At 36.6% G+C, this 72,089-nt stretch overlaps 1 protein-coding gene across 1 annotated transcript; it reads left to right on the top strand.

Annotated features, from left to right (window-relative positions):
- The first annotated feature begins 39,089 nt into the window (after positions 1 to 39,089).
- On the top strand, positions 39,090 to 43,633 carry LOC104613125 (protein LIGHT-DEPENDENT SHORT HYPOCOTYLS 10-like). The gene is made up of 2 exons (XM_010280827.3): positions 39,090 to 39,730; positions 43,495 to 43,633. The coding sequence occupies exon 1, from the start codon at positions 39,176 to 39,178 to the stop codon at positions 39,704 to 39,706; it is 531 nt and encodes a 176-aa protein (XP_010279129.1). The 5' UTR covers positions 39,090 to 39,175; the 3' UTR covers positions 39,707 to 39,730; positions 43,495 to 43,633.
- The last annotated feature ends 28,456 nt before the right edge of the window (positions 43,634 to 72,089 follow it).

Raw genomic sequence — 72,089 nt, 5'->3', positions numbered from 1 at the left:
CTGCCCAGTTGGGCTTCCTTGTATGGCGTGGGACCCAAGCATTGATCTACACATCAGCCACATGGGTTCGGCCCAGCCTTTGTTACAAGGCCTGGCCGAATACACTGTTAAAGACAGTGCACCCCCTGAAACCCATCAAATGGGCTCTACGGGTCCAATACTTACCCTAAGAGATCCCTGGGCCAAGCCACCTTGTAACACCCAGGGACTGTGGGCAGATGCAAGATTAGCCCATCAGGTATTAACCTCAATGGTCTTACACTTAACCTCTCAGCCCATAATGATCATACACTGCCCGACAAGAGAGGACCTCTCCCTTGGCTGCAAGGAACAGTGTTGCACTCTCCACTCACATGGATCCCGGGAATTAAAACCTTCTTGCAAACATTTTAGAAACCATATATATACTTTTATATCTTATATAAAATATATTTTGCAAAACAAATCTCAACGGTTGAAATCGGCTGCCGGCAGTCTTGGTTTCCATCAGTGAGAGTGCATCCCCGATCATTACCTTTGTCCGACAAAGGGGCTGATCCTGTCACTATGATCACCCACTCAGATGAATTCTTGGACTGTCCCAACATACCCAGGTTTTGACCCCCGCCAAGGATCTCACTGATTGGTACATCAAAGATAGCCCAATCCGACACCTAGTGCAGTATCATAATCGAGTCTAGGGGTCGGGTGTAACTTTCCAGTTTTGCCCATCAATCTCCAAGGTCCAGGGCAATACTGGAAATCTGGTCCAGTTCAAAGATTCAATTAATCCTACACTGTATGTGCCTAGGGTCTCACCCTGGCAGCTGAGACAGGCCACCCCAACCGACTTGGTGGCACCACAGTATCAACCTTGTCAGGATAGGTCTCCCCAGACCGACCCACTGGCTGCGAACATTCTAAACTAACACGAGTCTCATTAAGTGTCCAGTTTAAGGGTATTACATAGAGACATACCAAGGGAACATGAATCAAATATGTATCTTTATTCATTTACAATAAACTCATAAAGTACATCATTCTGATTGAAGCTAAGGGCATACAAAACTGTCTAACAGCTCCCACTTGCACTTAGGTCCAATCAGGTACTAGCCGGAGTCCCATGCTTTCCACGTGTTTCTCAAACACTTTCTGTGATAGTGGCTTAGTCAGTTGGTCTACCACATTCTCCGCTGATGCTACTTCTTTACACTATCCTCCCGTAGGTCCAGCGTTGTCATACAACTGTGGAATGGGTGATGTGCTGAATTCCAAATTCAGGAATGAACACCTTCATTCATAAGGCAACCTCACTTACAGCAATGCTTTCGGCTTGGGTTGTGGACTATTAATTTGCTACTTAGGACCCCTGTTTGCTGACATTCAGGAAACAACACACGATCCTATTGTGAAAACATATTCAGATGTAGACTTTCTATCATCTGGGTCTGACTGGAAATCGGCATCTATAAACCCCTAAATCTGTAGTGAGCTACCGTCGAACACCAGACAAAACTCTTTTGTCCTTCGAAGGTACTTAAGTATGTTTTTCACAGCAGTCCAATGCTCCTGCCCTGGGTTGGCCTGAAATCTGCTTACTACACTCATTGCCTGAGCAATGTCAGGACGAGTGCACAGCATGGCATACATGATGCTCCCTACGGCAGAGGCATAGGGAACGCCTTTCATGCCATCAATCTCCTCAGAAGTCTTGGGAGACATCTTCTTGGAGAGAGTGACTCCGTGCTTGAAAGGAACATTTCCTTTCTTGGAGTTTTCCATGCTGTATCTTTTGACTATTTTGTCAATATAAGCAGATTGGGATAATCCAATTATCCACTTCGATCTATCTCTATAGAGTCGAAGACCCAGTATATAGGAGGCTTCTCCAAGATCTTTCATGGAGAATTGCTGCGAAAGCCATACTTTCACTGCAGTTAACATTCCTACATCATTCCCAATGAGTAGAATGTCATCTACATATAGAACCAAGAAGGTAACCTTATCTCCACTGAACTTCCTGTAGACACAGAGTCAAACGATTCTGCTCGAAGTCAAATGATTTGACAGCAGAGTCAAAACGGATGTTCCAACTTCTAGAAGCTTGCTTAAGTCCATAAATGGATCTATTAAGTTTACATACCATGTTTTCCTGACCTGCAGCAATGAAGCCTTGCGGCTGCTGCATATAGATATCTTCAGTAAGATCTCCATTCAGGAATGCAGTTTTGACATCCATCTACCAAATCTCATAATCATGGTATGCTGCTACAGCTAGCAGGATCCTAATGGATTTAAGCATGGCCACAGACGAAAAGGTTTCCTCATAATCGATGCCTTCTTTCTGAGTGTACCCTTTCGCCACTAGACGAGCCTTGAAGGTCTCAATCCTGCCATCGGGGCCCTTCTTCCTCTTGTAAATCCATTTGCAACCGATTGCTTTTACCCCGGAGGGTGGATCTACTAGAGTCCAGACTCCATTGGCCTCCATTGAGTCCATCTCTGCTCTCATGGCCTCCACCCACTTCTGGGAATCTATGTCCAACATAGCTTCCGCGTAAGTCACGGGATCCTCCTCACTAGTCAAGGTTTCCACCAGGTAACTATCCTGGTCATAACCATAACGGACTGGTCGCCTGGATGCCCGAGTGGATCTTCTAAGTTGGTCACTACCTGGAACTTGTGGGACATCTCCCACTGCTCCTGAGCTCTCCTCATCAAGAACAACTTCCTGACGATGGGTGTCCAGGATATAGTCGGTTTCCAAGAATTGTGCACTTCGACTGCAGAACACTTTCTGCTCACTTGGGTCATAGAAAAGGTAACCTACAGAGCCTTTTGGGTGGCCTACAAATAGGCAACGGCTGGTCTTAGATTCCAACTTGTCTGCACTCGTTCTTTTAACGTGTGCTGGACAACCCCAAATCTTCAAGTGTTTGACACTTGGTTTCTTTCCGGTCCAAAGTTCATATGGAGTATTCGGAACCGATTTGGTTGGAACCCGATTCAGCACGTAAATCGCAGTCTGTAATGCGTAACCCCAAAAGGATGTGGGTAACTCTGAGTGTATGAGAAGCGACCGGACCATATCTAATAAGGTCCTATTCCTCCTCTCTGAAACACCGTTGAGTTGTGGTGTAGCAGGAGGAGCTAATTGTGATACTATCCCATTGTCCTTTAAGTAGTCCCTGAATTCGTCAGAGAGATATTCGCCACCTCGATCTGATCGAAGGGCTTTAATTTCTCTCCCTAACTGTTTCTCGACCTCTTGTCTAAACTCTTTGAACTTTTCAAAGGATTCAGACTTGTGTCTCATTAGGTACACGTAACCATATCGTGAAAAATCATCTGTGAAGGTGATGAAATACACGTGTTGATTTCGTGTCCTAACACTCAGGGGACCACATACATCAGTATGTATTAGGTCAAGTGTGCCTGTACATCTTTCAGGCTTACCGTTAAATGGCTGTTTCGTCATCTTGCCTTGTAGGCAAGGCTCACAGGTGGGAAGATCTTCTACAGCTAGAAAATCCAAAGGACCATCCTTTACCAACCTTGTGATTCGGTCAACACCGATGTGGCCAAGTCGGTAATGCCACAGACACGTGGGATTAACTGTATCATGGGCTCTCTTCTTGGGGATTTCAGCCGACGTAGTTTCAGTTATGTTAGTTTCTAGAGAAGGATGTAGAACATAGAGACTGTTCTCCAGTTCCCCGTATGCGATGAATCTGTTATTTCTTTTAATAGTAATCGTATTACTAAAGAAGACAGAATAACCATCTGCACACAGTTTTGAGACAGAAATCAAATTTCTTCTTAAATTTTGTACATAAAGATAATCTTTCAGTACAATTATTCCTTCTCTAAAATATAATTCCACGGTTCCTATGGCCGCGGCTGCAACAGTTGCAGTAGTCCCCAAGTAGAGTGTGACTTCTCATTCACTCAGCCTTCTGCTTACCTTGAACCCCTGCAGTGAGTTACACGCATGAGTTGAAGCCCCGGAGTCAATACACCAGGACGCAGAAGCTACCAACAAATTGGTTTCTATAACACAAGTTTCGAAGTTACCTTTCTTGGATTCCAGGTAGGCAGGACAATTCCTTTTCTAGTGGCCGGTCTTCTTGCAAAAATGATAGGCATCTGATGCCTTGTCCTTCCTCTGTTTCTTGGGTTTGGCAGCCTTTTCCTGGGGCTTTCTCTTCGCCTTCCTTTTCTTGCCCGATTTGCCAGTTTCAACAAGCATGGCAATGGGCTCATCCTTTTTAATCAATTCTTCGGCCCTCTGCAACATATTGCTGAGTTCCTGCAAGCTGACGTTCAGCTTGTTCATGTTGTAGTTCATGATGAATGGATTAAAGGATGGAGGCAGAGAGTTGAGAATAGCATCGATCTGAGTTACCAGATCCAGCCCGGATCCAAGAGCCTCTAGTTCGTTGATATAGCCCATCATCCGGAGACAATGGTCGTGAACTTGTTGGCCCTTGGTCATCTGCACGGTCATGAACTGTTTCAAGACCTTCTGCCGAGTAGAACGACTCTGCTCTTCGTACATTGTCCTAAGACTGTCCAATACGTCCTTAGCAAGTTCGATCTGATCGAACTGCCTCTGAATTGGATTGTCTAAGGAGGCAATGATATAGCAGCGGGCAAGGGTGTTTTTCTCCTCCCATTCTTGGTATTCTCTTCTTCGGGCCTCAAAAGCCCTATCCCCCGAACGATCTGGGGCAGGATTCTTGGCTACCTTGTCCAATTTCTCAGAGGTTAAGACCAACATAAGGTTCCTGTACCAGTCAGCATAGTTTGGGCCTTTCAACTTGTTGTCATCAAGTAGCTTTGCAAATGATCCGTTTGCCATTTTCTGATAAAAGAGCAAACATCAGTCCACGACCTAATTCGATTCATGTTCATTTCATAGATATGGATTTTAATCTACGATCCATTTCCATTTATTCGTCTCTGAGATTTCCCTCCTTTCTCAGTGACGGAGACCACGGGTTGTCTCTGGAAATGTGGGAAATCACATAGGGTGCATGAAGCCAACTGTTTCAGCTGCATAACCCCACCACCTTTCTGTGAAGGATCATATCCACTCATCATATGAGTTTTCCCTTTGGCCTCTGTCAGACAAGGTTCAGAGCCGTTTTCAGGTAAACCTTTCTGTCCAGTGAGTGCTTACCCATCATATTCGTGAACGCCAAGGTACCGTGAGAGAGTTCCCATTTTCTGGTGAAGCCCCTCCCACATCGGTCTATGACGCCCCTATCATCTTATGAAACACTTAGACAAGCCCAACAGCAAATGGATAGCCCATTTTCTGGTGCGTTTCCTTATTACTGAAGGACCCATCCTCGTGCTAATGATGGAAGGCCTTTAGAGAGTTCATCATATGAATCTCCCTATCACATGCACTCATATTGTCTGGAGGGAACAGATAATTACGCCCTAGTTCTAACTTTAGGTCAAACCAAAGTGGCTCCCACTGACTTTCATAAAGCCAGATTTTGGTGGGCCTAAATCGGCTAGGATTTCGCACGAGACCTCATGATGAGGTGTGGGGCCCACCACTGAGGGAGGTCATCCAATGACCAAAAGGGACACCATGGCAATGATGTGCATTCAGCCATGGTGTGCGAAAGAGCCACTGTCGATTGAGCATGGGCCAAGTACTTATGGCCCATGTACGAAGCACATCACACATCCATACATCACATGCAGGGATAAATTGATCCAATCAATTAATTATCTGTAAAGCCCATTTGAAGCCCATTTTAAATCCATAATATTAACCATTAATATTATTTAGGTATATGGGCCGAATGGTTCAACCCATATAGCTTTTAAGGGTTAGGTGGGCTTTTAGCAGTTTTAACTGTTTAAAACTGGGCCTTTACAGGTTGGGCCGAATTAACCATTTAATTAAATATCAATCCGTAGGCCCATTGGTGGGAAATCAGGGCTGACTTTCAGCCTTGATTAAACCCTAGATTCAGTCCAAACAGTTTGAACCAATCTTGGTTCGAATGGGTCTAGGGTTTGATCTTTAATTAAATCTTTAATTCAAGAAAATAATCTGAAATTAATTACTGATAAAAGAAAAACAACAATCAGTAAATCAGGGCTGTTCGCACAATCCATCCTGCAAAACAGAGGTTAGATCACAGAATGCAGTTTCACAAACAGCAAATCGCAGATAGCGATTCTCCCATCTGCGAAATGTTCTTCTCTGCGAAATCTCCCTTTCTGCGCCGCCATCTTCGATCCAAAATTAAAATAAATAGAAATCCTATTTCTATTAATAATTACATCAGATCGAATACCTATACATTGAGTCTAGAAAAATAAAAAAAAATTATTTACAGACCAAATGTAATAAATAAATCAAGAAACTGCAAATCTTGCAGGTTCCCTGCGCAAACCAAGATTTCGATCTCCTCTTGTACGAACAACCCATAAATCAAGAAAATCATAAAGAACAATTCTAAATAATAATCAGATTTATATAAAATTAATTTCAGATTATTCGCCCATCAATTTTGGGAACAAATTTCCCAAAACCCATATCTGTGCAAATTGGGTAAAACACCTTCTACCCAATTGCGTAGGTTCAGATCTGAAACAAACTGGTTCAAGATTTGAACCTGGCTCTGATACCACTAAAGGGATGAGAGATCCATCCTATGGACGCCCAAAAGATTGTGGAATAAGGGGCGAATTTCAAAAATTTTTCTCTCCCTTCAATTGGGAATCGTATTCCCCATTTAGAAAATCATATTTTCAAGGATCAATTCTGAACCATAAACTGAACCAGATCTGAACCAAGAAGGAGTGGGAAGGATTATACCTGATACGGAGAAATAATATCTCCCAACGAAGGTGTTCACGCCCAAGGAAGGATCCAAAGACTGCTCCCACTGAACATGGGGCAGTGCAGGTGGAGCAGAATCAGCAGTGTTTTTCTCCAAGAACTCTGTCCTTCGCAAGAATCAGCAAGATGGTACGTGAGCACAGTTTCCTTTCAATCCTTTCTCAAAGGACTGATGTCAAGATCCAATCTTGACTTCTCCCACAAGTGGAGATCGAACTGGCAAACAGGGCGGCAAGAACAGGGAGGCGGCAAGAGAGTATTTGTAGGGAGCAGAATTCTCTCTTCTTGATTTCAGCACTAAAGAAAACCTGATGATCTGTGTGTAGTGTGTCTCTAAAGGCTGCCGCCCCCTTCTTCTTTTATAATCTTAAAGGGATCAGCTCCTAATCAGATTAGGAGTTGCTAATCCAAATCATATTTGGGTTAGAAGTCCCTTTAAGTGATAAGGGATAATCCTTATCTTATCTGGAGATCAGATCTGTCATCTCCTAATCTGATTAGGAGGTTTCCAGATCTAAATCTTATTTAGATCTTGGACTCTCTAAGTGGATAGGGTGTAAGCCCAATCCTATTAGCTGATCCACTTCAGATTTCGCCCCTTTATTAACTAAATAAACAGCCCAGTTCGAAATGGGCTTTAGGCCCATTAAGCTTATGTGCTCACTTAACCCTCTTAACTGCTGCCCAGTTGGGCTTCCTTGTATGGCGTGGGACCCAAGCATTGATCTACACATCAGCCACATGGGTTCGGCCCAGCCTTTGTTACAAGGCCTGGCCGAATACACTATTAAAGACAGTGCACCCCCTGAAACCCATTAAATGGGCTCTACGGGCCCAACACTTACCCTAAGAGGTCCCTGGGCCAAGCCACCTTGTAACACCCAGGGACTGTGGGCAGATGCAAGATTAGCCCATCAGGTATTAACCTCAATGGTCTTACACTTAACCTCTCAGCCCATAATGATCATACACTGCCCGACAAGAGAGGACCTCTCCCTTGGCTGCAAGGAACAGTGTTGCACTCTCCACTCACATGGATCCCGGGAATTAAAACCTTCTTGCAAACATTTTAGAAACCATATATATACTTTTATATCTTATATAAAATATATTTTGCAAAACAAATCTCAACGGTTGAAATCGGCTGCCGGCAGTCTTGGTTTCCATCAGTGAGAGTGCATCCCCGATCATTACCTTTGTCCGACAAAGGAGCTGATCCTGTCACTATGATCACCCACTCAGATGAATTCTCGGACTGTCCCAACATACCCAGGTTTTGACCCCCGCTAAGGATCTCACTGATTGGTACATCAAAGATAGCCCAATCCGACACCTAGTGCAGTATCATAATCGAGTCTAGGGGTTGGGTGTAACTTTCCAGTTTTGCCCATCAATCTCCAAGGTCCAGGGCAATACTGGAAATCTGGTCCAGTTCAAAGATTCAATTAATCCTACACTGTATGTGCCTAGGGTCTCACCCTGGCAGCTGAGACAGGCCACCCCAACCGACTTGGTGGCACCACAGTGTCAGCCTTGTCAGGATAGGTCTCCCCAGACCGACCCACTGGCTGCGAACATTCTAAACTAACACGAGTCTCATTAAGTGTCCAGTTTAAGGGTATTACACAGAGACATACCAAGGGAACATGAATCAAATATGTATCTTTATTCATTTACAATAAACTCATAAAGTACATCATTCTGTTTGAAGCTAAGGGCATACAAAACTGTCTAACAAACTCCCCATGAATTTTGATGAATTCCACTTGATTGGTTAGCGTTTTTATGATACCAGTTGATTGGTTATAAGTTTTTCAGGTATCATGTCTTTTTAGGGTTATAGTTGAACCCTAAAATTTTCTTTTTGTGACGAAAACCTTCTTAGGTCTTTTTTTTTAATAAAATCATTAATACTTTATCTAATAAGATCATTCTTAAAATTATCTCTCTAGATCTCTAACTCTTCCCTCCCTACCCCCAGTAGTTAATATTTGTAACATCTCTCCTCCCCCATTGAATCCTTATTTTATTTCTTAAATCTCTCTTGACCCTTTAACTCCCTTAATTCATCGATCAATGGCATAAATTCTGATGGGTTGGGTTGGGTTAAAGGCCACAAGATTAACTCTAGACATGGGCCTTGGCCCTTGACCCACTAAACTAATATCAAAACCCAAATTTGTCAGCCCAAACCTAACCACATTTCTTAGTCGACTGGTTGTTTCTTGTTATGTAATTGAAGTTCTTTAATTTGATGTTGGGGAGCACTCTAACTTTAGAAGTTGGTAACATTTTAGAATTTTGGCCACTTAGTAATTTGTTGCTTTGGTTTTCCTATTTCAAGGGTGTTTCTACTAGAGTTCTACATCTCTTGAGAGGAGTGGAGAAACCAGTTTTGAGTGGATGAGTATATAGATAGTTATCCTTGGAAGTCTGTGCATATTTAATACAAGAGAGCTTGGTGCAAGAGGAACGTACTATCTTACCTTACCTGAATATCTCATCCTGATATTATAAAGACTGGTAGGCAATCTTACATTATTTATTAAATACCAACATGAATTGTTTAAGAGAACATATTCTATTTCATCCACAGATAACCTGCCACATTTTGCCATGGTCGAAGAAAGGAGTTCGGATCAGGTAAGCACGTTCAATAAGCACTTTAAAATTTTTTTGACACTTGGTTGAGGGTTGAGAGAAAAGATCACACATAGGCTTACTAATGGTTGGTGTGTTTATATAGATTTCAATTGAATACATCTTATGTACAGGTGGCATAAATATACAAGTAGGTGAGTCCTAGTAGAATTCTAATAGTAAAAGAGATAAAAAAATAGAGGATAACATAGATAAGCCCAAGACAAATCTAGAAAAGCAATTTTTTGGGCTTCTATTGAGAGTTTTATCCTTATCAGCCCCCCTCAAACTGAAGAGGGGTCTGGCAACTCAATGTTTGGATCTCAGAAAAGCAAACCGTAGGGAAGACAATGGCTTAGTAAGTATATCGGCTAGCTGATCTTCTGACGAGATAAAGCAAAATTCAAGTTGTTTGGATGCTACCTTTTCCTATACGAAGTGATAATCAATTTATACATATTTTGTACGAGCATGAACGATAAGATTTACTACTAAATAAGTGGCACCAACACCACAAAATTGGAGGTGAGGAGGAAGCAATCCCAATTTCATATACTAGCGAACACAACCAAAGTACTTCAGATGCCACAATGGAAACACTACAATATTCAGCTTTAGTGCTAGACTTTGAGGTAGTGCTATGTTTCTTAGAAGCCCAAGAAATAAGGTTGTCAACAAAAAAGATGCAGTAGCCACCATGAGATTGTTGATCATCGGGGCAACCTGCCCAATCAGCACTAGAGAAGGCATGAAGCCTACAGGAACAGCTCAGTGTGAAACATAACCCATGATTGATTGTTGGCTTCAAATAATGTAGAATTCATTTCACTAGAGACCAATGAGTATTTGTCGGATTGTGCATAAATTGACAATCCTTGTCGATAAAGTATGCAATCTCTAGCCTAGAGGTGAGCCATCATAGATGGATGGCTTACATGATATGATGCCATGGGTGTGGATACTGGTTTAATGTCATCTAGATGGGCCCGACAAAGATGATCATGTATATATTTGTGTTGGGAAAGAAAGAGACCAGATTTGGTCCTAATTGCTTCAATGCCTAAAAAATAGTTGAGAGGGACCAAGTCTTTTAGAGCAAACTCCGTAGCCAAAAATGAAATGAGGGAGTTTATAGAGGTTTGCTCGGACGCAGTGACAATGATGTCATCAACGTATACAAGCACTAGTAATATAGCATCTTTGGTTCTTTGTATGAATAGTGAGGAGTTAGCCTTTGAGATGAAGAAGCCCAAATTCAATAAATACTGAGAGACAACGATACCGGGCCCATGGGGCATATTTGAGCCCATAGGGGGACTTTTTGAGATGACACACATAATCCGGATACGTAAGATCCTTAAAGCCCATTGGTTGATCCATAAAAGTATCTTCATCAAGAGACCCATGCAAAACTGCATTTTGCTCATCTAATTGATGTAAATCCCAATGATTTGAAATGGCAATGCCGAGAATAGTTCTTATTGTGGTAGGCTTAACTACTGGGCTAAATGTTTCAAAGTAATTAAGGCCCTCTTATTGATGAAACCCTTTGGCCACAAGATGGGTTTTGTAACGGTCAATAGACCCATCAACCCATCTCTTGATCCTATAAACCCATTTAGAGCCCAATACATTCATGTGAGGCTTTCTAGGAGTTAAGGCTCAAGTCCCATTTCGTAAAAGAGCATTAAATTTTTCTTCCATTGCTTGGCACCAATGGGCATGTTTGACAGCCTTAGAATAACAGGTGGGCTCCACTGGAGTCTTAATAGGATGTTTAGATGCTAAATATACTTTGGGGTTTTCGTATACCACTCTTGAGGCATGTTTGCATATGATGTGTATTGAGTGGATTGATGGGTGGACCAGAGGTGGTATTTGCTTGAGTATCAAGTGAACTAGGTGGGTCTAACCCTCTTGAAATATGAGGTATGACTACAATTGAGTGATCAGGATGAGCTAGTGTATTTTGGGCCATAATAGTATCTTGAATGTGGGATTTCTCACTTGTGGATGGAAAAGCAATGATTTTGTGAGTGTTGGGCTGAGAAGTAACAATTGAGGGCCCATCTAATAACACAAATGAAGATTTAACTGGTTGGCTGCACAGAAGCAAATGAAAATAATTGTTCAGAAAACACTACATAGCGCGCATGCATGGGAAGCATATGCACCAAAAAAATTTTAAGAAAAAATAAATTGGCTTCTTGTGAAATAGACATTGAAGAGGAGATTTACCATTCACTGCAACACTAGGTAGCCGATTCATCAAATAAATAGCAGTTTGAGAGGCATCAAGCCAAAAATGTTTGGGCATGGATGCCATGGCAAATAAATAGCTTCAATTTGTTGATGCTTATGCTTGGCTCTACCATTTTGCTCTTGTGTATGAGGATAGGCAAATCGATGAGCAATGCCTTTGGATTGAAGAAATTCATGAAACTTAACATACTCACCACCCATATCAGACTGAATAGCCTTAATTTTTGTGTCAAGCTGATTCTCAACAAGGTGCTTAAAGTTAATGAAGATAGAAAGGGCATCAGATTTGTGAGACATGGGATATGTCCAACAATAACGGCTGAAACTATCAACAAACAAAATAAAATATCTATAGCCATGAAGAGAGGCTACAGGGGTAGGCCCCCAAACATTTGTGGAAACAACCTCTAATAGTGAACGTATTGTAGTAGAAAAATAAAATGGTAGTTTTTGACTTCTATCCATTTGGCAAGCACCACAAAATTCTAACTTATTATGAGAATCCATTAGCAAACAAAATCTATTAATAATAGAACGAACCACCTTAGGTGCAGGATGACCCAATCTCCTATGTCAAACATCAACATTGGTGTGCTCTCCAACAGCTGCAAATGGTGAATGTATAGCCATGTTATGTGAATTGGAGAGCTTGTAAAGGCCACTTTCATTCACCCCTTGGAGAAGAACTTTCTTGGTGAGAAGATCCTTCACATAAAAGACATGAGGATAAATTGATAATAAGTTCTTGGTAATATGAGGAACACGCAAAATATTTCTCAGATGCAAATTTCGATTTGAAGAAGGAATAATAAAAGAATCAATATGTTTTATAGGCAAACCTGATCCATTGCCTATACGATGTTGATAAGGGCCAGTGTATTTCGAGTGCACACTTAAGTTGGCAATATTAGCCATAAGGTACCAAGCTTCACCATGTGATGAGCCAGTGGAGACATGAAATGCTTGCTTCTATTATTTAAAACTCTCTTTCAAAGTTCTTGTCAAATCTGCACTTGCACTTAAAAGTAGAACGATTCTTACCCCAACAGATTTGACACTTATATTGGGGTTTAGAAGATTGGGGGTAAGATTTGTTGCTCTTAGAAAAGTTACGAGAATCATTTATATTGTTGAAATTAGCATTACCCTTAACACCATATTAACAACTAGATAATTTGAATCAAGAGAACCATGAGAGCCTTTGAGTTGACCCAATCGAATTTCTTGATTAAGTAACATACCTTTGACGTCTTCCACTGTGTAGGCATCAACTCGTGTAGTGACAACAGTAATAAATGATTCATATTCTGAACCAAGCCCACTAAGAATAGTGAGAATATAATTTGTGTCAGAGAGAGACTCACCTATTGTAGCAAGGTTATCTGTGTGATTCTTTATTTTTGAAGATACTGAGGAACAGAGAGAGCTCCCTTCTTCAAACTACGCAATTCAAAATGAAGTTTCATGACCCGAATTCTTGATTTCGAAGCATAAAACTGCTCCAAGGTTATCCAAACAAATCGGGAGGAGGTGCACCCAATAACCTGTGCAAGTATCGATTCAGTAAGTGTCAAAAGCAACCAACCCATTAATAGTTGGTCTTGCTACACCCAGTCTCAATAGGTCGAGCTTACGGTAACTTTAGTAGATGCTTCAGTAGTTTTAGTGTGGTTGCCTTGCTTGGGCAGGCATTTTTCTGTGCCATCAATGAAATCTAAGAGATGATTGATTTCCTTTCAAAACTGGAAGAATGGATGATTTCTAAAGCAAGTAGTTGGTTCCATCTTGACGAACAACAAAGGTTTTTGGAAGATTTAGTATCTTCCCACTTTGGGTAATAGTTTGACTCTTAGATGACATAGATTGGGTAATGGATGGAGTCGACATGGTGTTTTGACAGAGGTCTAAGATAGCTCTGATACCATAAAATGGTTGAGGGCTGAGAGGAAAGATCACACATAGGCTTACGCCTGGTTGGTGTGTTTATATAGATTTCAATTGAATACATCTTATGTACAGGTGGCAAAAATATACAAGTAGGTGAGTCCTAGTAGAAGTCGAATAGTAAAAGAGATAAAAAATAAATGATAACATAGATAAGCCCAAGACAAATATGAAAATGCAATTTTTTGGGCTTCCGTTGAAAGTCTAATCCTTATCACCAGTCCCTTGAAATATCCCCAACCTACCCTTGGAAAAGATTAAAGACAACTTTTAGCAATTGTCGGAATATGTATAAAGTGTTCATTGAACATGCTTCCTATATTGTGCCTAATGGATCCAGTCCCAGAATTTAATGTATAGTATAATACATACAAATATGTACAATACAAATGCAAACAAAATATACAAAATACAAGATTTTGCACTCTCAAATTTGTATTTGTACTCCTTCCAAACTGAGCTTGAACAAATTTTGCATATTTGCCTTTTTCCCATTTGGCAGTAATTAATAATATATACTTATTTTGCTATCGAAAGAAGCTGAGCTCTTCAATACAATGAAGATATACAAACTCCTTGTTTTTCCAACGGATAAAACATCATTGTTGGCACTCCTTTAAGCATGTTATACAAATACTTTGCAAGCAGTCAAGCACTGGGTCTATAATGTCCTTAATGTTATTTTCCAAGTTCAAATTAATGGGTTTCTGTTTTTCTTGCAGCCTAGGCGCCTGTTGTATTATTTCATTACTTTTGTTTTTTCCTTAGCTAGAGGAGTAGTGAAGTAGTGCAAACAAATGCTAGGATCTCCCATATCTGATGGAGCTTAGAGGATAAGACTCCTATGGTGAAAAAGGCAAACATCACTTAAATTAGTATAGAGATAAATTTGGCTCTCATATAGATAATAAAGTGGCATCTACTGAACTGTGACTGATTTTTTAGGTTCATATATCTGATAGATTCGGGCCGATCCAATTCTTCAATATGTCTAGTGTGACATATGAGATTTCTGCCTGGATTGAATAAGGGTATAAGGTTCATATTCCAATTCCTTTTAAACCTGGCTATTTGGACCCTTTTTAGGTAATTTAACCCCAATTCAATGATATCGGTTTAGCAGTAATTGCTCATATATATATATATATATATATAAGCAAGATGATCCACATCTCCTTGCTCGATTACCCCAACCATGAATTCTCATTGACTCTCTCAATTTTCCCTATCAGCACCCTCTCTCTTCATTCCTCTCCCTTCCCATTGGGTTCTCTCTGTCTCCCTCACACAAGTCATGTCTCTGACTTTCTATAGCAACTTAACTTATCTCCTTAATTATCTCAATATATGTTTTATCCTCTCCTTCACTTCTATCTCTAATTCCCCTCTATCCTCTCCACTTTCCCATAAAATAGGGTCATAATTTATTAAGATTTGGTTTTCCAAATCAAACAATATTTATATCTATAGACGTGATTTCAAGCAAAGAGAGGCGAATAAGGGGAATTCGATGTTTCCTATATATTCATGTCATCTTCCATTATTCTTAAATAATTCATTAGTTATGAAAATTATTAAAAGATCCATTATTTAACAAATATTAAATAATTTAATAATCTACCAAAAATTAATAACCAATGCATTATTTGATAATTTTTGGTTATTAATAAATGTTCAAAATTTCAATGTTTAATTTTCATTAAATTTTTATAGTAATAATTTATTGATAAAAGATATTACTAATTAGTCTTTAACTAATAATCCATATTTATTTTTTTTTCAAATAATTAATTAAAAAAATTAAGAAATTAATCTATGAAAAAAATAATCTCCAAAACTATTTAAGTAACACTCCATTATTATTATTCAACTAAATAATTATTAAAAAAATTAGGAAATTAATCTATAAAAAATGTTTCATAATTATTTAAATAAAAAATCCATTATTATTATTTTAATAAATAATTATTAATTAATTTAGGAAATTTATTAAGTCTATCCACATTGATCTTGACCACTTGGTTGACTTTAATCATACCTGGTTTTACATTAATTAACAACAAATGGTTTAATTTTAATTAAAAATAATGTAATTTACCATAATTACATTAACTTACTATAATTACATTTACTTTGATTAATCGTAAATTATTTAGGCTTAAAAATTAAATAATTTACATTAATTTATTGTTATTGTAAATAATTAATTTACTATACATTACTACTAATCAATACAAATTTCAATAGTTTTTTTGGAAATTTCAATATTTTTTTTGGAAATTATCATAAAATATTGTAATTTGTTGTTATTTAATTATTTATAGAAAATTATTAGAATTGTAGGGATGGAAATTTTCCCTATAAAACTGGGGCCGTACCCTGCCCTACCCTGAATGGGGCAAGTTTTGTCAAATCTTAAACAGAGATGGGGCAGAGAAAGGGTGGGGATAAGGAAAATATTTTTACCCCAAATTAGGGATGGGGCTTGCATATAATTCGCCAAACCCGATGGTAAATTAATAAAACATCCGTAGATTTAATATTGATTTTTAAAATATCTCTAATTTTTCCTCATATTCTTATAATCCTAGATCTCACAATTTCATTTATAAAATACCCCCAAGTTGTTATAATCCAATTCCTAAAATATCTCCAAATTCTCATAATCCTATTTGTAAAATATCCATAAATTCTTTTTTTTTAAGTGGTTGTCTCAGGGCGGGAAAAATTTGGGGATTCCCCATCCCAGATGGAGAATGGGTGCCTCGCCCCAAACCTGCCTTGCCACTGAGGTTAGGGCAGGGATGGAGTTGGGTGTCTTGACTTACGAGGGCGATGGCAAGGAGGGGTGCCCCATCATGTGCATCACACGGTTCCCCACTAGTCTCTTATAAAGAAAACTAATCACATGAAATTTTTGAATTCAATTAGCCTAAGGCCATGTTTGGGAGTGCTTAAGTTAAAAATAAGTGCTTAAAAACAAGTGCTTATTTGAATAAACACTTATTTGCATTTGGCACCCAGCTTTTTCAAGTAAAAATAAGCACTTAATTTATATTGGGTGTTTAGTAGTCTTTTTCTCTAATAAACACTTAAATAAGTATTTGTGACTATTTTGTCCTTCATTTTCTTTCAAAATTTCAAAATATACTCTTTGGAAGCATTTTTAATAAGTTATTTTTATAAAAAACACTTTTATGAAAGTACTTTTATAAAAACACTTTTGTGAAAGAACTTTTACAAAAGCACTTTTATAAAAGTACTTTTATGAAAAGCATTTTTGTAAAAACACTTTTATAAAAAGACTTTCATAAAAGTACTTTTATAAAAACACTTTATAAAAGTACTTTTACTAAAGTAAATTTACGAAAGCATTTTTATGAAAGTACTTTTATGAAAGCACTTTTATATAAAAGTACTTTCGTAAAAGTACTTTCATAAAAGTGCTTTTGTAAGGGTACTTTCTTAAAAGTGTTTTTGTAAAAGTAATTTTATAAAAGTGTTTTCGTAAAAATGCTTTCATAAGTACGTTCTTAAAAGTGCTTTCTTAAAAGTACTTTTATAAAAGTGCTTTTGTAAAAGTGCTTTTGTAAAAATGCTTTTATAAAAGTAATTTTATAAAAATGATTTCATAAAAGTAATTTTATAAAAGTGTTTTTATAAAAGTTCTTTCATAAAAGTACTTTTATAAAATTCAACTAGGGATAATATTAGAAGTGGTATTTTAAAATTCAACTAGAGATAATTTTGGAAGAAAAAAATTGAATAAGTGCTTATACAATAAACACTTAAAAACAGCTGGAAATTTGGGTTTAAAAAATAAGCCCTTATTTTTAAAATAAGCACATGTTTTAAGTTTATTTCTCAAATAGCAATACGTGCTTAATGGCCCAAATAAGCACTTATTTTTAAGGACTTCCAGTAAAAGAGTGATGGAAAATGTTATAAATAATAACAGTTAATGTTCTTTTTTTTTTTTTTTTTTTTGAGAAAGGTAAGATATGAAATAATAACATATTTCTTTTCGTGGGCAGAGACATAATGCAGAACCGCAGATGTATTAAGATAATTAATTTCTATGATAATAAATAAGTTGATATTTAAGGCATAGACTGATTGTACACCCTATGTGGGCAAATAATTAGTGAAAGGACAAAGGAGGCACCGTTAGATAATGATAAAAGTCAAATTATATGGGGTGATTTTGTTTTTGAAAGCATATGGTTCTGATGAAGAATCAAAATTTTGCAATGTATTGGTCAGCATCGATTGTATCATATCAGCATATCGTCAATATATATTGCTTTTAATGCTTTTTTTTTTAAATGTCTTAATTTTAAATGTTAAATAATAATATTTCCACCCCATCTGAAATTTTGAAAAGAAACTAAAATAATAAAAAAATTGCAAGTATCCATATACTTTGAACATTGCTTCTCATCAATGATAGGGTGTGGCTTCTTTTATCAAAAATGGGATACGGGATGTGCCCAAATCACTCCATCGAAAAAAAAAATGTTGAAGAAAATCAATGATTATATACATAAACTAGATGAATAGATTTTTCATTAAAAAATGTAGGTGCTGCTTTAGTAATATGATATCAGTCAAAAAATGCATAGTTTAAAGGATTATCTAAGTATAATTTGTATCATTATAAAGAAGGAAATGGTTGTCACTACAGTTAGGGATCTGTCCCATTTCATCAGTAGGTATCAGGTTTGAGACAAGGGAAATGACATTGTTAGTGAAGTAGTTCCCAAGCTGATTGTGATCCCTCCCCCCTCCCCGACTCACACCGTCTTGGTGCTTGAGCTGGCCTGTTCATATATAGTCCGGCCGGCTCACATAATCTGACATTTTTTGCCCATCAAATGAAAATTACTAATTAATCTTAGACATTCATGCACAAGTTTGAGTCTTCTCATAATTAAATTACAGGCAATATCATAATAAGAACTTGAAAAATAGGAAAAACTACTTACTCCAATCAGATTTTAAGGATTTCTTTTCAAAGGGTTTATGGATTAATGCTAAGAAGAAGTAGAGTACTAAATGTATCTCTTACTGCTAATAATTAAGCTTTCAAAATTCTCACCAATATTAACAAGCTTTTTTTTGGAGAAATGGAATCCTGACATGGAAAACATTTGATCATTCATGGATCTTTAAAGATATTATGCATTTTACTATGATTTTGTCCTTATCATCAGCACTTGCCCATGATAGAGTACCCTTTTCCCTTATCTCTATTGCTATAAACAAAGCAACCTTCTTACTTTCTAGGTAAGCCTCAACATGTTTTTTTTTTTTTTCATATTTAATTTACAGTCTCAAAATACATTGACTTGACAACAATAAGGGCGGATTTATAATTATAAAAACAATATTTTTAAAGTAGTTAATGGAGGACAACCCACCCCATCTCGCTGCAAAATGTCTCTCTCCCCACGCCCCCTTTCTCTGTCCCCACCCTGTCTTCTCTCTATTGGATCGTTCAGACTCCACATGAAATCATATGATTTAATTGTAATTTTTCTTTGCATTCTAATTATAATGCACAAGATTTTATAGGCATAACATAACTAATATGAAATGGTTCCATTGTTAAAATAAGAAAGCTGAAATGTGATGTTTTCTTTTTTTCTCTTTTTTCACTTGGAAAAATCTAAAGAGCAATAGAAATTAAGGAATTACTAATAGTTTTAGGACATTATATATGTAAGCAGTTACATATAAAATTTGGGTGTAGAGGAAAGGTGATTTTCACTTTACCCTCTAATTAGTTGATAGGAGAATAGAAGTTACACCACCTTTAATGGTGCATAGTGCATTCTTCCTTGGACCAGTGTTAATTAATCTTATTCTCTATATTGAGCATACATATTATGCCTCTGGTATCAGTAGTTGATAGAAAAGATAAGAAAAATCCATTTTATTTTATGTAGTTTTGGTGTATCAATCGAAGGAGGTATCCACCTTGTATATATACTCATATATAGATAACTGAGAGTTCTTATAAAGTTCCTCATTAGGGTTAGGGCCCGGGTTTGGGAGAGAGATCTACTCTCCCTTTATAGTTTTATGGTCCACAGTCCACTAATTTGATTAGCAAAATTAAAATAAAAATTTACAAAATATGAGTTTCACTCTCTCCTTAGTCCTTACCCTTCACCAACTCTTGAATATTTCTTTTTCACTTGGCATTAATTCTTCTAGGTTTTCAATCCAACCAAGTACTAGACTCCAAATGTAATACTGTTAACCTCGTCATTAGTATAGTACTGGAATAACCAGTCACTGCCACTGTGCCACAGCATTTAAGTCCCTAATGACAGTCAATAAGGCAACCGACACACAACCACCAACGCCCATGTATTGACGTGGTGTATCATTTAGTTGGTTTCCAGTACTACGACTACTACAAACTGTAGAAGATTCGATTTACATTCATCCATCCAACTCTGACACTTTCTGATTGATTATATAGGGGCAATTAATGTTTTGCCACCTGGCTACTTCACCGTATCAACTAACTTTGTGAAATAGAAGATGTGCATTTTTTCCGAGGAAGAATCATCGCTTTTACTCAGCAAACAATCTACGTACGTGCACATGAGTACTTTGACCAATGCCACTGGAATTACTGCATTGTACATGTACAGGAAATACATTGAGAACTGAAGGCTAGCCAATTTACTTGCAGTATCGCAGCTATCTATTTTCCGTATATATTATCTGTAAATCAAACGCGCGTGTGGTCTATATTTGCCAGTTTGTTGACTACTTTCCACTGGGTTGCTGTACTTTAAGTTTTTACTGTTTTCAGGTACCACCAAGATCTTGGTTCCTTTCGTAAGATATGGGTGGTTAGCTATACTGCGCTGTGCGCCAGTTTTGTGCCTGTAGTTTCTTGATATATCATCAGTCATGACAGAACAAGATGCTGTTTTCCATAAATAGAGAAATAAATTAGAATTCTCTGTGATACTTGCTGTGTTTTTCCCCTTTAGATTTTTTTTTTTTTTTTTATAAAAAAATTTGGTACCTTATTGAAGAAGTTCATAGCTGTTGTGGTTGCACCTTCTGCACTTCACTGTTGCAATCAATGTGCAATAATTGATGAAGGGCTAAATTATTTGATGATGTTTTTATTCTGAGAGTTGCCCTTAAGGTGCAATCTTGGGTAGCACAAGATACAACCAGAACCCCTCTTGTTGACACTGCAAAGCTCCCTCTGATTAAATCAAACCACTGGTTTATCTGGCTCAATAAAGCATCATGTTTCTAATTATTCTACATACCTCCCCTCCCCACACCCAATCTCACAATGTAGTAATGCTTGGGCTGAATTAATAAAGCATATATCCACTTGGTGTGATTTATCTCCACAAGACATCCTTCTAATTATATATTTGGGTGATCAAGCTAGGTAGACCTTCTGGGTCCTATGTGTAGCTACTGGAATATTGATTCAGTGAGGTTCCCTTATTGCATGGGGAGAACCTTTTGTTGTCAGATAAGAATGTTAATCCACACAATGCAGCATATGCTTCATCTTGAATTGGCTTAAGCTTCACCTGGCACTTATCCACCGGTTAATAGTGTCTCTTCATGGGATGGACTCCTCCTTTCTTAATTATGACTATTAATGTGTCATCAAAATTAAATAATGCCAGCCCAATATTGGATGCCTAGATTTGTTGAAGCTTTCCAATGTTCAAATCTTGGGGTATAGCCTATATATATATATATATATTTTTTTTTTTTTAATATCTAGATTAGATATGGAGAAGTGAAGGAAAAAAGAAAAAAAAAAGAATTTAATCTATTAAAGCTTCAAAAATTATCACGATATCTCCTAAGTGGTGAAAATTATAGTGGTAGTCCTTTCCCTCCTCACATGGGACATGTGATTAGATATGTCCACATTGAATGGATCCAAAGTCTTGCTGCAATGCAAATCATTTTTCCATTTATATTTCTCATATTGACTTTGAAATGTTAGCCGCACTCCGATTAGATTAATTTTTTGTAAATTTGCAAAAGCAATAAGATATGTAATAAATCGCATTATCAACAAAACCAGATGTCTTTTGATGCCACAAATTTTCCCTTTCTCTTAGATATATATTTGCATAATCTTTTACTTATTTTTTCTTCTTTTTCATAGTGAGGGTTTGTTCGATTGGTCTTTAAAAGTAAAGTGGGTGAAAAAGAGATAATGTGCTTTGCCCTGCCCATTTTTGTCATTTTGAAATGTTGTCTTCTTGCACACATGAGTATTCAAAGGGGATTTTAGTAAGTTTATTTATTAATGCGTAGGTTCTACTCGAAACTAAATGGAACTAGCCTTGAACTAGCCTTGAATCAACCTACCCTACTTGTTACTATGTAGAGTCTGGTTACAAATTCTTGGAACCAACCCCCACACAAGCCGGTTCCAAGGTCTAGGGCTTTACCCTATCCAAGGCAATTCCGACAACCAACCTTGGTTAGCCTTAGTTGACCTTGGTGGAAACAATCTTGGAACTGAACTTGCCTTGAAATAAACCCCAAAGTACTTTCAAGATGTGATGATTTGGACCCAAGCACTTACGGTTGTAAAGACCATGATCTCACTTAACCATTGAGTCACTTAAGTGATTTGATAATTTTTCTTTAATTTAATATTTGAATTTGTATAATAAATAATGCAAAAGATAATATTTACAATATTTAATGTATAATGATAAGTTTTGAACTATATTATTATTATTATTATTATTATTGAAAAACAAGTTTTTAAAGAAAAGATCCCTCTTTTGGGGTATAAAAAAGCATGGATTCGATAGCTAAACCCTAGAATCACCAAGACCAAAATCGACTCTAGATTCTAATTTCTGCCTTGGAACCAAATCATAAGAACCCATGCTTATACCTATTTGTCACAATGAAGGTTTAGGGAGCTAAGTGTGACTACCCCTTGTACATGCACATTGCTATTGTTTATGAGGAATTTTAATGATTTTTAGAATTTTTAAAGAAAATATTAAAAGTAAAAATTCAAAAGAGAAAATATAATAATGGAAAGTTATATAATAGTCTGGAAATAGACTATTATGCAACATTACAAGACAATCATTTGTCATTTGGATATACTAGTGTAGCAGTGCTATGCATATGTGCAAAGTATATATGACACATGGAATTTGGATTTATGACCTGCACCAAAATGAAGGTAAGTATCCCTTTATATAGCATAGATAATATAGATATATTTAACCTAATTTTCTTTCAAATTAAATTTCTTATTCTTTGAGCACATGTATCTGTAGTCAACAAGTTTCATCATTGGGTCTTCAAGCATATCGGCATCACTTCCATCTTCAATGAACCAGAATATATTTTGTGCCAATGTTCCTTTTACCATTATTAAGACCTTTCCATGCTTTCCAACAATTTCTCTTTATTCCTGTTGATAAGAAACCATAGAATAATAAAGAAAAATACCTATTTAATTGACCCCAAAGTTTTACGTGGAGGGGTTGTCACGTAAAGTAATTAGACCATCGAAGGGGCTATTAGCTAGGTCTTCCCACTAAGAAGACTGAAGAGAGAGAGAGAGGTCCATTTCTACCAATAGTAACAAACGTACGTTTGAACATATATGGCAGTGTCTTTGTGCCTTTGTGCTGACTTGAGCATACGGTTCACTTGTCACTCCGCACCTAACAACTTGGCAAAGGAATCCGCCAATAGTTGCCTTCTCTGTACTAGTGCGTTATCTTGACTATCTTCCTTCCTATAAGGATATGTCAACAATCAACAAGTCTGACGCTAATGACTTCTCCAATTTCAATCGAAAATTGCTCGAGCATCAGCAGAAATGTTGTTCGAGTTAATTCCATATATATATGCCATATCCATGGAGGAAAGCAAAAATAAACCAACTAGTAGTCCAGTTTCCAATGTACCCAGAGCTTGAAACACGCCTGACTCCCTATGGTGGCTTCACCCATTTGACCATGATAGCTCTCATGTTGGTCTCGATCCTGATGATGAACTGGTTGTTGAATATATTGACTGCGAATTGTTGCCATCAATGCCAAGCTTGTATATATTATTGTTCTTTCCATTACACCTACAGTCTACAGAAGGGATGGAATTAAGAGTGAACAAACTCATTGCACTCAAAAGATAGTCGGTGTTCTCTATACTGTTGTGGTGGTCTGCCCAAAACCGGCATTTTCAAGATTGCTTTAGATTGCAGTACTCTATCATGTTGAGCTTCCTCTTCAAGCTAAGGCCTTTCCAATTGTATGTTTGTGGATTATTCCCGTTGATCTGACCAGCAAGTGCAATGCTGATTAATTTAATACTCAGCCAACTAATATTAATAATCCATCTGAAGATGCATGGTGTTACTGCTATTAATGCCCAAGCAAATAGTTCTCGTTCTAATCTTTCATTGGGTTTAATTAGCAGGTAGCTAGCTCTCTTCCACCTGGTGGTTTTTCATCCAATCTATTCTCCTCGGAATTCATGCAGGCACGTAATCAGCTTCCCTGCCTGAGTGATTCAGCCTTCCAGCAGCCCTCTAACTAATGTGCTATTCTTCTACCAAATCAGACTGTCAAAGTGTCAAATCTTTGTTTCTTCAGGGTAGCACAGTACTCAAATATGCCATTAGAATAATTTTTTTGAAGTGAAATCCTGTGGCTGATGCAATGATTCCTGTCCATGCAGCCGGCGCTTTGTCCGGATATCAGAAAGCAGCTCCCGTCCTTATTTACCTTCTGGCCGATACTCCTAATAAGAGGTCAAGTTCGAAGTCTAGAGATAAAGTGTTGGAGAGAGATTCAAATTTACAAGAATCTCTCTCCTCCCTCTCGTCTTTTGTCCTTGCCGGGCCGGGTTGGGTCAGGGCGTGGGCGTGGGTGCGGGTGCGGGTGCGTATGCATGTGCGTGTGCATGTACATATACGTGTATGTGTACGTGTACGTGCAATGCATCAAATCTTTTTGGTCTAATCGAATTACACATTTTTTTTATAAAATTGAGTCTTTTCAATTTCGAATTTAATTTCAAATTAAAACGTTTTCTTTTTTGTGTCTCTTCTTCCTCGTGTTTCTTCGAACAGTGCATCGAACAGGTGCACTGTTCTGAAGAGTCTCTTGTTTGAAAAGACACATCTGTGTCCATTTGGGTCTGAGAGCACTCTATAAGAAGAGTGCTAGCTGACCTAGTACACATCATTTTTCGACATTCTTGTTTTCTCTGAGAAATCTGAGCATCAATCTTCTATAGTTTGTGGAGGTCTGGTAAGCGAGTGCATGCCTACTAGTGGCCTGTGGGCTGTTTTATCTTGGCGACCAGTTTGCAATCACTTGACTGCATCACTGGGGGCAAATACGGTTTTAAGGAGAGTAACCAAGTGGCATGACTCAGCCCTCCATCTTCTTTTAATTCCCAGTTTCGAGTTCCTACAACAACTTTACATCACTACAACTTCGGTTTGGAAAGCGATTATCGATAAGTTCCATCTGCTCTCTCTTTACTATTATTACAACATTCTTAAAACTGTATTTATGGAACCTATCTTTGCTAACCCCTTCATGAGGAACCAGATTCTGTCAACAATTCCTGATTTATCTAAAATTGAACACTTCAATGGAACCAATTACAAGCATTGGAGACAATGCCTGTTATTTGCCTTAGAATAGTTAGGGGTAGCTTTCGTTTTGATTGAACCGAACCCATTAAACATGGAGGAACCAACCCGTTCTGTTGTTGTAAAACATTGGGCTACAACCGACTGCTTCTACACCAATCATATCCTAAACTGCTTGTCCAACGAACTATACATTGTTTATTCTTTCTACAATTATGCCTATGAAATCTGGAATGCATTGGACATTAAGTATGCTATAGAAAATGCCAGAAATAAGAAATATGTCATTGCCAACTTCCTATACTTCACCATGAAAGAAGACATTGACATGTCTGCCCAAATAGATGAGTTCCAGGTTCTTGTGGGGGAATTGGCAAAAGAAGGCATGGTACTGCCAGATGAATTCATTACCAGTTCTCTCATAGAGAAACTGCCACATACATGGAATGATTTCAAGACCAGTATGAAGCACAAGAGGATTGACACTACTTTGGACCAAGTAGTGGCCCGAGTTAAGATTGAAGAAAAGAACATAAAGAAAGATGATGACCAGTTTTCCAAAACCAATCTGGTGGAGGAAAAGACTACAAAATTCAAAAAGAACTTGAATGTGAAAAATGATCAGAAATTCAAGAAACAACAAAAGAAAGGAAACTACTATGTATGTGGCAAACCCGAACATTACAAGAAGGACTGCCGGTACCGAAAGAATAAGGATTCTAAGAATCCGAAAGTCAATTTGACTAAGGATGTTATCGCAGCCATGGTAACTGAGGTAAAATTAGTTGATAAGCCGAAAGAGTGGATACTAGACATTGGTGCTACCAAGCACATCTGTGGGGACTGCATTTCCTTCTATGAGTATACAACTCAGACTGAAAGAAATCAAGCTTTCATGGGAAACTCAAAAACTTTGAAGGTCACTTGCAAAAGAAAGGTGCTCCTGAAACTGACTTCAGGAAAAATTCTAATGTTGGATGATGTACTGCATGTGTTGGAGATCCGACGAAAGTTGGTATCGGGAGCACTCCTCAACAAGGTAGGACTGAAATTCACATTTGAAGCGGACAAGGCCGTGTTGACTAAAAATAATGTATTTATTGGAAAATGTTACAATGAAGGAGGGTTGTTTGTACTGAATGTTTCTAATATTATTATGAATAAAATTATTTCTTCTTCTGCTTATATTGTTGAATCTTTTGATATTTGGCATGCTATACTAGGACATTGTAGTGCTCCTTATTTAAAATGTTTATGTAAATTAGGAGTTTTGGATGTTCCTATTAATTTTACAAATGAAAAATGCCAAGTAGGTGTAGAAGCAAAATTTACTAAGAAATCTCATAAAAGTGTACAAAGAGAAACTGAGTTACTATAATTTATTCACTGTGATGTAGGAGACCTTAAATGTCATGAGGCTAGAGGAGGAAAAAGATACTATATAACCTTTATAGATGACTTCTCTAGATATGAAAAAGTAGTTCTACTTAGACCAAAAGATGAGGTTGATCAAGCTTTCATAAATTACAAAATTGAAGTAGAAAAGTAGTTAGAAAAGAATAAAAAGACTTAGAACAGATAGAGGAACTGAGTATGATGGACAAACCATTAGGAAATTCTTTGAAGAAAATGGATACATGAAACCACAGCTCCCTATCAACCTGAATCTAATAGAGTTGCAGAAAGATTTAATAGAACACTAAAAGAAATGATGAATGCAATGCTAATTTGTGGGGGGAAGCAATCCTAATGGCTTGTCACCTATATAATAGAATACCACGCAAGAAGAAAGGACAAATACCCTTTGAACTTTGGCATAACAAAAAACCTAGTTTTAATTATCTAAAAGTTTGGGGCTACCTTGCAAAGGTTGGAATACCTGAACCTAAAAGAAAGAAATTATGACCGAAAACCTGTGACTATTTGTTCATTGGCTATGCACAAAATAGTACAGTTTGTCGGTTCCTTGTAATTAAAACAATTGAAAATGTTACCGAAAATAACACAATAATAGAGTCCTGATATGTAGAGTTCTTTTAACACATCTTCCCTTGGAGAAAATAAACATTAAATAAGGAACCTTCCCAAAACCAAGTTAGAAACCAAGAACAAGTGAGTGCTCAAGGAATCAGTACTTCACTTAGGTAAGACCTAGACTTAATGAGAAGTAAAGGACAAAGGAGAGAAACAAACTTGGGTGATGGAATGTTCACATTTCTGGTGGATAAGGACCCAGTAACCTATCAGGAAGCCGTAACTTCACCTGATGCAGTTTTTTGGAAAGAAGCCATAAAAAGTGAAAGACTTTTTAGTCACTAATCACACTTGGGAACTTGTAGATCTCCCATCTGGAACTAAGACAATAGATTGTAAGTGGATCTTTAAGAAAAAACTAAAATCAGATGGCATAATAGACAAATTCAAAGCCAGATTAGTTGTTAAGTGATTCAGACAAAAAAAAAATGTAGACTTCTTTGACACCTACTCCCTGGTTGCAAGATTAACAACATTTAGGGTTTTGTTTGCTATAGAATCCATTTATAAGCTAGAAGTTTATCAAATGGATGTGAAAACAACTTTCTTAAATAGGGAATTAGAGGAAGAAATTTACATTAGGCAACCTGAAGGCTTCATAATGCTAGGACAAGAAAATAAAGTATGTAAATTAATTAAGTTTCTGTATGGCTTAAAACAAGCTCCCAAACAATGGCATGAAAAATTCGATAATGTGTTAGTAACTAATGGATATAGCAGAAATGATTATGATAGATGTGTCTATAGCAAATTTGAAAATAATACAGGAGTCATGATTTGTCTATTTGTTGATGATATGCTAATAATGGGAACTAGTCTAGAGGTAGTAAAAGAAACAAAACAATTTCTAATGTCCAAATTTGATACCAAGGACTTGGGTGAAGTTGATGTAATCTTGGGGATTAAAATCCATAAAGGACAATGAAGCTTTATTCTCTCCCAATCACATTATGTAGAGAGTATTCTTAGGAAATTTGGACACTATGATTATAAACCGGTTAAAACACCTCTTGATTGTAGTATTCACTTAAGTAAACATGTAGGAAAACCTGTTTCACAAAAGGAGTATGCAAGTATAATTGGATCTGTATCTTACTTAATGAACTGTACAAGACCAGACATAGCTATAGCTGTGGGAAAATTAAGTCAACATACTCATAATCTTGGAAATAAACATTGGGAAGCTTTAGTAAAATTATTAAAATATTTAAAAGGAACCATAAACTTTGGTTTACATTACTTAGGTTTTCCTTTGGTTTTAAAAGGCTTTATTGATCCAAATTGGATTTCAGATTCAAAGGATAGTACTTCCACCAGTGGATATGTGTTTACTCTAGGTGGAGGAACAATATCGTGGAAATCGGTACAGTAGTCATGCAATACAAGTTCAACAATGGAGGACGAGTTTATTGCACTAGAATTGGTGGGATCCGAGGCAGAGTGGCTAAGGAACTTGTTGGCAGATATACCACTTTGGCCGCGGCCGGTTCTGTCGATATCCCTCCATTGTGATAGCTAAGCAGCAATAGACAGAGCCAAGAATCAGACGTACAACGGTAAAAGAAGACACATCCACTTAAGGCATAACTTTGTAAGACAATACTTCAGCGAAGGTATAATCACTTTGGATTTTGTAAGGTCTGAAAAGAACCTTATAGATTCGTTAACAAAACCACAAACTTCTAAGGTGGTTTATGAGACATCGATAGGAGTGGGGCTAAAGCCTGTTACAAAGTCATTAGTGATGGACACCCAACCTCTGTGAAAGGAAATCCCTGGAATTAGGTTGAATGGATAAAAACGAGTCACTGGATGACTTGGGAAAGCACTATCATTTGTATCCCATCTCAGATGCCAACCTAAGATAGTGCTCACTGCAAATTGAAGAGGTTGATCATGAGACTCTTAATTAGTTAGGAATAGTGTGAACAGTGCACACTAATAACTAACCTAAGTGAGTGTGAAGTGTGGCCACTTCTCTGAGAGATTTAGGGTTGAATTTCTAAACACACATGATTCCAAGAGGGGAATATGGCTGAAATGTTCCAAAACAAAATAACCACTAAAGAATTGGTGAGTTGAGTTGATTGGCCGGTTGGCTAGTTACGATAAAGAGGAAAGGTTGATGGAGTCTGACTCCACCCGTACTTTGTAACATAGTCTGTCATACCTAAGTGTTGATTGAAGTCCAAAAGACATCATCATGAATATTTTTCTCACTGCGATGCTCAGACTATTCGATTTTCTTGTAATTTTGAATCTTGTGGGGGATTGTTGGAAGGAGATTCAAATTTACAAGAATCTCTCTCCTCCCTCTCTTGTCTTTTGTCCTTTGCTCTTTCCATCTTTGAATGACTCATTGTCCTACATTGCTTGAGAAAGGAGTGGGAGTGGAGTATATTTGTAGTTTTGCTCCTTCTATGGGTAGCGACCCATAGGAGGAGATGACTATAGATATTCCATGCAGGGGGGGGGGGGGGTTGGGGATGCTTTTCACACACGCGTGCCGAGCCGAGTTAGGGTGCGGGCGTGTGTGCGGGTGCACGCGATGCACCGAATCTTTTTGGTCTAACCGAATTACACATTTTCTTTTTTAAAATTGAGTCTTTTCAATTTCGAATTTAATTTCAAATTAAAACATTTTCTTTTTTGTGTCTCTTCTTCCTCCTTGTGTCTCTTCGAACAGGTGCACTATTCTGAAGAGTCTCTTGTCTGAAAGGACACATCTGTATCCATTTGGGTTTGAGAGCGCTCTATAAGAAGAGTGTTGTCCGACCCAATACACACACCATTTTTCGACATTCTTGTTTTCTTTGATAAATTTGAGCATCAATCTTTTGTGGTTCACGGAGGTTTGGTAAGTGAGTGCATGCCTACCAGTAGCCTATGGGCTGTTTTATCTTGGCGACCGGTTTGCGATCATCCAACTGCACCATAGGGGGCAAATACGGTTTTAAGGAGAGTGACCAAATGGCACGACTCAACCCTCCATCTTCCTGCAATTCCTAATTTCGAGTTCTTGCAACAACTTCACATCACTGCAACTTTGGATTGAAAAGTGATTACCGATAAGTTCAATCTACTCTCTCTTTACCATTATTACAACATAAAGAGTTACCTATTTGTGAAGATGGGTACGTGTGGAACACCTACATTTGAGCTGTGCTAAACATATATATATATATATGAGAATTGTAAGCTCCGCTTGTGATATTAAAATTCCCTCTAGTTGACCTAGACTCCTTGTCAACCTCATCAAGTGGAGATTCAAGAAATAGGAAAAGGATTTCAAAGTGAGTCTTCAACTAGTTTAATTTATTCCTCCTTCAACTTTCTTCTTCATATACCCCACTTAATTGACTTATTGCCTAAATTTCATTTGGACTACTGATTGATTTCCCTTTACAATATCATCGTTTTATTCTTTTTTCCTTTTCCGTCTGGTTATCTACTTATCTTTCCAAAAGGGTTGCAAAATTTCTTGGTGAAAACTTGGGAGAGGAATGTTCCAAATGTTTAACTCTAATGCAATAGAAACCAACGTAACATGTATTTGAGGCTTTGAGTTTAAGCTTATCTAGCTAGTTAGATAGATATATCCTGTTTTCTTCATTCAGAAACAAGGAAGTGTCCCCGATCTTGTAAGTTGTAACTTCAAATCGTGATGGGTATCATAGAAAGGACTTGACTTCCTCACAAAAAATCGAATCAGAATAAACAATTTATGGTAGAATCAGTCAACCCACTTTTTCCCTTAACTCTAGTCTCCCTTGGACTGCCATTATTGGTAGGGGTGTCAATTGACCAGTTTTGGTTTGGATCCAATCCGATCTAAACTTTATCAACTCGGATTTGGACAGTCCATTACAATTATTGGATTGTGCCAATCCAAAATAAATTGGTCCATACTCTTATTGGTTTGAATTAGACCTAAACCAAATTTCCAATAATCCGATTATGAGGCCAAATCCTTGTTCAATTTGAAATCAATCAAAACTGAAAACAGCATAAAATCACTTTTACGAAAGCACTTTTATAAAAGCAATTTTATAAAAAGTATTTTTACAAAAGCACTTTTATGAAAATACTTTTACAAAAGCACTTTTATGAAAATACTTTTACGAAAGCATTTTTACAGAAAACACTTTTACAAAATCACTTTAACAAAAACACTTTTACAAAAGTACTTTTACGAAAACACTTTTACAAAAGTGCTTTCATAATAAAAGTATTTTGACACAAAAGCACTCCTATGAAATCATTTTTACAAAAAAACTTTTACGGAAGTACTTTTACAAAAGCACTTTTATGAAAGCACTTTTAAAAAAGTACTTTTATGAAATCACTTTTATAAAAGCACTTCTATGAAAGTAGTTTTATAAAAGTACTTCTATAAAAGTCTATGGAATTACTTTTCGAAAAGTGCTTTTAGTCAATAAAGTGCTTTTGTAAAAGCACTTTTATAAAAAAAAATTTATCAAAGTACTTTTACAAAAGTGCTTTTTCAATGCTAAAAGTGCTTTTATATAATTTTTGATATTATTCGGTTTGGATTGAATTTGATTTGGATTTGGATTGGATTGAGTCCAGTCCATTTATTAGTGGACTCAGATTAGACTGGATCGAGTTGGACCAAATCCGTCCAATTGACACCTCTAGTTGTTGGAATCTTTAATTTTAGGGCTCACTAATGGAATTCCTGGGTACCGGAAATTATACGGGAGGGGTAGGAAAAGGGTGGGGCAAGAAGTGGAAAAGTTGTGTAATTTGGTTATGTAGCCTCTGCCTGTTCTGTTGGGTGCTTTGTTTGGTTTTGGTTTTTAAATTTGGGTAGGTTGATTTTTGGTGGCTGGGATCGTACGTTCTGTTTTGTGGTCATCCGGTGGTGTTTTCTTTGGGGCGGGACCCTGGTTCATTTTTTATTAACATTAAAAAAGTATCTACTTAATTATATATTAGCAGTATAACAAGGAAACGGTCTATCTCTGACACTAAATTATATCAAGCTAAGTTTCACTCTCAAAGTTAAATCATAACACCATAAATAAATGAAGAAAATAGTCTCTTCGAATGGTTCTAGAACCATGTGCTTTGGCATCCAACTATAATTCAGTCCTTATCATTAGATTTCCGTAGTCAAAAACCTAACTACAGATAATCGATCTATTGACAAATTTGAATCTAGAGGATTAAAGTGCACATCTAGCAAAAACTAAGACTCTAACAACCAAACCCATCCCATCAGTAGAATTAGCACCCGCCCAACAAGGTGCAGTCCAATTATAAAAAGTTAGCTCATTCATTAGTTTTGTAATCTTCTATTGGGAAGTGAAATCTTGTATTTACTTCTTTGTTGTTGCATTTTCTTTTGTTATTTCATGGTTTCTACTTTCTAGCACAACAATAATAAAGAGAAAAAAGAATAAAATTCAAGAAAAAAATGTAGGAGATTAATTGTCAAGAAGGAAGAATGCTCTTTTCAGCCATGACTGTCCCCTTAAAGATCATCTAAACCACAAAGCTTCCAAGGTCTGGCCATTTAATTAACTCAGATGTTAAGGCTACTATAGAACTACGTACCCACAGATTAGACCACAACGATGAGGAAATGTACATTCATTTAACATGGTATAACAATGGTTGCCTATCTCTACAAATAAACCCCCTACAAGAAACTTTAATCTAAACTGGAATTACAACTCTAGCTTCTCCTATTTCTGAAGAATATGGTTCCTGTCATAAAAAAAAATTGATCCCCAACAAGAATATAAACATGCCGCACAAGACATACCCATATATAATACTTTGGGATGTTTTAGGCTTTTAGCTAACGTTTCTCATCTACCAGCTTGTAGACACCCCGCCGGCCCCTTTTTGTCTCCCTAAATTTTTCTTGTTAATCAATCTACATAATAGTTATATCAAAGGTAATTAATAAATACTTCCTAACACACCTCTTTCTTAATTAAGTTTATCATCTGAGGATGTATTTCAATGGTTTCTTAATAATGTCTTCTCGTTCTTTCTTTTTGTATGCTTGAGTTTCAGTCAGTTATTAACTTAATAAGAAATGGATCCATGACCATGCATATATGTTAAAAAAAAGGCTGTGAGCATCAGTTTCAGTCAGGTACTAACTTAACAAGTAAAAGCATGGCTAATAAAAAACTAAAAAGACTACAAATAAGAGATGATATACAAGTTTTTAAAAATTAATTAAGCAAGAGCCCAAACATGCAATAAGTTAAGCATCAAAAGATAGCATTATATACCCATGCATGAAATTTGAAATTTTGGCATAAAAATATGCTTGCAGAACTCTAATAAAACCTAAATACAATAAAGAGCAAATATTCAAAGCTACACTACCTGAAAAAAGCAAAATAAAATCAGTAAAAAATCCAATTGATTGATCAAACAGAAAACTCAAAAACTAAGAATGATTTATTCTGAAACTCAACATGTTGAACCACTAAAGCAAATAATTAAACGAAAAGAAGAAAATAAACAAGTTGAAACATAAAGGAAGGAGTAGAAACTTTATTACAGGCTTCTTTTTTACCTCCTTAAACCATCTTTGTACCCTGTTCAAGTTTTGAAACCCCAAATAAGAGCCTTCTTTGTAAACCATGGTGGAATAGAGAAAGTCCTAAAAACAATTGAGAACTTCATAACTATAGATATTTGAGTTTCCAACATCTTGGTTTATTAGTAATCTTAGGTTGGATAAAGTGACAAGAGTGTTTTTCTTTTTCTTTTTTGTCACAAAGTGACTGGAGTGTTTTAACCTTTAATTCAATCAAAAACAGGGATTAAAGGGTTGAGGTAGAATAAAAAGTTGAAAAAGGAAGAGTTCTTAAAAGAAATTTGAGAAAATTAAGAAACCAAGAAAGATAGTTGAAACTTTGATTTAGAAATATTATTGTCTCTCATTGGATTTTCAATGCTATAGAAGAGTAAAACAAATGTAGAAAAAAAAAGGAAGCATTAAAGCCAAGAAGAATATATGTCAGTGGAAGCTCAAAAAAAAAAAAAGAAAAAAGAAAATAAAGTATGGAATATGTTGAAGTGGTTGGGATATGAGAAGTATCTATAAAGAACTTTTATTTCTCTTTCCTGATTTTTGTGAATATATACAAAGAATGCCTATAAAAGATCAGTTGCATCTTTTGTTTTTATCATTTTTTATATAATCTCTATTTGGAGAAAATGGATTGAAAAATGGTCTTTCACATAACATGCATCATAGTTTTCTTAGCAACTATAATGCTCTTTCACAAACAATGTATTTTTTTTTTACTTACTTTAATATTTCAGTTCATATATGTAGGCATATAATGTTATGTATGTATGTGTATATAGAAAATCATTTGATAATGGATATTAGAGATTATTAGTTATAAAAGATTGAACCATGTTGGATACTCCATGTTTTTTTAGATTATAGGAGTTATTTATTTATAAAATCAAGATACTCTCTCTCTCTCTCTCTCTCTCCAGAAAGGAAAGGCCTTTACACCTAACCTAGAATAGTAAATTTTGGTCACTAAATTAAAAACATATTCTAGCAAATTCTCTTTGGTTTACCATAGAAAATTAAGCTGTCTTACCTAACCTCAATTGTCTGTCATAATCATGTCACATTCCATTTTACAACTCAATTTGTTCCTTTGCTGACTAACTTCATGTCATCCTAGATATGTATAGTTTGGTGGGGCTGAACCACTCTTTTCATTGAAAACTAAACTTTTCTATAATTGTAGTGGTCTAATTAACTGAGCTGGTATTGAGAAATGATTTAGACTAACGTAGTTGTCTTTGTTAGGTAGTTCTGAAGTGGTATCCATATATATCCTCAATTTACAATCTTAACCTTTTTATGTATATCATTTGAAAATGACAAATAATATAGAAAATTGATCATAAGAGTTCTAACTTAAGATGAATTATACATACACAGAGATTTTATATATATATATAGATAGATAGATAGATATTGTGAGATCAGCTCTGACATTCATCAGACTGGATGATTCTCTTAAAACCCTCCTCATGGGTTTACCAACTCTACATTGGAAATTTCGTGGGTGCCCCTCAAATGAGCTAAGTACAGCATTTTATGTATTACACTGAGCCTCTAAATGATATTGAAGGTGGCCTACATCATGTAAGAATTGCACTACAAGCAATCACAGAGACGTTGGATTATGATGATGTTCCATGTCACTGCAAAAAAGAAATTTGACACATGCATTAGGTTTATGTGAAAGTAATGTGTCTTGGAGAAGTGAACAATAAGAGTTAAAGTTTCAAAGCAAGATTCAAATAAATGACAAGAAACAAAGTAAGAAGCATTCATCTTTGCTGGGTCCACCAAATAGTTGAACAGAAAGCACCTTGAAATTGAGCCTGACCTGATAATAACATTATGAGTATTTATTTTAACTTTGATCACTTACTGCACAAGAGATGATCAGAAAAAGAAAAAGGAGGAAAACAAATTAAGAGCAAAGCACATGAAAAATGGAAGAAATAAGATTCATCAGATCATTTTCAGTTGATGATTATTCCAGTTCATTTTGAACATGTTGATTCGTTTTTCTTATTCTTAAGCAAATTAAAACATGTTATCTTCAATCTATTTCCCAATATCCACTTCATTCAGGCTTAATAAAAAACTAATAAAAAAAAATATGAGCAGCCAAACATCTCATATGACCATGCCTGGTGGGTTGATGCATGAAAGTATGAGCTAATCAATTCTATTACTATAAATATATGTGAATAAAAGTTTTAAAGAAGGGTTCCTCAAGGCAGCAGTTCTCTTAGGCATGAACTATATATGAAACATACCGACAGCACCGAAAGGATGAAATACCATTTGTACACGAAAGGACAGCCTCGAAAAGGCAAAATTAAACAACATAATTAAATGGTACATAGAGGACAATTGCAAAGAAGGATTGGACCCCACTCGAGGGATCCCACAAAGAGATGTATAGTTGAGCTGATAATTGGCTAGGTCACGTAATCTTGATCGTCCATCCATCAACTCTTGGGAATCCCTAGGGGAGTAATCATTTTGAAACCTTTCATTTGGGATGAGTTGGGATTGGGGAGCGCTCGTCACTTGAAATTTCTTCTATTTGGCAGATTTCAGAAACTGTCGAATCCATGTCTGTTGTTTCTATTACCACGCATGGAGAAGTAGATCTTCTTTATATATAAATATAATATTCTTGATGAAAAATCGTATTTGGGTGTCAATTAAGTCCTCTTATTAGCTAGGCTCCATTCGAATTTGGCGCAACTAATGGTACTTGTAATAAACCTCTGATCTCAAGGTTAATTTAGTCAATGAAAAAAGATAAATAATCATTACTCATAAATACATGTAACAAAGATGCAACGACCATGCATGTATAGAGAAATGTCTAAATTAATTAATTGCTAGAAAACTGGAGCAATCCCGATACACCACGTACATCAGGCTAAGCTTATGTTTTAGTCCGGATTTTTTGCTCACGAAAATTCTCTGTCCACACCTACCCACATAACATCACAGTCATACATGAAAAATATCTCATTCTCTTACATGTTATTGTGTATGGGGAGATATTCCTAATACGTGGAAATAATATTCTCTTAATAGATGTGAATAGAATTATTGTGAACAGGAGATTGGGAGTCATGACATTTTAATGTTAAGACTTGAAAGAGCCTGGATCTCCTGCCCACGTTTATCACAGTCACACATGGAGAACATCTCATCCTCTGCATAGTATTATGCAGAGGGAGATGTTCCCAACAGGAGGTAGTGTGTTGTGGGTAGACGTGGGCAGGAGATCCCAACTCGACTTGAAGGTTAGGACTGTAGATGATTCAAACCATATTCCGAGATATATTTCAAATAAAGATTTTCTTTTTGATAATAAATTAAAAATTGTTTATTAATAATGAAAGCTAATGGACAAGCTCTTTTTCTTAATCACATAAACAACCGTTGGCCTTTGCTATATTATAGGTCATATCTCGATTGTTGTCCTTTTGTATCCTCTACGCGCGGAAGCATTTTCTTTTATAGGGATTTGGTCTCCCGTAGAGGATCTGAGCTCCACTCTCACTGAAGGCAAGGGTACAGTATTAGAATTTAGAACCAACCCAGCCAACAAATTGTTAGGTTCCAGGTCAAAGGAGAAAAACCAAATTTTCCCTGAAATTTTTGTTACGTTTATTCCAAGTTGTACACATGCATTCACGAGTTTCTTACACTTTAAAGAAGTACAATTTTCATTAATTAATGTAAAAAGCAATTTCATCTAATCGACTAAAATGCTGAAAATATTAAGAAAAATAGAAATATATACATTCCATCAGTTGAATTTTTCATTAAAGTATGAATTGTGAAAGAAATCTGGTGAACATGAATTAACAATATAAACTAATTATTGAACATAATTGTTAGAGGATAAAATACTATTCAATGATATCACCTGAAAGTTTAAGCTTTTAGGGTTAATGGTCTCTTGGCAAGCATGTTTAATCAAATGGTTTAGTGTTCAATCCTTCTCACTCCAATTATAATTAACTAAATTTCAATACAAGGTATGAATGGATTTATATTCCACACTTGGAACCCAATAAACTTTCATGATAAGCAACATATTTGGAGACATGAAAACTAATAAGCGATCTCAACTAGCTAATAGAGTAATAGCTTAAACTTTCAGGTTTAACTGTTCCTTGACAATAATTAAATGCACTACTGCACTAATGGACAACAATATAACACCACCTGGAGCTCAAGGGTATTTAAGTTTTGTTCTTGAGGCTCAGTTCCGAAGGAGTACAAATACAAATATGTAGAGTAAAAACCTTTTATATTTTGTATTATCTTATATATATTTACACTCTACGTATTTGTATTTGTACTCCTTCCAAACTAAGCTTGAAAAATTTAGTACAGTGTTTGTTAATGCTTGCCACAATAAACTTTGAAATCTAAGGACAAATATACAATATAAATTAACCATCACCAGCAGCTAATTTAGCATGTAGTACAGTCGGTTATTATTTAGTATTATTATCAATTAAGCACTAGCGATAGACAGATAGTGATGGTGGGGGAGAGAGAGGGATAATTATAATTTATAATAAATAAAAGAAAAAAAAATCTATTGGAACCAACCATCTCGCCTGGATATTCTGCTGGTTCATGCCTACCCTTTTCAGTATTTTGGTTGAAACTGTTCAATAGTTGGGAAATTCCGAATCCACCCTTGTCGTTGTTGTTTTTATCTCCTCCTTGGAGTCGACTGTGAAGAGATTAATGGCATGTACAGAACTGAAGAGTTTCTATTCTAAGGTGGGCTCATGGCGATCTGAGTCACAAATTAACCCAGACTGAATCAACCGACTTATTAGAGAGTTAGAAGATGGTAGTTACTGGTTACTATGTGTATATGCTAATGAAAAAGAGAATGATTATGTTGGTGATGGCAAACAATAATTGTAGGTTTTGTGGGAAAACATAGCTTTAATTTAATGCTTGTATTAAAGAGAGAGAGAGAGAGAGAGAAAAAATGATCGAAAATGAGAGGAAGAAAAGGAGGAAGAAAAGCACCTCCATAGGGCCCATGGCATGTCTCCTCAGTAGGCCCCCGCGATGTGATCTCCATCTTTCTCCACTGCAGCTCCTCCTATTACTTTTGCCTATCTTCATCCCCATTTTCTTGCCTTGTTTCTCCAAAGAAAACAGCAGAAGAGAGTAGTGATCATCATCGGCAGGGGCGATGTCTACTGGCCGAGCAAAAGATTCAGCAGAAGGATCGTCGAGATCCGCTGGTGAACAGCAGCAATCGGCTCCACTGAGCCGGTACGAGTCACAGAAACGAAGAGATTGGAACACCTTCGGGCAGTACTTGAAGAACCAGAGGCCCCCCGTTTCACTTTCACAGTGCAGCTGCAGCCATGTACTGGAGTTCCTGCGCTACCTAGATCAGTTCGGAAAGACGAAGGTTCACTTACAAGGGTGCATCTTCTTTGGGCAGCCGGAGCCGCCTGCGCCTTGCACATGCCCTCTTAGGCAAGCTTGGGGAAGCCTCGATGCACTCATTGGCCGCCTCCGAGCTGCTTACGAAGAGAACGGTGGCTCTCCGGAGACCAACCCTTTTGGCAGCGGTGCAATCCGTGTTTATTTGCGTGAGGTGAGAGAGTGCCAAGCTAAGGCAAGGGGAATCCCATACAAGAAGAAGAAGAAGAAGAGAAACCAAATCAAGACCCACGACGATCCCAAGCCGACGACGACTATGCACTCCTCTTGATTCCTTTGCCTTCTTCTCAGAATGGTAATTATATTTCGTTTTACAATATAAATTAATTATATATATATATATATATATATATATACATATATGGCCGGTGGCTCTGGTCATATTCAACTTGGAAGCTGAATCTAGATAGTACTGGCCTACACCTCAACTTCATCTACTCAAATGATGAAAAATAATGGAAATCAATCTGTCTCTACTCTGTACAACAATTGCACAAAGGATTTTTGTTAACAATCCCCATAAAAGACCTGAGAAATGGGAATACCTGCAGCTAGCTGCTACTGTTAGGGGCTAGAGCCTGGTAGTTCAATTCTTGGACGTACTGTACATGGCAGCCATGAGATTGCTGAGATTTGGTGTTCCATCGATTGTAGCTCCCCACATCCCACCCAAAAGAAAATAAAACCAAATTGGTTTGTTATATTTGAGCCATGAATCTGACGACTTCTGCTACTAACAAGAACTAAAAAACAATTGATATCCATTAAACTACAGAGCAGTACACTATTAGGAGCAAATAATCAATTCTTTAGTGAAGGGGGCTGCATTCCCTTCATGGCAAACCCTAGTATCCGACAACCCCAGAACTGATTGCATAATTATTTTAAGAGTATGAACGAAGACTTGTAGAAAAAAAAACTGTACCCGATCGACAAGACTCTGAGAAAAATTTATACTCAGTAACTTAACAGGTTTTACCATCTCAAACATAAGATGCAATGATGAAAATGGGAAGAATCTCTCTCTCTCTCCCCCGCCAGAAATACTGTTTTTCCTGGTTTCACGATTTATAATATTTCTTAATTGCATGTCTACTTTTCGCTAGTTTTTGGCTCTTTTGAGATTCTGCACGATTTTCTGCCCCCCATGGATGGTTATTTATTTATTTATTTATTATTATTATTATTCATGGAGCTAGCTATACAAAGGTATGTAGCCCATCTCCAAATTAAGACCCATTGACCCTCTGGTGATGGCAGGGTTCGATCCCAACCCTCCACTACAACCGGCCAAAGACTTTACCAACTGAGCTGAGCCAGTGGGTACCTTCCATGGAGTGTCATGTAATGATATGATAAACCCTTTCTATGTAATTTGTGCCAGCATCTATATAATTCATGGACGCGGGGGGGGGGGCTTGTAAGCTTTTTGTATAACTTCCTTTTCTTTATTAAAACATAGTAATCCTCGCATAAACACAACCAAAATCATCATTGCATGTCTTTGAAATACAGCTGCAGCCAATGGCGCCTTTATTTAATTTAGCAAAGCAAAAAATGTCCTTCAGCCCTTTGGGTAGCCCTTGAATGAGATCATGGGGATGCCTGAGAAAGGTGTCTGGTTATATGCATACATTTGCATATTCTTAAGGACAATTTTGTAATATCATATGCTTATATAGTAATCGTCCTTCCTTGCTCTTCTAGATTGTCTTTTGCCACTATTTGAGATTATATATGTTGAAGTACGTGAAAGTTATTCCATTCTCTTACATTGCTTTGGTTTTCTTCAGTCAACAATGTACTATAACAGTTTCATTTTCACCAAAATAACCTTTTCATAGGGGCTAATAACCTTTCTTAATTATGAGCTGACCAGCTGAAGAATTTCTCTAGCAAGTTATGAAAATTGATATGTAGTACTCTAGATCTTCAAACCCTTATTGCCCATTAATATTGCAATCTGCATTTTCTGTCAGATCAGGTTCCTGAACATGATCCCAATAGTTTGAACATCTTGTCAATTAATGACAAATGAGATTCTAGCTTTTTTTTTCTTCTGTTTGATCTTAACCTTTAAGTCCAATGAGATCTAGTTGTAGTGGTTTCATCTCCTGTGCTTTTTGTGTTTGTCATTACTAATTATCTCAACCATATGTAGACCTATGAATGGAGGAAATATATGCATGCTTTATGAATTTTTATTTTAATTAGCTTTTCATTTGTGGGCTATTGATCATTGTTATTTGGTCGAGAATGATTTTTATCACCAATTTCTATCTACTTGATGTTTATACTGTTTAGGAGACTTATTCATTAACTCATGTTTGCTATGGTAGGATATATGATGAGTTCATCAATATAGAAATGTGGAAGAACTAATAGGTGGCTGTGAGGGTTTTATTGCACATTGAAGTCATGAAAAACGATTTTCTTCAACTAATTTCCACTTGGATTGAATTGCTCATAATTAGCACTTAATTCATTCTAGATATTGAAAGTTCTAGACTTTATTGAACCAAAGATGATTTTTTTATAGTAATTAAAAAAAAGTTATAGTGATCACTCCTCCATATGCTTTTGTTGGGTCTCTCATACTACAAGTTAAATGAAACAAAGTTATTCTACATTATAGTGTCAAAATTTCACTAGGGAACATGGTTTTTATCCTCAAAAGTATGAGTTTGTGATTATCATGGTCAGTAGTGCAGTGGTTTTGCTCACCAAAGAAATAGCAATTCTAATAAGCTCACTAGCAACTACTACTTCAAAAGGTCAACACATAAAAGGGCTATTATGCACAATGTTGATTTCAGCTATTTCAGGTATTGGAAAGGATGGACAGGATACAGATCTAACCTTTGCCATTTTTTTGCAATGGGTGCTTTTAGACTTGAACCATCATTCTCACCGTTGGCATATCCAAGTGGGCGTTGGCGTTGGGATCGGTGCAGGAAACGGGCTACTTAACTTGCAACCAATCAAAAGTGAATATGCCAGCATTCCGAAATGTTAAGGCATGTGTACAAAACGCTGGTGTGTTCACTCTTGATTGATTACGTAACCCGTTTCACACGCCAGTGTTCATAACAGATTCTGTGTTGTCTAAGTGGAGGATATGCATTGTTCCAACTGTATGCATATTTATCTAGTTTCATTGATGGATCTTTTAATGGACCCCCACCATAGATGATTACACATCCTAGACCTAGCAATTGGGTTGAGTGGGTCGGGTTCGGGTTGGGTCATGACACTTCGGGTTGAATTTCGGGTCGGGTTATCAAATGCTAGACCCTAACCCTAAATGCTCAGGTTAGGGTTGACCCATGGGCCAATTCGGGTCATCCCAAAAAAATAACTGAAATTTAAAAAAATTAAAGAAAAATTACATGAAAAATACCAAAAATTAAAGGAATTAACATTAAAATTCCAAATATAAAATAAAAAAAAAATTGAACACTTAACAATTTAAAGAGTAAACAATAAAGAGTAAAGACTAAATAAAAAAATTAAAAAGTGAAAACTTCTAACAATGCATAAATAGTCCCAATTAGACTTGACAATCGGATCAGCGGGTTGACCCATGACCCAACCCAATCCAGTTTATTTCGGGTTGGGTCATTCTCACATTCAGGTAGCTAAATATGAGACCCTAACCCTGTTTTTTCAGGTTGAATTGGATCGGGTTCGCGGGTTGGGTCAACTTTTTGCCAGGTTTACTAGTAATGCAAATTACATGCTATGTGGACATTCTTGATACATCTTCCTAAAAAAAAGGCAATGTTTGGTTTGAAGGAAAATGTAAGGAAAGGAAAGGAAAGGCAAGGAAACTTTTACAAACCTTATATAGGTTTTGATATCTTTTCCTTCCTTTCCCTATATTTTCCTTCAAACCAAAAATAGCCTAGGATTTTTTCAATCGGATTTAGAAACCAAAAATTTATTGAAGCAAGGATTTTTTATGAATTTATATAGTATAATGGTTATTATGACTCTTTAATGTTCTTCATTTAAATTTGATGATTAACATTCTTTGCTTGATGGTTTGCCTATGAGCAGGATCATGTCACAAGCTAATTATCGAACGGGAAGGAAAGCAAACGATATATCTTGAAATCTTGTAGTATTATTTCAATTACTGCTTTTATCTTTCAAGTGTTTAGAATCAAGAGCTAGTTACTATAGTACCTAGCTATTACAATATTCGTGTAGTAGCTTTCCCATTGTTATTACCTTTTTGCCCTATGTAAGCTCTTTTTACATCCCGACAGCTATAATTAATAACAGTGATTTCATGCTAAATGCATCACTTGCTTTGTGCAAAATTTGAGATTTCAGCTCAATTTTTCAAGCCTGAAATCTAATTAATGTTATATATTCTATTATATAAGTAGATCAGTTGATGCAATCCTACATGTATCATTGATTAATCAAAATATAGCTTGAATTTAATTGAACTTATGATCTACAATCTTCCATATTAATACAAAAAAATAAAAAATAGAAGAAACTTTTGGAAAAGAAAAAAAGTATCCAAATATTCAACTATATATTTATAAAAAGAATGCTTTTTGGTATAAAGAAGAGTCAAAGAAACTTTGAAGAATAGTTTGAACATTATCAGGATTTACTAATTTTATTGAATTAATAGCAAGAAGACTCTTAAACATTATATAGTCCCCTTAAATAGAATGAACGGATTCTACCTTGAAACTTAACTCTTGACTTCAGGATCTTTTAACGAAATGCATATCAGATGTACATGCATGAAATATTTAATGAAATGAAATGGAAAATAGATATATTTTTAGTGCTTGCTCTGCCTTTCTATTCTTTGTTCTTCTCTTCTCAAAAGGTTGACATTGTTATCATTTTTCACAGAGGAAACTCTTCATGTGTAGATACAAATTAAAGTTCACATAACAGTTGGTTTATTAGATTTCAACTTTTTATGATTATATTCTTTAATACTATAAATAACCAAGGTTAATTTGGTCTATTTGTGCCTTTTTATTGGATTTTTCTAATTTTTGTGGTCTCATTTTAGGCATTGGGAAGGGGTAGTTAATTTGATCCCCATTGGTCTCATATACATCTTGAGAATCTGATTATAACTTTGATTATTGTTTTTCAAAGAACAAGAGATGGTTCAGATATATAATGTTTCTTCCCCATGAAAGCTTTTTATTCCTATTAATTTTTATCTATAAAAGGACATGTAAAAAATTCTGGGAATTAAGGTAATTTTAATAAGATATACCACTTCATTTATGTACGTAGATATAAGTTATCATCAGCAATACTGATACATTTCATTCACATGATGAAAAGCATCTGCTTTTAAGTACTAATGATGGACTAAAATGCTTGGATTAACATAGATCATAGATGCTTCCATGTCCTATTATGAAACTCATGGCTACTATTTCTGGGACTGTTTTTTTTTTTTTTTTTGAATGAGATGAATTAAAAAAAAAATAGATTAATACAAGCAGAGAACAACAAACAGCAAAAGAACCCTACAAAAACTCAGGGCATCAAAGCACTGCTATGCAAGATTTCTCTATGAACACCTGTTTTTGCCAAAAAGTCTGCAACTGAGTTAAACTCCCATGAAATCTCCACGTAATAACAGAAGACAAAGTTGTAGTCAAATCTATCATCACCTATTTGTTAATGTAGGTGGTGATACAGCCTCCAATTAAGAACCTCCTGTCCTCGAATTCATCCACCTAATAACATTGGACAATTGTTAAATTGAATCCCCTTTTTTCTTCCGACGACTCTCTTCATCAAAATGCAAATTTGAACTCCAACTGTCCAATTTGTTTCCAGTTAATATGATTTATTAGAGAATTGTTCTATTTTCTTTATTGAAAGAAGAAAATGAGCAAGAAATACAACTTATGGGGTGGAGTCCGGATCTGCTACCAACATTTTGGTAGCAACTTCACTTGAGGTAGCCACACATCTCAAACATGCTTCATATATACTTTATTTGTATGTTGCCATTGATGGGGGTCATACTACGGGGAAGGCAATCAAGTTTGAGTTGAGCTCCCTAGGAATCCAAAGAGAAAACACTGACATATATGGCAGTGGCCAGGTCCTTGGCCTCACTAGCTAAGACAATGGTCCAACCACCAAGGGCCCCCCTCCGTAGAGGCCAGCCATTAATTTGGTTGTGTCTGCAGAATCACCTTCAACGACAAAGCAACATAAGCCAAGTTGTTTGGCTATTCGGAGGCCAGTAAGTAAGAAGGGCCAAAACCTCTGCCTTTATCGAGTATGGAAGCGATATAATGCCCATACCAATTACATGTTAATTCTATTGCTGGTAGCAGATTTGGAAGGTAGACGTCTGCCTTACTTCAAAGAGTACATTCACTTGTCTTTGTTTTAACAACAACGATGGAGCCTCACTCCATCCTCTGGGGTTTATCTAGTTCAACATCAAAAATCCCTTCATCTCAATTATTAATAATATATATATATAAACTAGCTAGCTCTAAATCTTCTTACCCTTTTGTTGATGAAAATCTGGTTTACATATCTACAAAATTTTTGCAAATATAAAGAGCGACATTGGTGGGTAAATGAGGAGAAAGGAATGAGAGTGCCCCCAAAGATGTAGGAGATATCATGCATTGAGATATAGGACTATCTCGTGCAGAATTGCATGCAAAATTGATAATAGCTAGAGTTGTGCATACGATCGACTAAAATTCAAACATAAAATTCCCCGTCCTTTCATTACTACCCTCGTTCAAGCTTCTTACATGGATCAATTGAACAGTAAGTTTGTGAGCTCGAACGGTTCATAAGATGCATGCACCTACGAATGAAAAATGAGCATGTCACCTTATTAACTTAACAGGAATTTAATGGAATTGCTCTATTATGGCTGGTCCAACCAGCCACTAAAAGACAAAAAAGTGAAAAACGACAACCTCCTCCATTTGAATTCCCCTCTCATCATCTTTTGGCATCAAATCACAGAAACCAAGTTGGGAGACCGATGGTCCGTGACCGGCGGGAAAATCATCATCTTCTTCTTCTCTTCCTATCACAGATGGAATGGAAGTGCAAGATATGTAGGTAGAAAAAGAAATATCTGAAAACAACGAAGAAGGCCAATATCAATCGGATCACTCGCTCTTGCATTGCCACCGACATATTAGCTGATTTCATGCACCGTGAGATCAATGTTTTCTGCTCTAGCATTCAGACTTTCAGGGTAATCTTTTGCTACCAACTTCTATGTGTCGGGATCAGATCGACTGTAATCCAAACTTCATGTAAATGTGCTACAGCCGATTGCTTCTTGGATTATTCAGTCCATAATTTCAAGTGTTTTAATGCTCTTGGAAAATCTATATGTACTTAGCGAGGATTTGGGAATTCTTTAAAGCTACTAGAAATGAGGTTTAACTGTGTAGTTTTGATTGCCCTATTTTTTTTTTCGCTCTTCAGGGAATAGGAGAAAGCAAGGGATGAATTTTCTCTCCTAATACCTCAAGTAAATTCGGCTTTATTCATGCTTTCCTTTTCTCCCCCTCAAATTTCAGAGCTCAGCCTACTTTAATGATCTTAATTTTGAAGGTTAGGCTTACTTTACTCCGACAGCAATTGGTAGCGATTGATTCTTCGCCGTCAGATCAGACAGAGGGTGTTGGGATTCTAGGACACGACCTTAAGATTCCAGAGGATTGTAGTCGATCAAAATGAGAAAAAGAAAGAGAAAATGGGAAAAAGAAGAAGGTGGAGCAGAAAGAGAAGAAGAAGAACTTATCGTCAGTCTTTGGTCGTCGATTGATGCCTCACGCTCAATGTCGATTGTTGTGGTGGTCAGTGGTCTAATTACAGTACGTTGAGACTTGAGAGACAGTGGGAGGGGAGTTCGAATCAGAAGTATTATTGGGTTTTATTGTTTTAATCGTCTTTTAGTGGTTGGTTCAACCAGTCAGACCCTTATTAACCGAGCAGCCCAATTAAAGTCCTGTTAACTTATCAAGTATATGCTTGGAATCGATGCTGCAGTGCTGTCGATGTATGGGTTGGAAGCACCGTTTTCTGAGAAAATAGTGTCTGTGTCTTTTTCTTGTTTGGAAACGTTGCTGCTGCTAGGTATGATATTTCCCAGAGAAACAATGCTTCATTAAACATTTTCAGCACTGGTACTTATTATCCAGTGCCATGTCATGTCCTTGTCACTACCACTTCATGTTCCTCTTGGCAGCAACGAGCTACAGCTCTACTCTAGGAAACATCAAATTTGACATTACTCCAAATCACACTTTCCTGAAACACCATTTTTTTTAATATAATATTGATATGTCACCGTTTTCTGGAACAACGGTATCGATGCCAAACAGACGCTAAAATGAAATATTCATTTTTCATTGGCGGGTGCACGAATCCTATGAACCTAAGGGTCCACAGGAAGTAATTAAAATGCAAGGTAACAGTCAACTTTGATATGTTGGTGGTGGAGAGATGAAATTAATTATGAGCACTCATATATCGTTAGAAAAGTAAACAAGTGGCAAGCTAAGAAATTAAGGACCATGTTGTGATGAAGAAATTGCATCTGTTAATCAAACATATGCGATGCTGACTAGTTGATATTTTGCACCATTTGTGAATTGGGAGACCATTTGTTTCTTCTTAGATTACGAAATCAAAAACTGGGCCCTTCAAAGATGCCATTAACAACGGCAATAAGAGAAGCCAGCTCAATCAACATAAAGCAAATTAGAAAAAGTAATTTAATAGTAAACATATATTATGAAACCCAAGATCTGATGTGTATTATTAGTGAAAAAGTGATTAATTGATGGTGCACTTAATTGGTATTGGGCCTCAACAATCAAGAGACCATCATCATCAGTTGCCTCTCAGTGCATCGATCAGATCAAAGATTGGATGTAAGAAAGATATTACCTGCAGATTTTAATGAACAATTAATTAAGCAATCCACCCAATCAACAGAATGAGGCAAATTTAATAGAAAACAAAAATTAAAAATTATGTGATGGTCATATATATAAGAGTAAGTAAAGAGCTTATTAAGTGCATTTCAAGAACAAACAACTATTAGATGAAACTTGCATAAACTCGTAAATTTATCTTACGAGTTTAATAAAGAATGTGATAAGACTATGATAAAATGAGCATCAAAAAACAAGGCATCAGCAAGAAAAAAAAAACAGTCGATTGCTTGATGTTAGGTGAGATAGAAGCCAAAATATATAGGTGTTGGAATGACAAAGAAAAACTATAGAATATTTAGATTGAGTTTGGATGGAGTAAAGAAGAGAGTAAGCAGGGGCAGTAGTGAAAGATAAGGTGACAGAGATATTAGACTGTAAGAGATGAAGAAAAAAAAAGAGAATAAAGAAAAAGGTGTAGGAGATGAAGAAAACGTATATGGAAGCTAGACTGTCAACTATGACATAAGATAAAAACCAAGAAATACCAGGCTTCTACCAAAGCAACGAAAAGTATACATACAGTATTGATAAAAATAAATAAAAATAATATGTTAGGAAGCCAATATTTAGAGCAAGGGTTTGACTATAATGCCAAAAAAATTTACAATCAGGTGGGTTTTTATCGTCAAATTCACAGGGGGGTTTTGATTGGTCACTAAAACCTTTACAGTATCACATTTTCCGGTATCATAGATTTTTCTTTTAGAGCAAAGATAAACAATATAGACAAAAATTACAATCTTATAAAAAAATACAGTCAAATATAAGATATTGTAGATCTTTGATTATTCTGTAAACGAATATATCATTTAATTAGAAATCAGCTGTTATTTCTGCCCATGCTTAAAGGTATCCTGTACTATTGAAAGGATGAGTTACAATTGATAACTACAGCAAAGGAGGAGAGTTCTACGAAATTCTTTCATACATCATCTGTGCAAAGTTATTTTCGGAATGCATTTTACCTTGTTTATTCTCAATCGTATCAAATTAAGAAATCTATTTGGATGATATAAAAGTTAGTTTGATTGCTAAGGATATAATTTATAGGCCCTGTTTGTTTTTCGGTAAGTTATTTTTTCCTATGAAACACTTATCCAAGTAAGTTCATTGACCCATGTTCTTTTATTTCCTGGGTAAATAAGGTAATGACCATTTTACCTATAAAAGTCCATTATTAAAAGGGAATTTTTAATCCTATTCAAGTGTTAGCAACTTTCTCTCTATGTGAGAAAATTTATCCACCTAAGAGATGGATCGGTAAGTGATACACAGGAAAATAAACTTTCTCTAATCCCCACATAAATCTGAAAAATGAACATGGGATTCTTAATCAATGAGAACCAAAATCCCATTGACCAACTTTCCCCCCTCTCAAAATTCAAAAAAAGAACACCCCCCTATTTGAATGAGAATAGCAAATTTTACGGGATAAGGGATATTCTGTGGACACAGGATTAAAACACCAAACCACTTTGAATCTTGTGTATTCTTCTGTTTCTAATTTTTTCTTTCATTTTGTTTTTCTTTTTTTTTTTTTTCTTGCAACAGTTCTACTATAATTTTAAACTTTCGTGTTAGGTTGAAAAACTTACATCTCCTAATACTTAGACCACAGTATTTCTTTCATGGCTAAGTTGGACAAGAATGAAGAATAGTTTTCATAGATAATTAAATTAGAAATCACTTACTAGACGTGGGTTGTGTTTGGTACTATATGAAGGGTTTTAGTTTGATTGTATTGTTGAGAAATATGTATCGTCACTTCAACTAAAACAAATGTTTGTATATTGGACTGATCATTTGAGCAATGACATTAGTAGTTAAAAATGGATTTTAAGATCGAAACAACTTTTTCATATTTTGAACCAACTTTAACATGGCTCCACTGTAGTATAACATGGCTCAATGATGAATGAAACCTGCAGCCTGGAAGACTTGTTATTTCAGGGACAACGACTACTCTCAGACATCTAATGAACCTTGTAGGGATGATCAGTCCCTTTTGTATCCCAACTTCATAGAAAACAAACAAAAGTTATGAGTTCTATACAGTACCCGCTTTTTGTCTTCTTATTATTCTAATGGGTAGTGAGTATGCCTTGATCCCACCTTCCTCCCGCAAAACCCTCTCTGACGAAAGAGAGCAGAGCATCAAGTATGTACTTTATTTTGTTTAACGCGGTTTCTTCTCTTCTACCTTGCACGTCTCTTGTATTCTGGCAAATTAACCATTTTCACATATATGAAGTATGCAAGTTGCTTCTGATTACCTTCTCAAACGTAACTCAACTCTAAGAGGTTTCTTTCTTTTTCATCAAAAGAATAAGTTGGTTAGCTTATGCAGAACTGCACTGTGGTTGTTAAGTGTGAATGTTCTCGTTGCACTATTCTTGGCGGTTGAAGGACGATAAATGAAAATTTGTTTTGGATGCTACCATCTTCTTTTAATTTTTCTTTTCTTTCTTTCCTGGTATTTGATCAAGGTTGAGCTTAAATCAGGAGGAGCAGACAGAGGTCCTTAAATCCGTGGCAATGCAACTACCGCGTGCAAGTCTGTGGCCAACCCATATCAGGGTATACCGCCCACAAGGGGTCGCCCCACAATGTCCAACAGCACATCCCTATCATGTATTGGGAACATAACATTATCAGTTCTGGTATTATTATCGGGAGATGTTCTTAATACATGGCAGGGATGTGCTGTGATACGTTGTGGGGCGGAGATGTGAACTCCCCATATCATTGATCTGTTAGATAGGTCAGCCTCAGCCATTATATATATTGTATCATGGAACTCTTCAATTTGAGCAGTGACAATGCTTCTACATGTTTGATTTAGGGCCAAAGCAAATCTAAAGTTTAATTGGAAAATGAATTTGATTGGACACAATTCTTCGGTTCTTTCTTGCGGATCCGGATGTAATAGGCACGTTAGGTAAGCATAATGAGTGAGCACCTAATAGTTGTGCGGCACCTGTTCCAGCTAATGTGCTTTTCATCTAAACGTTTATGTCTGTTAGACAGGAATTATCTATTATTCTTTTTACTGTTTATTGTCTTTTCCCTCCAAAGGCAAACCAGTGGCGGCCGCCTTGAGCTTCTCCCCAGTGATCCCTCTTCTCTCATCCTCTCCATCTCTTTCCCTCATTCTTTTCTTCCCTTATCTTTTCTATTTTTTTCTTTCCTTTTCCTCCTCCTCCCACGAGCCATAGTCGCAGTTCTCCATGTTCTTTATTCCCCATCGACAAGAATAGATGACTTACGGCGATGCAATCCTTCTCAGATTCCCATTAGATTTTAATAAAAACCCAACCTCTTCCGGTCCCATTTATTTCCCTAGTTTTCCTTCTTATCACCCCACTGTCGTTGCTCTGTCACTCTAATCATCAATCGAGCTCTTGCTCTGTGAGTTTTGTTGTTCGAACTGGTGACTATCCTGACCGAAATCCAAGAAAATCATCACTAGTCGAGCGCTAACAATCCCAGATTGGATCCAATTAAAAGTTTCTTGCAACATCGTTGCTCAAGCCAAAATTTTGATTCAGGTATGTCTCTTCTCCTCTATGATTTCCCCTTTTTCATTTTTTACTTATTAATTTTAAACGAACAAAAACATTTAGATGAAAAACATATTAGCTGGGACAGGTATCACATAGCTATTAGGTGCTCACTCATTATGCTTACCTAATGTGCTTACTACATCGGGACCCCTTGCTTGCAGAAAACAATTTTCATTTAAAATGAGAGCAATTGGGGCTGTTAGTGGATCGGATCTGGGTCACGACAAGGTGTTCCTACTCCCAAACCAATTATTAACCCGGACAAAATTACCGATTTAGAACTGTCCTGATTAATAATCAAGACAATTGGGTCTGACTTAGATAGACTCGATTGTACTGGCAATTATATGGTTTATTTAAATAATAACTTAAAATTTAAATTTTAACAATATAAACTTAATAAAAAAAGGATAATAAATTACTTATATGTTTAATAAATTAAACATTTTTAACTAATATTACCTTATATATAACTTATCAAATTTATCATTTTAAATATGAAATATAATAAAAATTATAAAAAATATATATTTAGTCCGTTCAGTTTAGTCAAACTGATCCATTTACAGACCTAAGAGCAATTTCCGAATTCACGTGAGGTCCACTGACCTTACCACGAGGAGCCTCTAATTTAGGTGCGATCATGGTCTGAGCCAGGCCCAGGCCATGCTCAGCACCTATGATATATATTATAAGGGTTATAGATCAGTTTGGCCGTAGGGATGTCAATGGGACTGGATTTGGTTCAATCCGACCCAGTCCAGTGTGAGTCAATTATAAACGGACCAGGTCCAATCCAATCGAATGAATGTTTTGAACCAATTTAGACTGATTCAATTCAAATCTGGACCATTCAATATGTTCAAATTCATTTTGATTTAGATTGGTTTCAACCCAAATCTGGTCTATTGACATATATATTCTTATCTTATATCAATGGACCAGATATTGGCTTAATCCAACCCAATCCAATATAAATTTGTTACGAACAGATCAGGTCCAATCCAAACTAATAAATATTTTGGACCGAATTGATCCAAAACAATGTCTTGTTGGTCTATCCAATCCATCCAAATTGATTTTGGCTGGATGGGGTCCAATCCAAAATCAGTCCATTGACACCCACAAGCTTGGGTTCTGAATCTGAAACATAAGCCCAGTCCAAAGCCTACAGAGGCCTAGGGCAAGCTGGGCCTGATTCCAAACCTATCAGTTTTATGGATAAAATCTTAAATATATAAAATATTTAAACTAACTCTAAGTTTTAGGAAATAGACTAAGATTATCCCTACAGTTTGCAAAATCCCTTTAAGAACCTTTAGGTTTTCCGACAATTGACTAACTCTACCTCATCATTGTAAATTTTTAAAAACCCAATTTTGCCCTTTAAAGGGTTATATTTCCAAATCCGGAAGCTAAAACATCCCAACAACCCATTTCTTTTCTTTCTTTTTTTTTTTTTTTTTTTTTTTTTGCATTTTCTTCTCAAAACGCACAGATAAGTTATTGTTGTAGCAGACATCACAAAAGGTGATCTCTTCTCTTCCATTGAATTCGGTCCCCTTGTTTTCATCGTGACCTGGTCCTCTCTATATATGGGTCCCGTTGGATCCTCTGTTTTCCATGTTGACATTGTAACTAGGCAGACAAACTTTATGATAATATCATAGGTGAAACATTTAACAGAGAAAATTAGGAAGAAAGAGAATGAGGAGGAACATGATTAAGACCATTCAGGAAAGAGGAGGGCACGGTAGATATTCATCTCTCTCTTCCTTTTTATTTTTTTCTCTTCTTTTTTGGGTCATTTACTAAAACATCCCTTATAGTTTCATGGATTTACTAAAACACATTTTCTCTAGTTTTATGTTTTACTAAAACACTCCCTATAATTTACTTAATCAACATTTCAATTGATACAATTGATAATGAAAAATGATAGTTTTCACCCTAATCCATTTGAATAAATTTAATCAACAGTAAAAAAAATGAAATTCCCATTTTTGCCCCAAGTAAGACACGAGCAATCACTCTGTTTGGCTTTATTTGACCAAATTTGTTTTTTATACGAAAATGTCTTAGGGTAATTTTGGAATAAAAAATCATGGGCCCATGTCCTTTGAACATTTTCCATTCAGTTCAGATGATCATGTTATTATATTCATATGGAAAATGGCAAAATAAACACTTCTTAGTAAAAGGTCAACCAAGTAATTAAATACATTGCATCCTATAGGGGGTGTTTTAATAAAATGAAAAATAGACAGTAGGTTTAAGTAAATCCATGAAAATATAAGAGGTATTCTAGTAAATGACCTTTATTTTATTTATTTTTTATTTTATTTTCCTCTTCCTCTTTCCCACTTTTCTTCTTCCGTGGCAACATGACAACGGCCAACGGGGAATGATGAGCTGAGACTCTTAGGTGAGGTGGGTTTGCTAATTATTTCTCCCATTGTGATTTTATCTATATTTTGATTGTTTGGTTATTAAAGTTCTTGTTTGAAAATTGTTGAATTTTGGCTGAAATATTATGTTGAGTTTGAGATGTATACATGTACGTACGGTGGAAGAGATAAGGGCCGGGGGACAAGTTCGGGGCCGGGCAAGGCAATGAAGAGGACAAGGTTATTGCTGAAGCATGTCAGTTCTTGGATTTGTTGGCACTGGCTTCAATCAGTGCAAGTCCATGCTCACACCCTTTAAACAGTCTCTTGCAATCTTTCATTGGGAATATCTTTTCATAAAATAAAGCACATATATATGAAAATATTCCCAATGCAACGTTGTAAAGACTGTTTCAAACGATCATTGCTCTGACCGAAGCCGAACTCATTGGCTTCACGACATGCTAGCTCCACAATATTTGGTTTTGCCGACTGTTGAGGGGCGTGTGCAGCGGCAACTCAGGCATAGAATGAAGACAATGGATTGATTGGACAGGGTAATGCCGGCATCTCAACCACTTTGTTTGAGTTGATTGGAAAATATGCTGACCAGGGTTTAATTTGTTGATAAAGAGAGGAGTGAAAAGAAGAATGTTTAATTTGGTTTTGCCCATGAGGAACATGGAAGCATGAAAACCTCCTCCGTCAGGAAACAATAGAGTGGCTGTGGGTGGATACATCTAATTGGATGAATACTATTTAGATTTGAAAATTTGAAGAGCAATGGTGGGCTTATTAACGATGGATGTTAATCATCAAAATATAAAGGGTAATTAAAGGGATTTTACAAACAAAAGAGGTGTTCAAGTCCATTTCCTAAAACTAAAAAGTAGTTTAAGAGATTTCCAGCCCCTAGGTATTTTATATTATATATGTCATATATATAATCTGTGTATAAAATTTATTTTATACATAGCATACTATATACAATAACCATTATAGGTGTCATCTTATTATATTTATATATAAAATATAACATAATAACATACTAAGACCGTCCCCGTTCCTCAGTTCGCACACTCGTATTAAGCCAATTCAGCAACCTCTATTTTCATTTCCTAATCAGCTATCTCAATATATTTTACTTAAAATCTCTCTCTCTCTCTCTCTCTCATTCACGTTTCTCACTCTCTCTGCCCAAATAACTACTCTCCTTAATTAGTTCAACTCCTCTCTCTCTCTCTCTACCCAAATAACTATTCTACTTAATTAGCTCAACTCATCTCTCTCTCTCTCTCTCTCTCTCTCTCCCTAAGAGCATTCCTTTCCTATTGAAAAGTCTCCTTAATAAAAACATATTAAACTCATCTCTCTCTCTCTCTCTCTCTCTCTCCCTAAGACCACACTCCTAATTTAGGTGCCATTTGGCAAGTCTTTTTAGAAAGATCTTCTAGTAATTCAGATGGCCAAAAAACATATTAAACTTTTGGGGTCTTGTTTTTAAAGACAAAGATTGTTGGCAAGCGGCTCAGTCTATTGGGCTTTTAAAAATGCATTTAGAGGTTATCTATCATGTAGAAAGGCTAGAAAGCTTCATTTGAAGCTTCTCAAAATTTGGTGTGCTTTCATTCTTTTCAGTCCGCACACACCTCTTCTCATCTTTCCAGCTTTTGGTTACCAAATGGAAAAAGACTGATTTTTGGTATTTTGAGCTTGCTAAAGTCCAAAAAACCAAATGGAAAGACCTGCCAAACGCCGCCTTATTGTTCTTAAAACTCTCCTAAACTCCTAATTCCTAAAACCTCTCCTCATTCCTAAAATATTGCTCATGACCAACTTTTTTTATTCTCTTAACTAATCCCCACTTCTAACTAAGACACGTCTTTCTCTCTCTCCCTCTCTCTCTCTCTCTTAACTTTTTTATATTACCTATTGTTTATAATTAAGAATTATAAAATTTATTAATTTGTAATTGAGAATTATTAACTATAATTGTAAATTTATTAATATTTTTAAATATTATTTATAAAATTTAAAAATAATTATTAACTACTTTTGTGAAAAAATAAAAAATACATTAAAATATTAGTATTCTTAATATTTAATATTACTATTAGTAACTATAAATTAAAATGTGCTATTAATTACTAGGGGGACCTTACGATGCACGAGTTTTGTTAAAAGAATTTGAGGCAAAAAGTGCTAGGGGTGTACCTTGGGTTGGGTGGGCCTAGCTCAAGCCCGATCCAGTTCAACCCAAGCTTTTGCACAAGTTGGTCTTGAGTTTTTGAACTTCAAACTGGGCTTAGGCCAAAAAACTTAAGGCTAACCTAAACTCAAGTTGGGTTTGGATTGAGGCCTCGGGTAGTTTAATCTTGACCCAATCCAATTTTATCAATATGTTTTACCTAGCAGTTAAGCTACAAAGGTCAATACGTCCATGCCCAAGTCCAGTGCAAGATGTTAGGTTAAGCTTAGGTTGCACCTAAGTTGGTAAATTCGGGCCTAGGTTAGTAAATTATCATTAATTATTGTCATTCTATTTTTGTTATATATTAGTAAATTGTTATTATTTTATTGAAAATTACTAGTAATTTCTCTTACCAACCTAGGCCTAACCCGAGCTTTAACACAACATCTTGAGTTGGGCTTGGGATTGGATGGGTTGAGATTTCTAGCCCAATTTCTAGGTAGAATATATTGATAATATGTAGATATGTATATCGTAAAATGTTGGGTGGCCTCAAATTGGTCGAATCGCTACCCAAGCCCAACCTGAATTTTGGTTAGGCTTGAGCTTTTGGCTTAAGCCCATCTTGAAGTTCAAAACTCAAGCCTAACCTATGCAAAATCTTTGGTTGAATTGGATTAGGCTTGGATTAAGCCTACTCAAGCTGCACCCCTAACTCCTTTTGCCGCGAGTTTTTTTAAAAAAGCCTATGCATTGCACGGGTCCCCACTAGTATATGTACATCAAGTTGATCCACGTCACCTTGCTTCTCCTTGCTCCATTACCCTAGCCTTGCATTCTCCTTGACTCTCTCTCCTCTCTCCCTTCCCACCACTCCCAATTGGCCATCTCAGCACCCTCTCTCTTCATTCCTCTCCCTTCCCATTGGGTTTTCTCTCTCTCTACCCCACAACTCACGTCTCTCACTTTCTATAACATCCTAAATTCTCTCTTAAATTAACTCAACATATGTTTTATCTCTCTTTCACTTCTATCTCTAATTCCCCTCTATTCTCTCCACTTTCCCATAAAAATAGGACCATAATTTATTTAGATTTGGTTTTCCAAATCAAACAAAATTTATATCTATAGACTTGATTTCAAGCAAAGTGAGGGGAATAAGGGGAATTCGATGCTTCTCACATTTTCATGACATCTTCCATTATTGTTGAATAATATATTCTTAAATAATGATCTATTGTTAAATAATCCATTAGTTATGAAAATGATTAAATAATTTTGGAAAATATTCTACCAAAAATTATGAAATAATTATTTCAGAAATAATCCATTATTTAACAAATATTAAATAATTTAATAATCTACCAAAAATTAATAAAAAATCCATAATTTAATTATTTTTGGTTATTAATAAATGTTCAAAATTTCAACACTTTAGTGCGATTTACATTAATCATTGTAATTAAATAAATTTTCATTAAATTTTACAATAATAATTTATCAATTAAAGATATTAATAATTAATGTAATTCACTAATTTCTATCAAATCAATAATTATATTTAAAATTATCAAATAATTTAGGGAAACTCTTTAACTAATATTCCATAATTATTTTTTTAAATAAGTAATTAAAAAATTATGAAATTAATATATGAAAAAAATAATCTCCAAAACTATTTAAAAAGTAATACATTATTATTATTCAACTAAATAATTATTAAAAATTTTGAAAATTTAAATTAGGAAATTAGTCTATCAGAAATTGTTTCATAATTATTTAAATAACAATCCATTATTATATTTTCAATAAATAATTTCAAAAAAATAATCTATCATAACTATTTAAATAGTTGACTTCGATCATACCTAGTTTTGCATTAATTAACAACGAATGGTTTACTTTTCATTAAAAGTAATGTAATTTACCTTAATTACATTTACTTTGATTAATAGTAAATAATTTAGTCATAAAAGTAAATAATTTACATTATCTTATTGTTATTGTAAATAATTAATTTATTATACATTACTACTAATAAATAGCAACTTCAATAATTTTTTTGAAACTATCATAAAATATTGTAATTTATTATTATTTAATTTACTAATAGTTAATTAATTATAGAAAATTATTAGAATTGTAGGGATGGAAATTTTCCCAATAAAACTGGGGCCCTACCCTACCCCACCTTGAATGGGGCAAGTTTTCTCAAATCTTAAACAGGGACAGGGTAGAGGATGGGGATAGGGAAATATTTTTGCCCCAAATTAGGGATTGGTGTGTCCGGAAGTGTGTCATTAACCACTTCGGAACACTAGTTTCCATATTTAAAAATTTTTCGATTGTCAAAATAACTACAAAGCGCAGTTAGTGGTGAGAAAGGGGTCGTATCCATAGGGAAGCGAGGGAAAAATTGTTACGTACTTCAATCCGGACAAAATAACAAGATTTGAAATTGCAAAAACACAAAATTTAATTAACTGAACTGGAATCCAATAAAATAAAATTCTAACAATACTGAAAGTAAAAATTGTAAAAAAATAAATAAATAAATCTGCAATACAGTCAGACGTAGTAGTCTCCAGATCTATCCTTTGACCCTCGAACTCCTCGAGCTAGGCCTTTCGTCTTACCTAGCCAACTTTCAGATCTAAAGAAAGGAAGACAAAAATTAAATATGGGTGCCCTAGGGTTGTGAATGGAGGGTTAGGATTGTTCTAAGGTGATTCAAAGGCCGAGAAGAGAAGGAGAGGGCGCCCAATATTATATAGGGCTTTGATTTGGGCGCCCATAATGGAGGGAGCAGATTTGGGTGCCTAGAGCTGGAGAAATGTGATTGGTTGGTGTGATGTGGCGCCCTAAGGTGATTGGTTGAGGTTTAAGGAGTGAGGTTTAAGGCTAGGATGCTGTCTAGGGAGAAATCTAAGGGAATGAGGGACTGCTAAGGCTTGGATGGTTGAGATTAGAGAGAGGTTGCAGTGAAAGGTGGGGATTTGCAGACCTGGGGGCGGCTAGGAGATAAAGAGATGAGTGGGAGACGCCTAGGGTTTCAAAGAAAGAGTTATTTCACAAGAAAGGCACCTATCTAGGTTTAGCAGAAGGGAGGCTCCCTCCTGTGCTCAGTTTTTCATAGAAACACCCCCTCTCTCAGCTAAAATTCTCACCAACTTCCCAAAATCTGCAAAAAGCTCTATAATTTTCCCAGTTTTTTACCAAGAATTTGCATAGGAACCCTTAGAAGTCACAATATTGAATTTAACCGAAAAAATGGTACATATTAGCTAGTCTAAGGTCTAAAATACCCTTGAAATGATACCCTTAAGGCATCAAAATACAGAGTTATCACACCCCCAACTCCCCAACTTAACCATTGCTAGTCCCTTAGCAATGCTGACTTAAAATTACACTGAGTAAAGAGATCATTCGCATTGCAAGATCATCCCAAACAAAATTAGCCAAGTATCCTGATTCCAGAATTCTCAAACTTTGTATAGATCAGTATTGGGTTTAAGGGGTAAAACCATATTGCTTTGAAGATTACAAAAACTTGGCTTAAAAATCTTATATACCCTTCCATTTGCAGACTGGCTCGATAAGCTGAGATTGCTTTTTAAAATCAGGCGGGTATTCTTCTTATCATTTTTGACAATGGATTTCTATCCTGGAACTTGATATGCACATATATTTTTATTGCTACCTTCCACCATTTGATGCAAATCTCGACACTTGCCTTAATGAAGAAACCCGATTACTAATTGTTAAGTGATTGTCTTTGGCGTTCCCTTTTATGTTTGACGTGAATCTCGACACTTAACTTAGGTGAAGAGACCCGGTTACTAAGTCCAGGGTGTCCATTGACATTTCGTTTTTTTGGAAACACTGTTCAAGGTAGTCCATTGTCTCTAATGACTTGAAGAACTTTTGTCAAATTTCTCAATCTTTCTCTTCTTATCCTACCAAGGGCAAACTTGGGTGTATTTTCCAATTTCTAAACGATTTCGATAATATTCAAATAAGACCAATTTTGACTCCTATCACTTTCTACCAATTTCTATAAAATTCGATATTCTTCTATCAGTTTCCTCAACTTTTTCTGTTTGGTAATCTCTTTTAATGGAAAAACTTAAAAATTTCTCAGTAAAAGTTTTAGGTATGCATTTATAAAGGCTTAGCTCTTATTATTATTATTATTATTTTCAATTTTTCTCTCTCTTTCCTCACCCCCCCAACTTAAGTGCCATTGTCCCTAATGGCATGATTAGAATGTTGCAAAGGGGACTTGGGCCAAAGGGAACAATTAAGAGGTCTTTTCCAAGGGGTTCAAGGTCTGCCAACTGGTCTCAAATCAAGAAAAAAAAACAAAAACTCTAATTCTAAAAACAAAAAAAAAAAACTGAAAACTACATTGAATTGCCTCCCAATCAGCGCTAACCAAAGGGTAGATAGGGCATCTACAAGGTCGTCCAATATGTCTACCTTGAACTCATCTTCCCCTAGGTTTGGATACTTATGGCACTAAATACATTTAATCGGACTTTCTACTCCCCAAATGAAATGTCCATTTCTCCCGATTTACAGTTGATGTTTACATTGGCAATTGCTAAAAACGGATGTCCTAAGATTATCAGGTTATGGTTCAATTCCTCGGTTGGGGTCATGTCTAGGACGACAAAATCCATTGGGAAGTAACAATTCTCTACTCTGACAATGGCATCCTGAACCTTACATAAATAATAAAGGGGAGCATATTTACACTGGCCCCAAGATCCAATAGGGCTCGATCGAAAGTGATTCCAAAGATTACACAACTTATTAGAGGATCACCAAGGACTTTCATTTTTCGGGGGAGTTGATTTAGGAGAACCGCACTAACATTTTCCGAGAGCATCACTTTTTGTAGGGCCAATCATGGCTCCCTCTTTTGAGTACACAACTCTTTTAAGAACTTGGCATAGGCCAGGACATGTTGGATCGCATCGAGAAGAGGGATGTTAATATGGACTTGTTTGAATAACTCTTTGATATCCTTGTTGCGAGTCTCTTTCGTCTTTCGCAATGGCCCTGTTAGACAGTTATGCCCTTAGCTCTAATCAGATTGATGTACCTTTTTGACATTTATTGTAAATGAATAAAGTACATAATTGACTCATGTCATTGGTGGTGTGTTTCTGTGTAATACTCTTAAACTGGACACTTATGAGACTCATATTAGATTAAAATTTTCACAGCCGTTGGATAGATCTAGGGAGATTTATCCTGCCAAGGCTGATACTGATGTACCGCCAAGTTGGTTGGGCTGACTTGTCTCAACTGCTAGGGTGAGACCGGAGGTACATGTAGTGTAGGTTTTCTTGAAACCTTGAACCGAACCAAAATTCCAGTATTGCCCTGGACCTTGGAGATAGATGGGCAAAACTGGAATGTTACACCTGACCCCTAAACTCGATTATGATACTGCACTAGGTGTCGAATTGGGCTATCTTTGACATGCCAATCAGTGAGATCCTTAGAGGGGGTCAAAACCTAGGTATGTTGGGACAGTCCGAGAATTCATCTAAGTGGGTGATCACAGTGATAGGATCAGCCCCTTTGTCGGACAAAGTGAATGATCAGGGATGCACTCTCTCTAATGGAAACCTAAACTGCCGGCAGTTGATTTCAACCGTTGAAATTTGTTTTTGCAAAATATATTTATATAAAGATATACATATATATTATGGTTTCAAAATGTTTGCAAAAGGTTTTAATTCTCGGTTCTTGCTGCCCCTACCTAGTTCGATCTCCACCTGTGGGAATGATCAAGAATCGTTCTTGATATTGCTTCTTGGTAGAAGAGGCAATCTGAAATCGTGTTCATCAACCCTCTACTACATTCTTGTTGAAGAATTCGGTTCTTGCTGAAGAGTTGTTCTGCTGATTCTACTTCACCACACACTTCAGTGGAAGTAGTCTTTGGTCTTCTCCTTCGACAAAACACCTTCATTGGGAGTTACTGTTACTCTGTATCAGGCATATCCCTCTCCTCCCATTTTGGTTTCAGATCTGGTCCGGTTTGTTTCAAGATTGATCCTTAAAAATGCAGTTTTCTAAATTAGGGAATGTGATTCCCAAATGGGAGAGAGAGAAATTTTTGAAATTTCGCCCAACCTTCCTATAGGATTCGGCCATCCATATGATGGATCTCTCATCCCTTCAGTGGTATCAGAGCTAGGTTCAAATCTTGAACCGAATTAAACTAGATATGGATCTACGCAAATGGGCAGAAGGCATTCTACCCGATTTGCGCAGTTAACATTTTTTTGGGAAATTGGTTCCCAGTTTTGGGTGATTGATCTAAAATTAAATCTTTATTAATATGATTAGTATTTGAACTGTTCTATATATTTTTCTTGATTTTTGGGTTGTTTGTATGGTGGAGATCAAATTCATGGCGCAAGAAATCTGTGCACCTGCTATTCTATTCATTCTTGGTCTATAATTAATTATTTTTAATTTTTAGACGGAATGTATAGGAATTTAAATCTGATGTAATATTAATATAAAATAGGTTTTCTATTTTATTTCATTCGAATATGAAGCAAAAAGCATAGAGGAGAAATTTTCGCAGATTTGGGTTCATCCATCTGCGATTTGTAGTTTTGGAAACTATATACTGTGATCTAATGTTTGTTTTGTAGGGTAGCAGTCTTACGAACAACCCTCCTACTGATTCTTGATTGTCTTGTATCAGTTATTTAATTTCAGCATCTTCTTGAATTGAATCTTCAATTAAACATCAAACCCTAGACCCATTCGATCCAGATTGAACCAAATTGGTTAGACCGAATCTGTGGTTCGATGAGGGCTGTTTTCTGGCCTAAAATTTTCTATATGGGTCGAGGAGTTGATGATTAATTGCAAGATGCAATTCAGCCCACATCTATAAAACTCAGTTTTAATCTGTTAAAACTGCTTTAGTCAAATTCAGCATAGATCCTCTATGGGACGAACTGCTCTTTGCAATTTAGTCCATATACCTAGATAATATTATTTAATAATGTTATGGGCTTTAAATGAGCTTTACATATGAGTTTTATAGTTATTTAATTGATTGGATCAATTATGGATTTCATGTATGTGATGTATAGATGTGTGATGTGCTACGTCCATGGGCCATAAGTACTTGGCTCATGCTGATTCGATAGTGGCTCTTGCGCACACCATGGCTGAATGCACATCATTTCTATGGTGTCCTTAAGATCATTGGATGATCTCCCAACATGGTGGGCCCCACACCAGCTTCCTCCCAAAGAGGAACCGTGCGGAACCCTAGCCATTAAGTTTCAATCAGATTGATGTACACTATGTCATTTATTGTAAATGAATGAAGTGCATAATTGATTCATGTGATTTGGTGTGTTTCTGTGTAATACCCATAGATTGGATACTTATAAGACTCATGTTAGTTTAAAATCTTCACAGTCGTTAGATAAATCTGGAGAGATTTATCCTACGAAGGCTGACACTGATGTGCCGCCAAGTTGGTTGGAGTGGCTTGTCTTAGCTACTAGGGTGAGACCTGAGGTGCATGTAGTGTGGGTTTTCTTGAAACCCTAAACCAGACCAAATTCCAGTATTGCCCTGAACCTTGGAAATAGATGGGCAAAACTGGAATGTTACACCTGACCCCTATACTCGATTATGGTACTGCACTAGGTGTCGGATTGGGCTGTCTTTGATATGCCAATCAGTGAGATCCATGCCAATCCGATACCTAGTGTAGTACCATAATCGAGTATAGGGGTCAGGTGTAACATTCCAGTTTTGCCCATCTATCTCCAAGGTTCAGGGCAATACTGGAATTTGGTCCAGTTTAGGGTTTCTAGAAAACCCACACTGCATGCACCTCAGGTCTCACCCTAGTAGCTGAGACAAGCCACCCCAACCAACTTGGCGGCACATCAGCGTCAACCTTCGTAGGATAAATCTCCCTAGATTTATCCAACGGCTGTGAGGATTCTAAACTAATACGAGTCTTATAAGTATCCAGTCTATGGGTATTACATAGAAACACACCAAATCACATTAATCAATCATGCACTTTATTCATTTACAATAAATGACATAACGTACACCAATCTGATTGGAGCTAAGGTCATACACTATCTAACAACTCCCACTTACACTTAGGTCCAATCGGGTACAAGCCGGAGTCCCATACTTTCCACGTGTTTCTCAAACACTTTTTGTGTCAGTGGCTTAGTTAATGGGTCTACTACATTTTCCATTGATGTTACCTTCTGAATCAAGACGTCCCCTCTTTCAACTATTTCCCGCAGTACATGGTACTTCCTTTCGATGTGCTTCAACTTCGAGTGGGCTCGTGACTCCTTAGCCTGAGCAATGGCTCCATTGTTATCACACAACAGTGGAATGCGTGATGTGCTAGATGGAACTACTCCTAATTTCTAAGTGAACTTCTTCATCCATATGGCTTTCTTTGCAACTTCACTTGCGGCAATGTACTCGGCCTCGGTTATGGAATTTGCTATGGACCCCTGTTTGCTTCTTTTCCAGCTAACAGCACACGATCCTATCGTGAAGATATAACCAGATGTACACTTTCTATCATCTAGATCTGACTGGAAATCGGCATCAATATACCCCTGGATCTGTAGTGAACTACCATCGAATACCAGACAAAACTCTTTTGTCCTTCGAAGGTATTTTAGTATATTTTTCACAGTGGTCCAATGCTCCCGCCCTAGGTTAGATTAGTATCTTTTTACCACACTCACTGCTTGAGCAATGTCAGGACGAGTGTACAACATGGCACACATAATACTCCCTATGGTTGAGGCATAGGGAAATTATTTCATGTCGTCAATATTTTCAGGAGTCTTGGGAGACATGCCCTTGGAGAGAGTGACTTCGTGTCTGAAAGGAACATTTCCTTTCTTTATGTTCTTCATACAGTATCTTTTGACAATCTTGTCAATGTAAGCATATTAGGATAATCTTATTATCCTTTTTGATCTATCTCTATAGAGTCGAAGACCAATATGTAGGAGGCTTCTCCAAGATCTTTCATGGAGAATTATTGTGAAAGCATGGCTTTCACAAATAGTTAACATTTCTACATCATTCCCAATGAGTAGAATGTCATCTACATATAGAACTAAGAACGTAACCTTATCTCCCACTGTCTTCCTATAAACACAAGTCTCATCCGGATTTTGCTCAAAGTCAAACTGTTTGACGGTAGAGTCAAGCCAGAAGTTCCAACTCCTAGAAGCTTGTTTAAGGCCATATATGGATCGGTTGAGTTTACATACCATGTGTTCTTAACCTGCAGTTATGAAACCTTGCAGTTGCTGCATATAGATATCTTCAGTAAGATCTTCATTTAGGAACACAATTTTGACATCCATTTACCAAATGTCGTAGTCATGGTATACTGCTATAGCTAGCAGGATCCTAATGGATTTAAGCATGGCCACGGGCGAAAAGGTTTCCATAATCGATTCCCTCTTTCTGAGTGTACCCTTTCACCACAAGACGAGCCTTATAGGTCTCAACCTTACCATTGGGGACATTCTTCCTCTTATAGATCCATTTGCAACCAATTGCTTTTACCCCTGGGGGCGGATCTACTAGAGTCCAAACTTCATTGGTCTCCATTGATCCAATCTCAGCTCTCATGGCATCTACCCACTTTAAGGAATCTATGTCTAACATAGCTTCTAAATAAGTCATGGGATCCTCCTCACCGGTCGTGGCTTCCACCAAGTAATTTTCTTCGTCATAGCTGTAACGAACTAGAGGTCTGGAAACCCGGGTAGATCTTCTAGGTTGGTTATTTTCTAGAGCTGGTGGGACATCTCCCACTACCCCTGGGCTCTCCTCATCGCGAACAACTTCCTGATAATGATTATCTAGGATGTAATCTTGCCCTAGGAAGTGGACATTTTGATTGCAAAACACCTTTTGCTCTTTTGGATCATAGAATAAGTAACCTACAGAGCCTTTGGGGTAACCAACAAATAGGCTACGACTGGTCTTAGATTCCAATCTGTCTGCACTAGTTCTTTTAACATGTGCTGGACAACCCCAAATCTTCAAGTGTCTTACACTTGTCTCTTACTGGTCCATAGCTCATTTGGAGTCTTAGGAACGGATTTGGTTGGAACCCGATTCAACATGTTAATTGCAGTCTCTAATGTGAAACCCCAAAAGGATGTGGGTAACTCTAAGTGGACGAGAAGTGAACGGACCATATATAATAGAGTTTGATTTCTCCTTTCTGACACACCGTTTAATTGTGGTGTAGCAGGAGGAGCCAGTTGTGATACAACCCCATTTTCCTTTATGTAGTCCCTGAATTCGTCAAAGAGATACTCGCCGCCTCGATGTGATCGAAGGGTCTTAATTTCTCTCCCTAACTGTTTCTCGACCTCTTGTTTGAACTCTTTGAACTTTTCAAATGATTCAAACTTATGTCTCATTAGGTACACAACCATACTGTGAAAAAACATTGGTAAATGTTATAAAATAAATGTGTTGGTTACGGGTCCTAACATTTAAGGGACCACATACATCAGTATGTATCAGGTCAAGTGTGTCTGTAGATCTATCAAACTTTCCCGTAAATAGCCGCTTTGTAATCTTACCTTGAAGGCAAGGTTCACAGGTTGGAAGATCTTCTACAATTAGAAAATCCAAAGGACCATCCTTTACCAACCTCGTGATACGATCTATATTGTTGTGGCCAAGTCAGTAATGCCACAGGCACGTGGGACTAACTGTATCACAAGTCATATTCTTGGGGATTATTTCCAACGTAGTTTCGGTAATGTTGGTTTCCAAAGAAAGATGGAGAACATAGAGACCATTCTCAAGTTCTCTGTATGCAAGGAGTTTGTTATTCTATTTAATAGTAATCACATTACTAAATAAGATAGAATAACCATCCAAACACAATTTTGAGACAGATATCAAATTTCTTCTTAAATTAGATACGAAAAGACGATCTTTAAGTACAATTGTTCATTTTTTGAAAACTAGTTCTACAGTTCCTATGGCTGTAGCTACAACTGTTGCAGAAGAACCCAAATAGAGTGTCACTTCTCCATCACTCAGTCTTCTGCATATCTTGAACCCCTGCAATGAGTTACACGCATGAGTCGAAGCCCTAAAGTCAATACACTAGGAAGCAAAAGTGACCAACAAATTGGTCTTTGTGATAAAAGATTCGAAATTGCCTTGCTTCTTAGTCTCCAGATATTGAGGACAGTTCCTCTTCCAGTGGCCGGTCTATTTGCAAAAGTGACATGCATTTGATGCCTTGTCTTTCTTTTGCTTTTTCGATTTGCTAGTCTTTTTTTGAGGTTTTTTCTTTGCCCTCCTCTTCTTTTTACCCAAATTGCCACCTTCAATAAGCATGGCTATCGATTTATCCTTCTTAATCAGTTCTTCAGCCCTCTACAACATATTGTTGAATTCCTGAATGCTAACATTTAGCTTATTCATGTTGTAGTTCATGATGAACAAATTGAAGGAGGGAGGCAAGAAATTTAGGATGACATCAACCTTGGTGACATGATCTAGCCCTGACCTGAGTGCCTCTAGTTCATTAATGTAACCCATCATCTTGAGACAATGGTCATGAACCATCTGGCTCTCGGTCATTTTTGTAGTCATGAACAACTTCACGACTTTCTGACGAGTAGAACGATTCTACTCTTCATACATTGTCCTCAGACTATCCAAGATATCCTTGGACACTTTAATCTGATCGAACTGTCTCTGTATTGGATTGTCGAGAGAGGCTATGATGTAGCACCGGGCAAGAGAATTCTTATCTTCCCATTCTTGATACTCCTTCCTACGTGCCTCGGAAGCCCTATCACGTATACGATCTGGAGCAGGGTTCTTAGCAACCTTGTCTAATTTCTTGGACGTTAATATCAACATAAGGTTATGGTACTAGTCAGCTTAATTTGGGCCCTGAAGTTTGTTATCGTCCAACAGCTTGGTGAATTGTCCGTTTGCCATTTCTGACAAAAGGCAAGGCAGATTATTAGTCCACAACCTAAATTGATTCATGTTTACTACATAGATATGGCTTTTAATCTATATTCCATTTCTATTTGTTTATCTCTGAGATTTCCCTCCAATCTCAGTAACGGGGACTGCAGAATTATGTCTCTAGAAATGCGGGAAACCACATACAGTGCATGGAGCCAACTATTTCAGCTGCATAACCCCACCACCTTCTATGAAGGATCATATCCACTCATCTAATGAGCTTTCCCTTTGGCCTCTGTCAGACAAAGTTCATTGTCATTTTAGGTTAAACTTTTCTGTCTAGTAAGTGTTTACCCATCATATTCGTGAACGCCAAGGTACCGTGAGAGAATCTTCCATTTTAGGATAGGCCCCTCCCACATCGGTCTATGATACCTCTATCATCTTATGAAACAATCTAACAGATCCAACAACAAATGGATAGCCCAATACTATGGTGCATCTCCTCATTATTAAAGGACCCATCTTCATGCTAATGATGGAAGACCTTTAGAGAGTTCATCTTATGAATCTCCCTATCACATGCACTTATATTTTCAAGAGGGAACGAATAATTATGCCCTAGTTTTATTTAGATCAAGCTGGGTTAGGGTTCCGCCCCAGTTTATTTATGCCCTAGTTTTATTGGCTCCCATTGACTTTCACAAAGCCAGATTTAGATGGGCCCTAAACGGATAGGGTTCCGCACGGTTCCTCTTGGGGAGGAAGCTGATGTGGGGCCCATCATGAAGGGAGATCATCCAATGATCTTATGGACACCATGGCAATGATGTGCATTCAACCATGGTGTGTGAAAGAGCCATTATCGAATGAACATGGGCTAAGCACTCATGGCCCATGTACGCGACACATCACATCACATACATCACATGCATGAAATCCATAATTGATCCAATCAATTAAATAAGTGTAAAACCCAGAATTAAAGCCCATTTAAAAACCATAATATTACCAATTAATATTATCTAGGTATATGGGCTGAACTGCAAAGAGCAGTTCGGCCCATATAGCATTTATGCTGAATTGGGCTAAGGTAGTTTTAACAAATTAAAACTGGATTTTACAGATGTGGGCCGAATTGCATCTTGTAATTAACCATCAATCCCTCGACCCATGAAGGAAATTTTAGGAATGAAAACTTCCCCCATCGAACCAAAGATTCGGTCCTACCAGTTTGGGCCAATCTAGTTCGAATGGGTCTAGGGTTTGATGTTTAATTCAAGATCCAATTCAAGAGGACGATCTGAAAATTAAATGACAATCAAAGTCAGCAAACGAACACATCAGTGGGCTGTTCGTGCAGATCCAAACCTACAAGAAAAAATTAGTCACTGCTTGTAGTTTCAATTTCTACAAATCGCAGATCGCAGATTTCTTATCTGTGCAAATCCTCTCCTCCACGCGAACTAAATTCGTCTTCAATGAAATAAAATAGAAAACCTAATTTTTCTATTAATATTAAATCAGAAACAAATCCCTATACATTCCATCTAAAATTAAAAAAAAAATAATTACAGACCAAGATTGAATGGAAAATGTAGATGCACAAATTTCTTGCACCATAAAAAGATTTTGATCTCCTCCATACGAACAGCATAAAATTTAAGAAACACAAATAGAACAGTACTAAATATATAATAGAATATTAAAAATTTAATTTTCAGATCAATCGCCAAAAACTAGGAACTGATTTCCCAGAAAAAATGCTAACTTCACAAATCGGGCAGAACCGATTCTGCCTATTTGCGCAGGTTCATATCAAATCTGATTTTGGTTCAAGAATGTAAACCTGGCTCTGATACCACTGAAGGGATGAGAGATCCATCATATGGATGGCCGAGCCCTGCAGGAAAGTTAGGCAAAATTTCAAAAAATTTCTCTCTCTCCCATTTGGGAATCGCATTCCCTATTTTAGAAAATTGCATTTTTAAAGATTATTCTTGATACAAAATTGGATCAGATCTGAAACCAATAGGAAGTGAGGGATATACCTGATACGAATTAGTAGTAACTCCCAATGAAGGTGTTCACGCCCAAGGAGAAAACCAAAACCCGCTTCCATTGAAAATGACACATTGCGTGTTGAAGCAGGATCATCAGGATGGCTCTTCAGCAAGAACCAGGATTTTTCAGCAAGAATCGAATAGGGGTTGATGAGCACGACTTTAGATTGCTTCTTCTACCAAGAAGCAATATGAAGAACACTTCTTGATCACTCCCACAAGTGGAGATCAAACTAGGTAGGGGTGGCAAGAATAGGGGAGAATTCTGCATATTGTTGTATATAAAATTGAGGAATTTGCCTCCTATTTATAGTCTTCCTTGGATCAGCCTCCTAATCTAATTAGGAGAGAATTTCTTGATCGTAATCTGATATTTAGATCTGGAATCTTAAATGGATAAGGCTTATCTTATCCTTTAGATAATCCTAATCAGATTATAAATCAGATCTTGCCCCTTTTAATTAACTAACATAAGCCTAGTTCGAATTGGGCATTAGGCCCATTAATCTAATGTGCTCACTTACTCCTTAACCTGATGCCCAGTTGGCTCTCTTTGTATGGCATGGGACCCTTACATCGATCTACACATCAGCCACATGGGTTTAGCCTAGCCTTTGTTACAAGGCCTGGCTGAATTCACTGTAGGAGACAGTGGAAACCTGAGTCCATCACCATGGGTTCTTAATGGGCCCAACATTAAAACTAAATGGTTCTTGGATCCAACCACCTTATGCAAATCCAAGAACTATGGGCAGATGCAAGATTAGCCAATCAGGTATTACCCTCAATGGTCTTACACTTAACCTCTCAGCCCAAAAACTGTGGGTTGCAAGGTGTAGTGCTACACTCTCTACTCACATGGATCCCGGGAATTAAAATCTTTTGCAAACATTTTGAAACCAAAATATATATATATATATATATATATATGTATGTATATATGTGTATATATATATATATATATGTATATTTCTATATAAATATATTTTGCAAACACTTAACCTCAACCATGCTCACCCCCTCCTATATCAAGATTTGGGAGCCAACTCCAGATGCTTGAGAGCTCAATAACTTATTGTGGTACATGGAATAACACTTTTTAATGGTGAAACTTAATGGTGAAAGGACCCAAATACATGTTGCATCTATGTTCTGATGTTGTGGTGGAACAAAAGGTGCATAAATAATGAATGGGACACTTGTAGCATCAATACTTGGATCAAATTCAAACATAAGCTAAAGATACAATTCTTGAAAGAATGGTAGGATCCATCGTATGGACGCCAAAAAGGTTGCGGAATGGGTGGGCGAAATTCAAAAATTTCCTACATTCCTTCCAACTGGGAATCATATTCCCTAAATTTAGAATACAATATTCAAAGATCCTACTTGAACCATAACTGAACCAGATCTGAACCAAAAGACAAGGGAGGGATTATACCTGATCC

This window comes from Nelumbo nucifera, chromosome 1 (assembly GCF_055504915.1).
Source record: "Nelumbo nucifera cultivar China Antique chromosome 1, China Antique-T2T, whole genome shotgun sequence".
Taxonomy (NCBI): domain Eukaryota; kingdom Viridiplantae; phylum Streptophyta; class Magnoliopsida; order Proteales; family Nelumbonaceae; genus Nelumbo; species Nelumbo nucifera.
The sequence above is the reverse complement of the archived record's forward strand: the minus strand, read 5'-3'. Positions and strand labels throughout refer to the sequence as shown.

What these genes read in the sequence shown, in the direction of transcription:
- LOC104613125 (XM_010280827.3), top strand. Translation starts at nt 39,176, where the DNA reads ATGTCTACTGGCCGAGCAAAAGATTCAGCAGAAGGATCGTCGAGATCC.